Consider the following 68,890-nt stretch of genomic DNA (forward strand, 5'->3'; position numbering starts at 1 on the left):
TTTTTTTTTTTTTTACTTTTTTCTTGTTCATCTTCATCCCTCTTCTCACTCTCTCTCCCTCGGACTCTCTTCTCTCTTTATCTGGGATTACTTGGTTCTAGTTTTGGGCAACCAGAGGCCATAAGACGATGGTGTGGGCATGGTGGATCGGTAATCGGAGCCAACATCCATCGAAGAACACAGAGAATTAAAGGATCGGAAAAATCTGGATAGGAAGGATCTGAAGAAAATCCTGACCCGTCATTAGTATTACATTACACTATGTGCAATACGTATAAAACTAGAGGTAAAATGTTACAATTGAAAATTGAAACGAATTTGTGTTTTAAGATCAAAGAAAACATCCTGAAAAATATGGATCTAATTCACACACAAAACCAAAACTTCTTTCAAGCAAAAACATACGTAAACCAACCCTTGAGAGACTTTCCATGTATATATCAGATGAATCTCGCATGTAAATGCAAACCTAACTAACATTGCTTTAGAGTCTAAAACAAGTTGGTTCTTAAATTCTAAAAGTTCAATCATTAATACATAGATGAGTTTATAGACTACATTACAGATAAATCTTATGCATGTTTTACACATTGTTAACAATTCATATCTTTTATTCACATGAAATTATAAAATAGAGGGAGGGGGAGGGTAAAAGGCGACTATTATTAATTAAACAAAATACAACAATCGCAACTTTACGAAAAATTACAAAGTGATTGCTTATTAAATGAGAAAAATGTGGTTTCACACATGGCACAAAAATTAAAGAACGTTTACCTAGTGAAAATCGCCTTATAAGAGCAATGAGACTTTATCAAGAAACTTATATGCAACATTTGCTTGTGTACTACAAAGTAATACAATACATAAAGATGAGTGTTAACGACTTTATTACAATGTATATAGATGTGGTCGGTCAATTAAATGGTTATATTACAGATGTGGTGAGTATATCAAATGATTCTATTACAATAAATTACACGGTTATATCAGAGATGTGGTCATCAATGTGATCAAACCTCTAGATACCTTAATTCAACCAACAATTGTAGATTCTATCATCAATCACTAGCAACGTGGCTCATCAATAGACCAATAGACAACTCATATTAGGATATGAGGAAACACACAAGCAAATCCCAACTAAATCTAAAATAAAATAAAGGAAATATTTTTACTTACCGTGAACACGGTTTGGTATTCCAAGTATCATACTACAAATTGTTAAAAAAAATTATTCAAGTATCCAACTACTTGTATTATGACACTTGGTATAATGAGTCATCTTCCCGATACTCTGAAAAATCTCCCTCTCCACCTTTTTTCTAAAGATTGGATAAGATTAAATTTCAAGATATGTATGATAGACAGACACAAATCTTAAAATTTAAACGTAATAGTAATAAGTAAGATGACGTTAACGCCACTTCAAGGTGGTGAACAAAATGCATTCTAAAATAAAATAGGGAAATAACAGGTAGATATGGAATTTATACTATTATACGACGACAATATATTAAGAGAGCTAAAATATTTAGACACACTCTGAGGGGGTCCGAGCGTGAGCGTGACTGTCAAATCTACATATTCTCTCTTCTCTTCTCTCTCTCTAAAGATTTTCAGAATTCAGAGGTGTGGTGTTCTGTTCTCTTCTCCTCTCTTTCTGTTCTCCTGTTCCGGAGATTCGATTCAATCGCCGATCTTTTGCAGCGTTTTTTCGGATTCCGTCGTCGTCTTCCTCCTCCTCCATTCAATCTTTGTCTCTTCGCAGAATATAATGTTCCAGATTTTCAAGGTACGAATTTATTATAATTTAATTACGTATTTAGAAAAACAGGGTTGAATAAAAAAACGCAAGAAGATTTATTTTTTAGCTGGATTATATGTATTTTTTTGTATATTGAATTTATGGGTTTTGTTTAATTTTCTTCTGCTAACACATTGACCATGTCGGCTTCTTGTTCTTCCTCCAAAGTTCTGATCTTTATTGTGGATTTCTGGAGTTTTTGGTTCTTCCCAAATGGAAATTTGAGATATTTTCTTGGTGTGTAAATTTGGATTGTGAAGATATTTATATTTTTTTTATTACAGGCATTATTTTTTTCTTACTTTATTCAGTATTGTTTTCCACTTCAGGAGTTTTTGCAAATTTCATGTACCTCTGAATTCCCAATTAGTTCTGGTTTCTGCTATTTTTTCAATTTCTTGTAATAACCCAATTTAGATTTTTTTTTTTTTTTTTGGTTGTTAACTTAACCCAATTGGGGTATTTAATTTATTTAATTGTGATTTAAGAGATTTAATTTAGTTCTTGTACTTTTGTCTGGAAAGATCAAAGAATGCTGTTTGTATCTGCAGCAGTAGTACTCTCATGGCCTCATCTTCTTTGCATCATTGACTGACTTTTTATTTTTTATTTATTTATTTTAATTTTGGGGTGTTTGAGATTCTTCTTTGGGAACTCTGAGCTTTAGTTGTGTATTTTCTTAGTACATTATAAAAGGTTCCCTTTTGTGGAAACGGGATCTGCTTTTTCCCCCATCTTATCATAAATCACATAAAAACAATAATAAAAACAATAATAATAATTATAATCACAGCAAAACTCATGTCTGTTTTCTGATTCTCCCGTGGAAAAGAAGAACCCTTGGAGGTCATGATTTTTTCCACAGAAACTGTCTCGTGTACACTTATGTTCTGGCAGTGATTATCGCACTCTCTTTTTCTCTTCTGACACTTGTTAAAGCATAATCAAAGACAAAAACAAGGTTGATAAGTGTGGCAGCAGGAGAGAAAGGGAGTGCGGAAATCACTTTTTCGACTTTTTCTTTGGGTGTTTTGGTTAGTGCAAGCATGTTCAGATAGGAAGTTATGATTGTGGGTGTTTGTAAAAAAACTAAAAGATAAGAACTTTATCTTAAATTGGATTAAAGTATGCTTCTTTTCCGATTTTGCTTATTGGGGTTTCTTTTTTTTTTCGACCATCATCACAATCTTTTTCTTTTTCTGTTCTTGATGTTGCAGGACTGGTTCTGATCTGATCCGAATTTTTCTGAGTCCTCAGAAAATAAAAGAGTTTTAATTTAATCCAGTCAATGGAGGGTGACACATTCTCAGGGCTTGGCAATGGCAGCACACAAATTGATGGAAAAGTTCTGCAGACGTTTCAGAAGAGCTTTGTGCAAGTGCAGAATATCTTGGACCAAAACAGGCTGCTGATAAATGAGATTAATCACAACCATGAATCCAAAATCCCTGACAATTTAAGCAGAAATGTGGGTCTGATCAGGGAGCTCAACAACAACATCAGGAGAGTGGTTGATCTTTATGCTGATCTCTCAAGCTCCTTCACCAAATCCATGGATACTTCTTCTGAGGGAGGAGATTCCAGCGGGGCTTTGAAGTCTGATGGAAAAGCTGGGCACAAGAGAATTAGGCCTGCTTAGAGAGAGAAAGTTTGAGAGAGAGAGAGAGAGAGAGAGAGAGAGAGATTATAATGTCTTCCTAATTCTTTTGCATGTTGAGATGGTAGAAAGAAAAAAAGGAGAAAAATTGATCAGATTCTGTAAACTCCGCTGTATCTGTTAGATAATAATTCCCCAGAATCGCTTTTCACTGTAAGTCTGTAACTGTGGATCTAATTGAAGAGATAAAAAGAAGTTACGCTGTGTTTGTGTAATTCCATATCTTCTTAATTGGTAATAAAAGCTTATATTTGCTCTTTTGTTTATCTGTGTTCCTCTTTCTCTCTCTCTCTCTCTCTTAATTGGAGCAATATTCTAATTAATCAAATACAAATCACCGAGAGGAAAATCCAAACTTGGGTGCAGATGGAGAAGCACATTGTCAGAGTCAAACCATATAATTCCTCAGGGAATTTAAAGAGTGCTGATATATTCCGTAAGAGCTGTGCAGCTTTTATTTAACTTTTGCCGTTGTCAAAAAGGACTATCTATCTATGAATCTCCTTTTTGATCAAGGGTTCAAGATTAACTTTTGATGCAAATTCTTCCACAGAAACAAAAACCCTTTATTCCCCTTTTTCTCAAAGTTTTCTTCTTGATTTTAACTAAGAACTGGAGAGAGAGAGAGAGAGAGAGAGAGAGAGAGAGAGAGAGTTTTCTCAGTAATCTGCTTCCCATGAAGCCAAAACAGCTTTTTCCCACACTTCTTTATGCTGTTTTTATGGATTTTGTTATTGTTTTCAGCTGTGGACTCTGGAGAACTTGTGTTTGGGTACATATTTTTACAGGCATATGATACATACATCTGTAGCGTGAAGATGCTCTGAAATAATTGGAAGGAAAAGCAGCTTTTAGATTAATCTTTTTGGTTCCCAATCACACACCACCACAGGAACAGAATCTCAGATAAGAGATGATGAGCTTTTTTGACCAGTTTTTCCATTTTTTTTATTTATTAATTTTATTATATTTGCTGTAACCAATGACAGTCCTTTTGATTGTACTGATAGAGAAAATAATGTATTCCATAGGTAGTTTAAAACAAAGCACTATATTTCCAAGAGACAGACAGATATGTATAAACAGTGACCCCCAACAACATGACAGGGGCCCCAAAGCTTCCCCTCTCTCTCTCTCTCTCTCTCTCTCACTCTCTCTGGTAGATTGAACTCAACTTCCCCATGCCAACGCTTTTGGAAAGGATTCTGTTTTTTCTTTTTTTTTCTCTTTTTTTTCCTTTTTTTTTTGTTTAAACGTTCAAAATTTTATCTTTATAAAAAAAGAGAAAAAAAAACAATAGAAAAAAAAGAGAAGGAAAAAAAACTATGAGAGGACGGGAGGGGAAAGAATCCCCATCCTATGCTTATTCCCTCCACTCTCATAGATATTTTATGCACCTAGGATGTCACGTTATTGATATTTCGAAGTAACTATGCACTGATGTACGGAAATAAATAAAATAAAGATAAGTGGTAGCGTGTGATTGATTTTAAATAACGCTAGCATGTCATCAATATACATTTAAGTGATTCTCCCACTAAAGGAACTTTTTGTATTGAAATTGAGTGTATAATCCCAATAATCTCTCTTATTATCTGCTCATATCACATGCTGAGAGAGACGCTGATGAGACTATATACATCCGGTTATATTTACGAATCTTTCCTATAATTTACTTATTGCCTTTAAGCAATAAATATCCTTTATGGCTATTCTCAAGTTGATGATTCCTTGGCATCTATTTCACTTTCTCTGATTGAGTACATGTCTCTGTTGATGGACCCATTTATTTTGCAACCTAATTTCCTGATCTTTGGAGCGGGGGCCCACATGTGTGATTGCTGCAAATGGTTTTTGGATTTTTGAATATTCAATGGAGGGGTGAGATCAACTGAAAAATAAATTGAAGTTATGTAAACGCTCACCTGAGTGGGTAGATTATGTCGAATATATCGTATCGGTATAATGATATTAAATTGACACACTTCGATCCGGATATCGAACGTGGACACCGGACATTCGAAGTGTTCCGGTCAATAATTGTAGAATGAAGAATTCATAAAGGGTAAGTGATGTGGAAAAAGTGTAAATAAATTAAAATGAGACAAAATAAAAGGTGTCAGTGGACAAAAAAATAAAGATTTTTAAAAATCAGTTATGTTTCGAACATACCAACTCCTCAATGTAAAAACTCGTATAATAATCATACGTTCGCTTTGAATCCGTAGTAGATGTTAGCTTCTCCCTAGATTGCACTAGGCAACTATGACCTCGTATGTGAGCGTTAAGCGCCAAAACACGGTATGTCTGCTTAGTTGTGCATATTCCACGGGAAGATTCATCTAAATATTGCATAAGATCACACTAATCCTTGTAACCAAAACACGGTATGTCTCATGCGGCCATGCCTAATTAGATTTTATAGAATAAACATGAACAATGAGAACAACAGCTAATCAACAACATTAAATATAGAATGATCACATGTGCTAATTATAATTAGTTAATCTTGATCACACCGTCAAATCGCGCCTAATACGAGCTGGCCAACAATGCAAATAAAAAAGTGCTTTTGCTTAGTAATCCACTTGATGAAGTTTAATATATAAACTAACAATTAACCTGCTAAACCATGGTTGTACAATTAATTAACGATTATGGAATGCTTTGTTATAAACATGATCGTACAATTAATTAACAAATATGGAATTCTTTGTTTATTGTGAAAAATTAAGGTAATCACAAAGGGGTTAGAAAACTAGAAGATAGAAAAAGAGGGTGGGGAAAAACTAAGACAAGAAGAAAACATCCAAATTTGAGACAATCACTCGGAAAAACTAAGATAAAAGTTTTGAAAACCTTAGGCTAAGAGAGCTAGAAGATTGAGGAAGAGGATGAAGAAAAATGACAAGAAGAAAACATCCAAATCTGAGACAATTGCTAAAAAATAAGAAGCTCAGAAAATTGAGAATAAAAAAAAACACTCAGAAAAGAGAGGGGTTGCCACCGACCTCAACCGAAATCAGGGTCGACAACAAGGAAGCTTGGTTTTTGTTTGGGCAAGAGAGCAGACAATGAGAAAAAAGGAAGAGTAAAAAACCCTAATGGGATTGTCATAAAAATTCAATCGGTTTCCATCTTCCTCCACCTCTTCCTTTCATCACTAGCACACCCACCCCATCTTCTTATTCTTCTCTGAAACCCAAGATTCTAAAAGGCACTAGACTAGTGGCAGGTAGAGGTCTACGCTTGGGCATCTAGGCGAGGGCCTACGCTTGGGCATCTAGGCGAGGGCCTAACGCTTGGGCGTCTAGGCAGGAGCCTAACACTTGGGCGTCTAGGCAGGAGCCTAACACTTAAACGTCTAGACGGGGGCCTATGAAATTTTTTATTTTAATTAAAGTTTTTACGTAACATATAAATAAATTTCTAATTATACTTTAAAAAAAATACATAATTGTATTGGGCCTTGGATTTTTCAATTTCGGCTTTTTCTTTGCCTCATATTGTTGCTCATGCTCACCCTCATCCTCATCCTTACCACATATGTGGACTCCGAGTCTACAATGGTCAACAGATATACCTAAGGTCAATTTTGACCCTTTCCTTGATCGATTGAGAATGATACACATTGAATCGGGTACGAAGCTCCAACCCCATCCTCTAAAGACTTTTTATCGAGGCTTGTTCTTTGCCTCTTCCTTGGTTGCTAATGGCGATGACGGCAGGTCCTCCGGTAGACGAGTAGTTCGGATTCTTAGGATTTGTTCGTATATTTTGGGCTTAAGTCCTTGTATTAGACCCTTTATTTTGTTGCTTGGCTGTCCACATCTTTAATTTGCGCTTAACTTTGCATGACCTACTTTATGTACTTTTGAGTATAATAATAAATCATCATTAAGAAAAATAAAAACTATAAAGATCAGATATAATTGGTCCCCTAATAAACCAGGCCAGACAAATTAAACATTGCTATAACATGTGCAATTCTGCAGTGGGAATCTACTTTTGTGCCCATTCCTTCTTTTGTGTTCCTTGCATTTCCAGCAAACTGCAGGTTGGAAAGGAGCCCATAATGTCTAGTTTTCCCCTTTTGACAAAGTTTTACAATTCTTTGATTAATCGACTCACAAAAAGTCACAATGAATCACAATTTAGTATCGAGCTCACTCTAAATGTGTACTCTCTTCGCATCTTGGCGAATTAAACATGACACTCGGGTATAGTTCCAATGCTGCGAAGAAATATTACATGTGTTTTAGTCGTTAGATTTATTTTATACGATTATTAGATCTTCTATTTTCATTTTCAACCATTCATTTTACGTAGCACTCAATGTTGAAACTAATCAAACTTACTATAAATTGTTAAATATATATCATCCTCGCACTCTAGTGATTCGAACATGAAACCTCATTCAACTGTGCGGAGTTTAAAGGTCGTTAGACCAATTGGTCATGTAATTTTACATATCCCTCTAAATCATTATTAGTTGAACTAAATTAGGTAATCAGACTATAATAATCGACTTCCCATACTTGAAAGGACCTATTTATGCCCTAATGACAATGCCAGTAATGATGATATTAGTCCCTTAAGTTCTCCACTTTGTTTCTTTTTCCCTAAGGAAAGAAGTTTGGTGGTGAGTAGACAGATTCATCGAGCCCCAAATAATTTGGATATGAACAAATATTATGTGCAGCAATATGAGAAAATATGAAAAACAATAATATGTAATAATTACAGAAGAAGAAGAAGAACATCATTTTGTATGTTTGTTATAATAAGCAAGAAATTATTGATTAGCGTTATATCAAATAACAAAGTAGTTTAACAATGCAAATATGTTATAACGACGAACTCATAAACAACATCAACAATAGAATAATTGAGTACAGAGTCGAAGAGAGTCGACAATCTCCAAGCTTGCACGAATGCAATGTCTTGAAGACATAAATTCGTCCTACTCTTGTGCTTGTAATTCGGTAGGCGTCCATCTCCCAATATTCAATAATCTGTATTTTATTATTTATAAGGTATCAGTGTCATTAATTATATAAATATATACCCTAAAACTTATGCAAAATACACACTTCTTCCACCATACAAATGAGGTATGTAGTGTGTTAAATTCTTTGAATCATGCCTAATCAATTTACCTATTGGACCATAGAATTTTCAATTAACTAAGTTAGGTTTCCATTCAGCTTATTCATTAGTTGTGTTGACTTTAACTCGTTCCCCTCGATAATCAACTTACTCTCCAATCACACCTTTAATAATTGGATCCTCTCTAGTCCTAACCCACTTTTAAACAATTGGTACATGTGTTACCTTCAAAATTTCTCTTCAGCTAAGAACATAATGGAAGGACTTGGGCGGCATAGTAAACTTCTACTTATACAACCCAAATCTTCTAGACATGGACTGACGGACAGTGGTCCATCATAATTTACCACAAACTAAAGCCAAAAATAAAATTTTGGGCTACTTTCTTGGTTTTTGGGCCTTAAGGTCCACAAAATTGAGTTTGTTAAGATCATGTTTGTCTGACTCACAACAGTTGATGCATAAGCTGACACATATCTCCCCAACCGCTAGTGTAGTGGTACTTTTTTTACTTGTAGGTGAAAAATCTAGTTATACTATGTATTGTGTGGTTTAACACAAATCCATACTCCATGTCTAAAAAGAACATTTTACGACAACAAGCTTTCAATGTTATTGTATGTAGGTTTGAAGTTTGAATCTTCCATTTCCGTTGGTGAACATGAACACTTTTCTTGATTACATCCGACCAAGAAGAAACATTAATCCTCCAACGAAGTTGTTAATTTTGTTACTGTAGACATCAAAATTTCGGTGAAATGAATGTTGACCAATAATTAAAATTTCAACGCTCACGTATCACATAAATTTTACATGTAGCGTGTGACTCAACGAAAAATCGAAATAAATTGGAAAAGTCATCAAATAGGACACGTGTCAATACCTGGCAGAAATGATTTATTTCATCTGATTATTTAAATCCAAAAATCAAGTTTTGGAATTCTATAAATAGGAGGCCAAAGGCATTCATTTTGAAAAGAAGAAAGAAGGAGGAAAGAAGAAAGAAGGAAGAAAGAAGAAAGAAGGAAGAATGAAGGAAGAAAGGAAGAAGCCTTGAAACTCTAAAGCTCTCAAGCAAATCCCGAAGGATCAAGAAAGCACTCTTCGTTCTTCGTCAAATCAACCTTCAAGATCAAGCCCCAACGGCCCTTGAAGAACTTCCACCAACTCAAGATCAAGCCCCGACGGCCCTTGAGGAAAGTGTTCATCGTTCATCATCCATCAACCTTCAAGATCAAGCCCCAACGGCCCTTGAAGAACTTCCACCAACTCAAGATCAAGCCCCGATGGCCCCTTGAAGAAAGTGTTCATCGTTCATCATCCATCCTCCTTCAAGATCAAGCCCCAACGGCCCTTGAAGAACTTCCACCAACTCAAGATCAAGCCCCGACGGCCCTTGAAGAAAGTGTTCATCGTTCATCATCCGTTCATCCTAAGATCAAGCCCCAACGGCCCTTTGGATCAACAACCTCAACAAATCCACACATCCAATCGTCCTTCAAGATCAAGCCCAAAAGCCCTTGAAGATCCGCTCATCCACCAACCTTCAAGATCAAGCCCAAAAGCCCTTGAAGATCCGCTCATCCACCAACCTTCAAGATCAAGCCCCAACGGCCCTTGAAGAACTTCCACCAACTCAAGATCAAGCCCCGACGGCCCCTTGAAGAAAGTGTTCATCGTTCATCATCCATCCTCCTTCAAGATCAAGCCCCAACGGCCCTTGAAGAACTCCCACCAACTCAAGATCAAGCCCCGACGGCCCTTTGAAGAAAGTGTTCATCGTTCATCATCCATCCTCCTTCAAGATCAAGCCCCAACGGCCCTTGAAGAACTCCCACCAACTCAAGATCAAGCCCCGACGGCCCCTTGAAGAAAGTGTTCATCATTCATCAACTGTTCATCCTTAGATCAAGCCCCGACGACCCTTTGGATCAACAATTCATCCACAAACCTACACCCTTCGAAGATAGAATCAGAGGACCAAATTACAAAGAGATTGTAACCCTAAAAATCATTAATACAAAATATATATTTTGTACACGTATTCTTGTCTCTTGTGTTTCAGGAATTTCTCGTGTTTACAAATTTGGCACGCCCAGTGGGACCATCTCTACCTCTCATCTCTATCCTCAAATCATCAAAAACGCAAATGGCATCAAGAAAGGATCAAGCTGTTCCTGCAATCAAAGCAAAGAACAAGAACATCATCGCCGCAAGTGGTGATATTTCGGGCATCATAACCCGAAGTAAGGCAAGAGATCTTTTTGCCGCAGCTTCCGCCCCTGCATTAACTCTGTCAAAGGAACAAGAGCACCTGAGGTACGAGCCTGTGATCACCCTAGCCTCGCTAAGGGCATCAAAAGGGGAGAGCCCAAAGAAATACTCAGAGTCCCTACTCTCCGACGCTGATTCGAGCGGCAGTACAACCATGCAAGTCATGACCACTGGAGCAACTTCAATCGAGGAGCAGCTAGCTCAGATGAATGAAGCAATTGCAAAGCTCACACGGACTGTGGAAGAGAAGGACTTGCAGATTGCCGCACTCGTCAACCAACTAGATGCGCAGCTCGACGTGAAAGTCGACCCAAATGTTGGCCCATTAAAGAAAGAAGAAGAGGAGCCACCAGAGGAGGAAGATGAAGAGAAGCCGAAGCTAGACCAAGCAACGGCATCCATGAGATCTCTCTCTATCCAGAAGCTACAGGAGATGATCGCAAGCACTATCAAGACACAGTACGAAGGAAGCTCGCATGACTCCATACTGTACTCAAAGCCTTACTCCAAGAGGATTGATGCTTTGAAGATGCCAAGGGGTTATCAGCCCCCAAAATTCATGCAGTTCGATGGAAAAGGCAACCCGAAGCAACATGTCGCCCATTTCATTGAAACTTGCAACAATGCTAGGACAGAGGGAGACTACCTCGTTAAACAGTTCGTGCGTTCACTGAAAAGTAACGCTTTTGACTGGTACACTGACCTCGAACCTGAGTCTATCAACAGTTGGGACCAGCTAGAAAGGGAATTCCTCAACCGTTTCTACAGCACTCGTCGTACTGTAAGCATGCTAGAGCTGACCAGCACGAAACAGTGGAAAGATGAACCTGTCGTCGACTACATAAATAGATGGCGTTCTTTAAGTCTGGATTGCAAAGATCGTCTTTCTGAAACCTCTGCCATTGAGATGTGCGTTCAAGGCATGCAGTGGGGACTACACTACATCCTTCAAGGCATCAAACCACGAACATTTGAGGAGTTAGCCACCCGCGCCCATGATATGGAGTTAAGCATCAACCGTCATGGGAAGAAAGAACAGATCGCCGACTACAAGAATGACAAAGTTTTGGGGCCAAAGGTGGATAAGGCAACGTGGAAACCCACCAAGGAAGCAATGACGGTCAACACAACTCCAGTCAAAATCCCTACACGAAGCAAGGCGATTCAAACCGAAGCTTTTCGTGATCAAGAGATACGTAGACGCACTTTGAAGGAGCTTGAGGAGAAGACTTATCCATTCCCCGACTCTGACGTGGTTGCCATGTTGAAAGACTTGCTTGACAAAAAGGTGATCGACCTACCTGAGTGCAAACGGCCAGAAGATATGAACCGTACTGACAATCCAAGGTACTGTAAATTCCACCGCTTCATTAGTCATCCGACGGAAAAGTGCTTTGTGCTAAAAGATCTCATCATGAAGTTGGCTCAGAAAGGGATCATCGAGCTAGATCTTAATGATGTGGTGAAGACAAACTATACCACCGTCACTTCTGGCTCTTTGAACTCAAAATCTTCACCTCAACCGCTGGGGGCATGCTCCAAAACCATGCCAGTCAAGCCAAGTGAAGTTGAAGGATGGACTTATGTCACTCCAAAGAAAATGCACAAGAAACATAGGCCTCCTCCACAAGTTCGCCAATCGGAAAGGGGGCAAAGCAGCTACCGTCAACCTTCAAAGCTACATGAAAGTATTGAGGATGATGAAGTTATGACACAAAAATCGTCCGTTGCCATCATAATGCGCGATTTCTTCCCCAAAGACTTCTTCAATCACTCAGTCAAGACTCCTTGCTATGAAGATTGCAAGGAATGCCCCTCTAAGATCGTTTGACAAATTCAAAAAAAAAAAAAAGCTCCTCGTTCGCACGAGCCTAAAAGGCGACAACCAAAGCTCCTTGCCCGCACGAGCATAAAAGGCGACAACAAACGCTCCTTGCCTGCATGAGCTGAAAATGCAAACGGCACCAAGACGCTCCTGGCCCGCAAGAGCATAAACTGTGTACGGCAAAATCATCATCAAAACCATCACTCATTTGAACTACGTCATGACTTGATCCCTCCTCAACCAAGGGTACGTAGGCAACTTGAAACTTCAAAACTTCAAGTACAGTCACACCATCATAAAAAAAAATAATAATAAAAAAAATAAAAACGTTTGAACTACGTTTCGACTTGATCTCTTCGTTGGAAGGGTACGTAGGTAGCTCGAACGTTTAATTTTGAGTTCAGTCACATCAAAATGAGGTTGTAGTAAAAGTGACTAATGAAAGTCAATATTATTACGTTCTTTGTACAAAAAATTACATGTTGTTGGTTACAAAAGAAAAGAAAAAAAAAATACATATGTTACTATATATATATATATATATATATTCTCTACTCAAAAAAAAAAAAAAAAAAAAAAAAAAAAACATATGTTACTATGTATTAGAAAAAAAATATATTCTCTATAAAAAAAAAAATAATAAAATAAAAAATATAAAATAAAATAAAATAAAAAGAAAGCAAATGTCGACAGGCCCACAAAAAGATCAACCTCCACAATGCATAAAACTCCTTCAGGCTCCACGCTGGGCGCCGGCGACCTCCACACTCTCTCTCCCCTCTTCTTTTGTCGAAGCCTAACCCTAATTCTATCCCAAACTTCCCAGTGATTAATAGCTAAATTCGAATTCTTCATGGGCTGCATTTAGCTTCAGAAACTCGAGCTTGGAGGTCGCCAAGGAGTACAAGGCCAAGCAGAAGGCGCAGGAGATCGCAGCTCGGTTGTTGAACGGCGGGGATGCTAAGCGCCCAGGATCATCGATTAGCCTCACTACTCTCCGATTCACCAAAAACACCATCTGGGTTTCCACCAAAATACATTCACCAAGCCAAAGGCTGTCCTTTTTCCTCTTCTCCCTGCTAGTTTTGCTCCCCATCGCAAGACCAGATCTGCCTTCCCCCGACTGCAGTGTACCGCTCTCTCTGCTCTCTCTCCTCAGATCTCACAGAACGCCACAGCTAGGAATGAACAATAACAACAGCACTGAACAACCACCGTTTCGATCCCATCCCGCCGCGAAAAATGGCGACAAGTTTCCTCGTGTTTCGAGCAGTCCGTCGCTGAAGGCGCTCGGATCTCAAACGAGTATGCAGGAAATGATGAGTGCTCTGCTGCAGGATAGGAGTGAGTTCCCCATTTCCCGAGAGGAATCGACGATTTCTGAGCAGAATCCAAATGGGGAGACCAATTCCATGGATTAGAATTCTAGGAAAAGAAAATCAGTTTCCAAGGGAAAAGCAAAGGATCCTCCTCCTCCGTCTTCTTCTCGGTCGTCCGCTTGGCCGTAATGTCACTCAACAGCAGCAGTTGAGAGGATGGTCGTCACTGACGAGACCTTGGAGCTGATTGGCAAGTCCTTCAAGAATATGAAGCTCCTTGTGCTTTCGAGGGATTCAGTACTGACGGACTCGCCGCCATTGCTGCCAATTGCAGGAATCTACGGGAGCTGGACTTGCATGAGAGCGATGTGGAGGACCTGAGTGGGCATTGGCTCAGCCATTTTCCTGATACCTACACGTCATTTGTGTCCCTTAACATTTCTTGCTTGGGGTCTGAGTTGAGTTTCTCTGCCCTGGAGCGCCTGGTGGCTAGGTGTCCCAACCTGAGGAGTCTCCGGCTCAATCGTTCCGTGCCTCTTGACAGGCTAGCCAATCTACTTCGCCTGGCACCTAGGCTGACTGATTTAGGCACAGGGGCCTACTCAGCTGAGTGGCGGCCTGATGTCTTTACAATCCTATCACGTGCCATCTCAGGATGCAAGGAAATCAAGAGCCTATCTGGATTTTGGGATGTGGTACCATCATATCTTCCAGCTATTTATTCGATCTGCCCTGGGCTAACATCACTAAATTTGAGTTATGCCATAATTCAAAGCCCGGCTCTTGTAAAGCTTGTTAGCCAATGCCCGAATCTGCAGCGCCTCTGGGTATTGGATTACATTGAAGATGTTGGCCTTGATGCCCTGGCGGAATCTTGCAAGGATCTACGAGAGTTAAGGGTGTTTCCCTCAGATCCATTTGTGGTGGAACCAAATGTGTCCTTAACAGAGCAGGGCCTCATATCTGTTTCTGAGGGCTGTCCAAAGCTCCACTCAGTTCTGTACCTCTGCTGCCTCCACAACTTCGTCCTCTAGCGGCTCCTCGTCGTCAAATAACTACTTCGGCGCCGCTTCCGGTTCCACCCCAAGATTCCCCTTGCCGTCATCATCGTCAATGAACTGCTTTCCGTTCCAAAAGAGCTATCAGCCTTCCGTGACGGTGGAGGAGCACAACTTCTTTAGCAGTGAGGAGGCTTGTAGCTTCTTCTCCGATGAGCAAGCACCTTCACTTCAGTGGTACTGTCCTGATCAATGGTCTAAACCACCCTGTGAATTTCCAATCAAATCCAAGAGCTCTGCTCCCCTTTTTCTGCAACAAAAGAACATGAAGTCAGTAAGAGAGGTTAAGAGAAAGTGACGGAACACGACAAGGCACTTCTTCCTCTCCATCCATGCAGCTCCTCGCCTGCAAGACCCTCAGCTTCACTCTGGCCACCGTGGTCAAAATCGGCGAAGAACTTCAGTGACCGCTGTCAAACGACTAGCCGATCGTGAAGCTCGACGCTTTGCACTACTTCAAGCTCTGGCTGCTTCTGCATCTCCGCCATGGCTGCTGCCTTTGAATGTGATCAACAAAATCAAAGTTTGTCAACTCACACCCAAAGATCTCATTCGTCTGCTTGCCTCTGCTGCTGCCTTTGAATGTGATTGACAAAATCAAAGTTTGTCAACTCACACCCAAAGATCTCCTCTGTCTTTTCTGGGACTCGCCTGGGTTTTCACCCACGAACTCAACCTTGCAGATGGCTATATAAAGAAAAAAAAAAAAATGATGATGCGGGGAAGCATCTTTCAAAAGAATAATAAAAAAAAAAAAAAAAAATAGCAATGATGATGCTGGGAAGCATCTTTCAAAAGAATAATAATAAAAAATAAAAAATAAAAATAAAAAAAAAATAAAAAATAAAAAAAAAAAACAATGATGATGCTTCTGGCACCATCTGAAATATATATATATATATATATATATATATAATATAAAGGCTTCAGGCGTGAAGGCAAAAGAAAAAAAAAAAAAAAAAGGTGGCAATGATGATGTTGGGAAACATCTTTCAAAAAGAATAATAATAAAAAAAAAAAGATAGCAATGATGATATTGGGAAGCATCTTTCAAAGGCAGCATCAGCTGCCAATTGTTTAAATTAGCAAAATTGGAAGATGCAAGGCAGTGAGCAAAATGCAGTGGCCTATATGCGTGTGTGTGTGTACAAGTTTTGGAATTAAAAGTAAAGAAAGTAATGAAGGTCATCATTCATGTGTGGACATATTTGTTATATACAAGTTGTAATTTTGTAGAGTTTGAAACTCACACGGTGCCAGGCACACCGAGAGCAATTACAAGTGCGAAAAAAAAAATGTATCTAACAAAGAAAGAGGAAGATGGAGCCTTCACAAAGGTCGTTCACGTGAAGCCCCACTACTTGGCCAAACTCCAGGAGCGGGAGGCACCGAAGATAGATCATTCGAGGCCCCGATACTTGGTGGAACGCTGGATGATGCAGGAAAAAGGTGTCTCTGGAAAAAAGACGCAAGCCTTTGACGGTCACTTTGAATTCGACCTTGAGATTCTTGCATCTCATCAAGCTTCCTCTTCATGCCCGACGAATAGTTATTTGCAAGCACATGCAAACTTCTATTCTCGTACTTAAGCTGTTTAATCTCCTGCTTAAGATTTTCCACCTCTGCCATCAATGATTCCACTTGACGGGACCGAGCAAGCAGGCGTTGGCCCATGTTGGACACAGAGCCCGCACACTGAACACTAAGAGCGAGGGACTCTTGAACGGCCAACTCATCGGACCGTCCTGACAGCAGCCTACTATCTTTTGGAGTAAGGAGGTTCCTAGCTACTATTGTAGCTGTTGTGGCGTCCTGCATCACGGAGTCTTCACCTGTAAGAGGACCGTTAGAAGATAAGAAAGAAGGACACCATACATTACCTTGAAGCGGCGTAACCGGATCACTGCTGAGACTCAATTCTAAGCTAAGGTTCGATGGGTTAGCCATTTTTCAAAGGTGTTAAAAGAGATGGGTGGATGGAGTTAAAACTCAAAAGGCCGGAGATGATTTTCAGGAATGAGCAACCTTCGAAGTGTGCATGTTAGAGGTGATCAATACCTCTATAAAAACGAAGAGGCGCTTGCTCAGAAATCGAAGGGCCGCTTGTTCAAAAGTGAAGAGACATCGCTCTGCAAATCTCAAAAGCTGGATTTTCCGGCGTAAGTTAGGCGACGCTTTCTCGGCTTTCCAGAAAACGCGTTCAACTTTGTCAAAAGATCTCCGACAAAGTTGAAAACACGTGGAGGCTGGCGACGCTTTCGCGGCTTTTCAGAGCACGGGTGCCACTTTGTCAAAAGATCACGTGGAGGTCATCATCGCAGCTACACATCTTTAGCTGACAAGCGCAAAGTTCGGCGACGCTTTCTCTGCTTTTCAGAAAACGCGTGCCACTTTGTCAAAAGAGACGCTCGTTCAGAAATCGAAGAGGCGTCGTTCAGAAATCAAAGAGGCGTATTCAAAGATCGAAGAGTCGTCACTATTTCAAAAAGCCGAATTTGCGGGATCAAAACGTTTGTCGACAAGGGTAAAAGAACAGTACCACCACTTGCTATTGGGAAATCCCTATATATGTCGACCTTCATCTTTTATGGCAAGGCAAACCTGCAAACAAGAAAAAAAAAAATGCCCAACTCTTCCTCACCTCCGAGAGTACACTCCCAGCAAAGCATCTCAAAATGCTCAGTTTTCTTCCTCTCCGGGAATACCCTTGCAAACAAATGACACCAAGGCAAAAGTATCTCATATCATCAAGGGCGAAAGCAAAGGTATCTCATATCATGCTTTTCCCCTATCTTTTCCTTTGCCCTTGTTCTCACCTGCCAGGACAAGGACAGAGAAAGCAATATGTCGGAACCTCCACTCAAACTTGCGCTGCCACCAAGAAGTGATGGTCCATTCAAATGCAAGGTTTGCATTCAACTCCTGCATCAGGAACAAATAGTACAAGAGAAGATGCTAAACCTGCATAAGGAAATACCACTTCTGCAAAGGGGAGCAAGTAAGGCAAGTGAAAATGATGCATTGAAGCATGTGGAGACAAGCTACGACTGCATATGCTGAGCTATCCTCTAACCCTCTTCAATACGAATTGGAGAGATTGAACAAAGAAACAGAAAAAAATGAGTAAGCTCAGACCTTCGGGGAAGACCAAAAGAATCCTGCTGCCCAGTTCAAGAGTAGCACAAAGGAAAATCAACGATAGGGGGAGACCAAAAGAATCCTCCAGCCCAGTTCAAGATCAAGCCTCGATGGCCCTTGAAGAAATCACAAGTCCGATTCAAAATCAAGTGTTCACCACCCTTGAATCAAATTCAACTCCAGATCAAAGGAGTAAGTTCAAACCTTCGGAGGAGACCAAAAGAATCCTCCAGCTCAGTTCAAGAGTAAGCCTGCGGAAATCAACGATTGGAGGAAACCGGAAAATCTTCCAGTCGAACTCAAGATCAAGCCTCGATGGCCCTTGAAGAAATTTCCAGCCCAATTCAAGATCAAGCCTCGACGGCCCTTGGGTTGACATCTACATTAAGGGACTTCAAAACGCATCTTCTACACGTGACAAGCACATGTCTACGACGCGCCTTGAAATGGGGGCATTTGTAGACATCAAAATTTCGGTGAAATGAATGTTGACCAATAATTAAAATTTCAACGCTCACGTATCACATAAATTTTACATGTAGCGTGTGACTCAACGAAAAATCGAAATAAATTGGAAAAGTCATCAAATAGGACACGTGTCAATACCTGGCAGAAATGATTTATTTCATCTGATTATTTAAATCCAAAAATCAAGTTTTGGAATTCTATAAATAGGAGGCCAAAGGCATTCATTTTGAAAAGAAGAAAGAAGGAGGAAAGAAGAAAGAAGGAAGAAAGAAGAAAGAAGGAAGAAAGAAGGAAGAAAGGAAGAAGCCTTGAAACTCTAAAGCTCTCAAGCAAATCCCGAAGGATCAAGAAAGCACTCTTCGTTCTTCGTCAAATCAACCTTCAAGATCAAGCCCCAACGGCCCTTGAAGAACTTCCACCAACTCAAGATCAAGCCCCGACGGCCCTTGAGGAAAGTGTTCATCGTTCATCATCCATCAACCTTCAAGATCAAGCCCCAACGGCCCTTGAAGAACTTCCACCAACTCAAGATCAAGCCCCGATGGCCCCTTGAAGAAAGTGTTCATCGTTCATCATCCATCCTCCTTCAAGATCAAGCCCCAACGGCCCTTGAAGAACTTCCACCAACTCAAGATCAAGCCCCGACGGCCCTTGAAGAAAGTGTTCATCGTTCATCATCCGTTCATCCTAAGATCAAGCCCCAACGGCCCTTTGGATCAACAACCTCAACAAATCCACACATCCAATCGTCCTTCAAGATCAAGCCCAAAAGCCCTTGAAGATCCGCTCATCCACCAACCTTCAAGATCAAGCCCAAAAGCCCTTGAAGATCCGCTCATCCACCAACCTTCAAGATCAAGCCCCAACGGCCCTTGAAGAACTTCCACCAACTCAAGATCAAGCCCCGATGGCCCCTTGAAGAAAGTGTTCATCGTTCATCATCCATCCTCCTTCAAGATCAAGCCCCAACGGCCCTTGAAGAACTCCCACCAACTCAAGATCAAGCCCCGACGACCCCTTGAAGAAAGTGTTCATCGTTCATCATCCATCATCCTTCAAGATCAAGCCCCAACGGCCCTTGAAGAACTCCCACCAACTCAAGATCAAGCCCCGACGGCCCCTTGAAGAAAGTGTTCATCGTTCATCATCCATCCTCCTTCAAGATTAAGCCCCAACGGCCCTTGAAGAACTCCCACCAACTCAAGATCAAGCCCCGACGGCCCCTTGAAGAAAGTGTTCATCATTCATCAACTGTTCATCCTTAGATCAAGCTCCGACGGCCCTTTGGATCAACAATTCATCCACAAACCTACACCCTTCGAAGATAGAATCAGAGGACCAAATTACAAAGAGATTGTAACCCTAAAAATCATTAATACAAAATATATATTTTGTACACGTATTCTTGTCTCTTGTGTTTCAGGAATTTCTCGTGTTTACAGTTACTAAATATAGATCTTGGCAATTACTTTCTCAATGTTGAAAAATGTGTAAACTTGAATTTCCCGCTCCTTAAATAGTCCAATCTAATATACGTTTTTAAACTCTAGTTGACGTTTCTTCATCAACTATTGTCGTCCATAAGATTCAAATTTAGAACGATGTTGTTATAGTAAAAACTAAATCCATGACCATGAGATTGAAGTCATGACATGCTCCAACATAGTGAAAACTGAAAACTGATGTTGTTTGTGTTAGTTTTATTTTAATTTTTTTTTAATGGAAAATAAAGTCTAGGACAAATCTCGTCCGTCCATAGATCTAACCGTCCGATCCATCTCCACCTATGCATATAAACCCCCTCCTATCTATAACCCCAAAACCCGGTGCCAAACAAGAGTTAGGGTTTTCAGAGCTCCCGCCACCACATTTCAGATCCCATCTCTGCAACTTTCACACCCACAACCATGGCGACTGCGACCCAAATGAGCAAGAAGCGAAAGGTCAGCCCCTCTCCTCCCCTGTTTGTTTCCCCGAGAAAAGCGAGAAAATCAATCTCATTTTCAACTAAAGCTCTCGTCTTTTTTTTTGGTTGCAGTTCGTCGCCGACGGCGTTTTCTTCGCCGAGCTGAACGAGGTGCTGACGAGAGAGCTCGCCGAAGATGGCTACTCCGGCGTTGAAGTTAGGGTTACGCCGATGCGAACCGAGATCATCATCCGAGCCACCCGAACCCAAAACGTTCTCGGTATGATTCTCATTTGAAATGAGCTAAATAATCGATGTTTTTGTGATTTAATTGAGTGTTTATGTTAAATAATTAATAGATTTGTGGGCATTGTATATTCTTAGGAGAGAAGGGGAGGAGGATTAGGGAGCTAACCTCTGTTGTACAGAAGCGGTTTAAGTTTCCGGAAAACAGCGTTGAGCTTTACGCTGAGAAGGTTAACAACAGAGGGCTGTGCGCTATTGCTCAGGCCGAGTCTCTCCGTTACAAGCTTCTCGGTGGCCTTGCCGTCCGCAGGTATATGATTCCATCTCAAAACTTTAGTTTGTTACTGATCGAATGCCGAGTCAATTCATTAGACAGTCTAGAACTATTATTAAAATGTACATTGTTGGAGAAAGATGAGGAATAGGTATATTGGGTATTTTGTATGTTGGAAATGTGCAGCATTTGTATTTCTGATTTGGCTTTCTTTAGATGTGGGTATGTCATCTACAAAGCAGATTGGTGTTCTCATACCAGCTCTGTGTCGGAAGTTGACGAAATTGATACATATCCTCCATTCCATCATCCTCATGAAAGTCACTTTCTTTCATGCAGTAACCGTGCGGAGGGTAAATGGTTAATTGTTGCTACCTGTGTACTTTCACCATAGTTATATGTAATCCAACAGTATTCCGTTTAAAGTAATTGGGAATGGGACTTCAAATTATTTTTTTTGGTAATTGGATGTAGTTTGTATTTCAAACATATAGTGATAATTTTTCCAATTTGTTAGATTTGGTCTTATGTCATCTACAAAGCATATTGGTGTTTCTGTACCCAATTTGTGTCGGAAGTTGACGAAATTGATTGACATCCTCCGTGAGATAATCCCGTGAAATGTTCTTATTCATGCAGTAATCTTAGGGAGGGTACATGTTTATCATGGATCATTATTGTTAGTCTGGCCCGGGGTATCTGACACTCATTTTGATCTATTTTTCTAGTAATCAGGCTATTGTTTGGAATCACTGGCGTTGTGATTTGTGTCATGTCATCTACAAAGCATTTTGGTGTTTTCATATCAATTTTGTGTCGGAAGTTGACAAAAGTGATTGACAACCTCCATGAGATATTGCTCGTGAAATGCTCTTGCTTTCTTGCAGTTACCTTGGGGAGGGTACATGTTTATAATAGACCATTACTGGTAGTTTCACCTGTGGTTTCTGGTACTCTTTTTGAACTGGAAATAAAGGCAACGATGCTTAGTGAAACCGTAATCTCTAGGCTCATTCTTTTGGGATCAGTGGCTCTGTGTCCTGTCATCTACAAAGCATATTGGTGTTTTCACAGCAAATTTGTGTCGGAAGTTGACAAAATTGATTGACATCCTCCGTGAGATGTTCCTTGTGAAATGCCCTTGTTTTCATGCTGTAACCTTGGGGAGGGAACATATTTGTAATCCACTATTACTTTTAGGTAGGCTTGGCACTCATTCAGAAGTATAAACAAAGGCACTGATACTCAGCCGAACAGTGATTTCTAGTAGTCAGGCTATTTTTTTAATCAGTGGCTCTGAAATCTATATATCTTTGAGTTGGCGAGGGTGAGTAATTTTCTAAGTTTATCTAAATGGTGGCACTGCCAATGATCTCAATTATGTTTATTAATGGACTCCATATTGGTATGCATTTTAATATGTCAAATGGATGTCCAGTAACTAATCTGCCAATGACTGTTCCTTTCAGGGCTTGCTATGGTGTTTTGAGATTCGTCATGGAAAGTGGAGCAAAGGGTTGTGAGGTTGGTCATTAGCAGTTTTCGGCTGATTTTCCTGTTGCAAGCAATTTTAACTTGATGTTAGATGTTATTGGTACATTAACAGTTGATAGTGATATGTTAACAGGTGATCATTAGTGGAAAGCTAAGGGCTGCGCGAGCCAAGTCCATGAAGTTCAAAGACGGATACATGATTTCTTCTGGTCAGCCAGTCAACGAATACATTGATTCTGCTGTGAGGCACGTCCTCCTTAGACAGGTTAGTCCCACTCACCCGTTTCTTGCTTCTTCTTATTGTGTTTCATGGGCTGCTTTTGTTCTATCCAAATCATTCACCGTTCTTAATCAACTGATCACTTCATATATTTGCATACAGGGTGTGCTTGGTATTAAGGTCAAGATTATGCTCGATTGGGATCCCAAGGGCAAGCAAGGCCCCAAGACCCCCTTACCCGACCTTGTTACAATTCACCAACCGAAGGAGGACGTATATATCAGGCCGGCACTAGCTGCCCCTGTTGCAGAGCCTTTTTTGGCCCCGACTGAGGTCGAGGCCCCAGTCCCGATTGTGGCTTGAAGTCCTTCATCACATATGTTCCGAGATCGACATCCATTTTTTCTTTTCTAACTCGAGTGTCGACTTCTTCATTTATATTGGTTTCCTGTGTCAAATTTTCGGCACCAAAATATGGGCCGATGCGTTTCTCAAATTTTATCATACTCAAGACGGCTTCTTTTGCTCAATTTTGTTCAATTTGCAATTCTGAACTAAAACGAAAGAACTGGATCCTGCGTCCGAATTAAAATTTAAAAAAAGATTTAAGGATTTGTTTGGAATTACTTCAAGAAAGATTAAAAGTGATTTTACACCACCGAAAGTACTTCTTGAAGAAGCGTATTTATTTATGTAGTACTTGGGCGCTTAATTAGAATTTTCTAAATTCTTTTAGTAAAAGCTCTTCTAGCTAAAGTATTTATGAGCAGAAGTGAGTCCTATACGTATAATAGGACCCAAGCGGTCGGTAGTTGCATATCTATTTATCGCCAACGGGCGTGCAAAGTAGAGAAATTATTCGGACTCTTGATATAGTCATATGGATGGTTGTTCATCTCATATTTAAACTAGACATAATTCACGACTTTTATAATTCAATGAGGGCATTTTTATCTTCTTCAGAAAAATGAATGTTCACATGAATTCAAATCTTTTTTGTTCGGCAAGTGGTCCTTTACCACAGTGGTGGAAATAAGTTGATTTCTTACATGATAAACTAGGTTCGAAATCTATCAACGGCTAATCTAACAAAATCTATGGTTTGATAAAAATTAAAAAAAAAATATTTTTTTCGTATTTTAGATTTTGTTTAATAAATTTCCAACAAAAAATAATATGGTTTTAAAAAATCACATTCCAATTTGGACAAATGCGCCGGGAAGAAGACAAAAAATTAGAAGGGCGGTGACATAAATGTAATTTCAAATAGCCAGAGCGCCTATCTATATAAACCCCTAAAAACCAATTTCCAAAAATCAAAATCCCTCTCGCTCGATCGTTTCCTCCCAAACGCCCCCGCCAATTACACAACGGCCTCTCACTCCGTCGTCTATCTCTCGTCAAATTCCCAATCTACCTTCCCTCGCCGTCGGCGTCCTCCTCGAACCGACACACGCGTATCACTAGGGTTTATCAGAATGCCTGTGAACCTGACGCCGAACGCCGTCGTGGCGATGATAGGCGGCGACGTGAATTTGAAGCCGTTGGTGCAGGTGGTCGATATTAAGCTCATCGGCACGCAGGAGAGGTACCGTTTCATGGTCTCCGACGGCGTTTCGTGCCAGCATGCCATGATCTCTTCGCAGCTCAACGACCGAATCAAGACCAACCGAGTCCAGATAAGCTCCGTCGTCCAGCTCACCGAGTACATTAGCACCGTCCTCCAGAACCGCCAGTCCGTATCTCTCTCTCTCTCTCTCTCTCTCTCTCGTTTTCTGTTTGGTTAATTAAAATTAATTTTGATTGTTAGATGAGATTATGCTTGTGAATCTGTGATTAGAATGTGTTTGTGATAATGTTAGGGTTCTAATTCAATTATCTGAATTGCGATTTTGGAACCAAATGTGTGCTATGGAGTCTGAATCTGAGCTGATAAAACTGTGGTTGATTGAACAATTATGATCAGATGCGATTTTCTATAAAGAAATTGAGATTTCAAAATTTGATGAATCAGTTTATTAGCTTGTATATAGTAATTGAGTAGTTTATTTTGATTATGTAGATTGGTGTAAGTTAGCTGTCGCAATTCTGTGCTTCATGTTCATCTAACTTCAAAAATGAAGAATGTTATTTGCGCTACGCTAGGATGATTTTTTCTTAATCACAAGCTATAATGCATTCCGTTTGTATTTTAGGAAAGATAACTTAAAAATTAACCGAAGAGCTTGAAATCATTGTCAGTTGCAAAACCTTGTGAATGAATGTAAAGAGTCGGCAGTGTTTTGACACAAGAATGTGTTTCTGTATGATTATTTGTTTCGTTTTTCTGTATCTAAGTGTGCAGCGAGCTTTGAATTGTACTCTTTGTACAGGGTTATTGTTGTGCTGAACATGGAAACTATCATACTGAACTCTGACATGATTGGGAATCCAAAACCATATGGTCCACCTGATTCAGCTGCTCAAAATGTGTTGCGTAATGGCAGTGTTCAGCGGTCAGCTGGTAATCATATGATTTCGCAAAATCCTGTTCACAATGTGCAGAATCTTAGACCTACTTCTCATTCTGAGAGGCTGAGTGTCAGACCTCGTCTTCATCCTCAAAGCTCTCTACACGATGGGCCAAATTTTCGAGCTACTGTTCAGCCTCCTTACCAACCACCTCCACAGTACAAAAATCATGGCCCAATCATGAAGAACGAGGCACCAGCACGGATCATTCCTATTAATGCTCTGAATCCTTATCAGGGAAGATGGGCTATCAAGGCAAGGGTTACAGCAAAAGGGGATCCCCGTCGGTATAATAATGCTAAAGGAGATGGTAAAGTTTTCTCTTTTGACCTCCTTGACTCTGAAGGAGGGGAAATACGAGTTACCTGCTTCAATGCTGTTCTTGACCGCTTCTATGATATTATTGAGGTTGGCAGAGTTTACTTGATTTCAAAGGGAAGCTTGAAACCTGCCCAGAAGAATTTCAACCATCTGAAGAATGACTGGGAGATAACTTTGGATGCAAGTTCAACTGTGGACCTCTGCCCTGATGAAGATGGTTCCATACCAGCGCAAAACTTCAACTTCAGGCCGATTAGTGAAATTGAAAATGCTGAAAGTAATTCTATTGTTGATGTTATTGGTATTGTGATATCTGTCAATCCTTCTGTTCCTATCATGAGGAAGAACGGTATGGAAACTCAGAGAAGAATTCTGAATCTAAAGGATTGGTCAGGCAAGAGCGTTGAGCTAACCCTTTGGGGGGATGTCTGCAACAGGGAAGGTCTAAAGCTTGAAGAGATGTTGGCTTCTGGGATTTCCCCAGTTTTAGCTGTTAAAGCTGGGAAGATTAATGATTTCAGTGGGAAGTCTGTTGGAACAATTCATTCTACACAGCTATTTATAAACCCAGATATTTCTGATGCTCGTACCTTGAGAGATTGGTTTGACCGAGGGGGCAAGGATACTGCTTTTGTCTCCATTTCTAAGGACACTGTTCCTGGAGGAACTAAGAATGAGATACGCAAAACTGTTTCTCAGATCAGGGACGAAGGTCTTGGAAGATCAGTTAAGCCAGACTGGGGCACTGTGAAGGGGACGATATCTTTTATTAAAACAGATTCTTTCTGTTACACAGCTTGTCCATTGATGATTGGGGATAGGCAGTGCAACAAAAAGGTGTCGAGGTCAGGAAACAGAGGATGGCAATGTGACAGATGCAATCAAGAATTCGATGAGTGCGACTACAGATATCTCCTTCAAGCCCAAATTCAAGACCACACTGGATTGACTTGGGCGACAGCTTTTCAGGAAGCCGGGGAAGAGATCTTAGGATGCTCAGCAAAGGAGCTGTACTTGTTGAAGTACGAAGAGCAGGATGAATTAAGATTTGGAGACATAGTCCAGAGCAGCATCTTTAATCAGTTTCTGTTCAAGCTTAAAGTCAAAGAGGAGATGTATGGCGATGAGCAGAGGGTGAAGATCACCGTGGTGAAGGCAGATATGGTGAACTATTCTTCAGAAAGCAGATACATGCTCGATATGATTTTTAAGCACTCTAGGTAAGGTACATGATCGAGTTAAATTGAACGGATTTAGTTAGATGCAGCTGATTGCATTGTTCGGAGATTATTTTAATTTTTTTCGATAAGTTTACACAGAAGTTGTTCTCTAGTGACTCTGAATTGATGTCATCACATCAGCATTTATATAGAAGGTATTGTAGACATAGGTGGACTCGCCGGCAACTCCATAAATTTCTGATTTGAGTTCATGGTGTTTTCTTTCTTTGTTCGTTTTCCGTTGCCCTCTATTATTTTCATCCTCTACGTTTGCATTGTGTTTCGAACCGTAGCACAAAAATTGAAAAACGAAAGAGCGAAATTTCAGAATTCACAGTTTTCTGTCAAATTACTAGTTGAATAAGAGTCACTTCTTACACAGATGGAAAACAGACAGAAAATTTCTTGACATATACAATAAGATAGATTTGTGAATGCTTCATATCCTCAGCCTCTCTTAACAGGGTCGAAATTGGCCACGCCAACCACAGCACCAACGATCACAACAACTACAACGCCGCCGGCCGCAATGCTGAGCAAGAAGTTCTTGAGAGAAGGAGAAACTCCCGAGGCCGCTTCTGCCACTTCCGGGATCACCATTGAGGCGGTGAGCGCGGCCGCCGTGATTCCGGTCACCGCCTTCTCCTTCAAGGAAGCCCTGACTTGGAGCCTCCCGCTCGATTTTGACGCGGCGGGTGCCAATGCCTTTGAGGGCCTCAGTGGCAGTGGCTTGAAGAAGCTCTCGGCGGAGGATTGGATCCTCTTTTGGGTTGCATTGGTCAATGGCACGGCCATTGTAACTGCTGCGGTTGCTGCCATTTTCTCTCTCTAGAGTAGCTCAGCTTTCTCTCTCTAAACCGGCTGCTTTTTTTTTGTGTAAAATTTGTGTCAGATTTGAGGTGCTTCTTGCTAGATAGTCGTAGAGGTGGGGGCTAGGGGGGAAGGGAAGAGGAGCTTAATGAGAGGTGGGAAGTTTGTCAATTATCTTTGTCCGACGTGGCAGCTTCTGTATTGGGATTGGTCGATAAGGTTATCTTATTGGACCAATCACCATCGAGACTGGAATTTGCACCACCCTTCTCATTCGAATTGTCCAATGGCGTCAAACCTCCCAGAGGGGAGTATTTTTGGATGTTACATTCTATCTTGGCTATTTAATTGGGATATATGGACAAGCCAAAACTTGGGACAAGGGCATTTTAATAATTGTACTGATTTATATTCAGATTCTGCTAAATTTATAAGCAGTTTTATGGAATCAATACCATTTCTATTTTGCTTCTAGAACATTCTAGTAAATTGCTTTTAACAAAATCTGGATTCTGAATCTCTTCAATTCAATTCCTCCAATTTTAATTACGGTTCTATAAACGAGCTATAATAATTAATTGACCGGATAAAGAAATCGGTTTGGTATACCTTGTATTATTTTTTAAGGTAGTTAATTTTTTTTATTTGCTACTAGCCTTTAAAGGTGGGAGTGTGCTTTACAAAATTTGAGAGCTTAGGTGTGTTTTAATCTGTATCATGATAATAAATCACTCACGCCTACGCTCTTAACTTGTTTACCATAAATTAAATTGCCTAATCTCCTGCTTTATTTTGGTCAATACTTTCACGTCATCAATTATAACTCATAAGCTGAACGCAACAACCAATCACTTTAATATCGTGTTTTAATATTGAAACTCAGTGTTCCATGTACATATGGCTTCTCATCAAAGGGATTGAAAAAGGTGGAGAGGAAGAAAACTCAACAGTTCATGCATTAAAACAAATCAATTCTAAAATTACAACATCGTGTTTCCACCAGCTCTCACAAATCTCAGTATCTCAGTGTTGAGACATTTTCCCCTTCCACTGAGCATTCTTCATCAAACTTACTCATACAAAGTGCATAATTTCAATCGAACAATCAAAACTTCCTCGAGATGAATTGTAACACATCCAACATTTTCGTTGTTGTTCCGATTAGACTTGTGGCAACTTCACTCGCAGCTCCCCCTGGAAAATGCGACGAAAATTTCAAGTTAATGACACGAGTCAGAATCTTCGCTCGTAGTCATAAAACTGGACTGGAACTAAAACAGAAGAAAGGTACATACTTGCAGCATACGCAACGAAAAATCACTGCCACGTTGGTGGAAGTTCTGCAGTGGATGATCCGACATAGCGGAGATGAACTTCTTGAGGCAGGAGTTTATATTTTATACCGAGATCTTCAAATATTTTCTTCAGCTCTAAGACCAATCTGATCTCCGGCTGCTCTTGTCTCCGTAGTTCTGAAAGTTTATGGTATGCGTAACATAAAGAGCCATTTTCATTTTGTTGACGTCCTCAATATCCTTAACCACCACGCTATGGGCAGGACGCCAGTGCTGACTCTTGCTGTCCAAGTACCTGAAATATTCAATTTTCTTCAGCAACTCATTTCTATCGTTCAGAGGTGCGCTTATGCCTGTGGATGTTTGTGTATAGAGAACATTCGACAGGAAACCAGAAATACCAACAGCAATGCAAAATCACAAGTAAACAATTCCCGTACCAAAAGAGAAGCAACACGAAAAAAGGAGCTACATAACCACCAAAAGATACAAACAGATGAATAAAAAGTTATTCTAGGATAGCAGAATAACCAAAACAGAACTTTTTATTGACGAATCCATGCGAGAATCCTAGCTAGCAGCTATCAAACTCTATCTGTTCCAAGGATCCTAAACTCTAATCTTGCATGTCATGATATTGTGACCAAAGCAGCATGCTGTTGAGCTGAGAGAGCCTCTCTATGTATAGATTGAAATTTGAATGCAATATATAATTGAGAGGTTGAGTAAGTTTAAGTCAACGTACTCTTTTATTCTGGCTTTTAGAGCCACAATAGTATCAGCCGTTGTAGAAACGTGAACAGCAAATTCAACAGAATCACCCATCTCTGGACTCCTGTAGAAGTTGCTGATGGGTTTGGAAGCCAGTACTGAATTTGGATAGAAAATTTTCTCGTTGTCATATCTTAGGAAGATCGTTGTCAATATGTTCATCTCTTCAACTATGAGCTGTCAGGTTGAAATATGTCAAGCAAAGTCGTTCTCATAGAAGTGAAAATTTAACTGAGGAATGAAGATTTCGAAGTTACCTGTACTCCATCAACGACACAACGGTCCCCTACATCAAAAGGGTGCATCACAAAGACGAAAATGATTGCTTCAAACACAGTTTTAGCAGTATTACCAAATACAAAGACCACCAGTAAAAGCTGAGATGATATAAAGACCAGTATGTTGGTTGTCAAAAATCCCATCAGAAGTAGCCACACGATAATGATCACAAGAAGCAAAACCCCTGAGGCAAGCCTATTCAGCTCCTCTATCGCTGTTTTAGTGTCATTTAACGAATGTGCCAGAGATTTGCGTTCAAGGTAGACATTCACCTGAAAACAAGAATCAGGTTAAGAGTCCAGAATTGCGACCCGATGTGGCTGGCGAAAAAAGAATTGAAATTCAAGGTTCACGACATGTAGAATTAAGATCCTATCAAAGGGTCGTTTATAAGAATTATAACTGTGTGTGACTAGTGAGACAACTGGACATCACAAGAAGTATGTAAACTGTAGTTTGTGGTAGCATTATACATTGTTGGTTTTTTTCTCAGTGTAGAAGTGTCAGGTGAATTTGAAATGCAACTTTTGCGCAGGTGGGTACGTAAAACGAAAGAATAAGAAGTTTCAGATACAAAAACCAACTGGAATTTACCAGCCAGTTCTTCAAAGCTTTTCTCTTGATCTTGCCAGTTTCTGCTGCCCCTTCAAACAGAGGTAATACAATGTCGACCTCCTCCTTTTTCATGAAGCGCAAGAGGTCATCTTCCTCAATGTACCTAGTCCATTTAACCGTAAAAATAGTGAGAAAATTAAAGATAAATAAGTCATCAAAAAGGCCGGAGGAACTTTTCAGATAAACAAAAATGAAATTCTTACTTGTTGCTACCCTTGGCGACATTCAGGAATACATCATAAGCCACAGCCTTTGCTTCCCACTCACTAGTAATCTCCTTACCTTTCTGCTCACTCTCCTCATCATCAAGACTCTCAAGTGTGTCGGAGATGGTAGATAGCCCGGAACTCCTTACCACGTTAATCAACCCTTTCAAAGTCCAAGCAGAAATTTTCTTTTGGTTCATCTTTGTTAGCTTTTCTACATCAATCACCTCTTCTTTGGGCCCTTCCTTCCCCTCCTTTTTCCCTCCCTTTAAATTTTTGAAGCTCAACTGGCCCCTACTCGGGGTCTTCCCGACTCTTTCTGCCATTTCCATCAGAGGAGGCCCGGAAAGGGTGCGGAGAACATACTGATGAAAAATTGATTCTTGAATCCGATCAAAGAATCTATTGCATTGGAACGAAGAAGCTACCACTTTGACAAACAAATTCTTCAACAGCCATATGCCCGCTCCAATTAGACACGAAGCCAGACCCCTTGTAACGTAACCTAGAATCCTAGAGGTTTTCCTTGACCTCTTCACTCCGCGGTCGAACAACAAACCCCATGCCAGAAGAACCAAACCCAACCAAATAAAAATCTGTACGCTTCTTTTCAACCCGTAAACGAAATACAGAACATTCTTCTTAAGCAAAAAGTTCAACTCAATCACGAAAACCAGAACATTGATAAACCATTCTGTGACCAATCTACCACACAAAACAACCACCACCAAGACAGACCATTTCCACAATTCCAACCCCCAATACATCTTCTTTTCCAACTTAGGAACGGTTAAGCAAGCAATCAAAAACCCAACAATACAAGCAAATGCAATCAACTCAATTAGTGCCAACTTTTTCATCTTCTTACCAGACTTCTCACGCACCTTAAGCTTTGCAGTCTTGTAAACCTCCTCATCGTCATCCTCCTCGCTGCTGTTGATCAAAGGCGTTCGTGGGGTTATCGGGGCTGATCTCAGAGCATCTCTCGGTGCTGTGGCTGCGATTTTGGAGCTTGGCGATGCCACATTGGGGGAATTAGCAGTTGACCTCAACTGGGGAATTTCGTCGGTCGCCTTCTTTTCAGCAGGAGGAACCGTCTCCACGAACCTCGACTTGGGCTTCGAGAACGTCGACCGGGAAAACGAAGCTCGCCGGGAAGTGGGTTCGGCTGGGATTTTCGGCGGCTTCCCCAGCGGCGGGGAGGGACTCGGCTTTGGGATTTCTGGAGAAGCAGAGCCGGAGACCCTGAGGCTCTGAAGCTCTGTCAGCTGGAGATTCGAGTCTCTGATTTCGTTACTGTATCTCATGTGTTCTTCTCCTACCGAAATCTGCAAAACCACGTCGTTTGTTCCTTTTTTCTCCCCCACGCCTTTTCCACCTTCCATTGTAACTTTTCTCCGCCACTGAAGCAGAAGATTCAAGCTTTAGATACCCATTTGGACAGTGAGCAAAGTATGAAAACACGCTTTGGATTCTCCGAGAAAGTTTTGAAATTTCTCGAGAATATTTGCAATGTCCGGAGAGAGACGGAGCTTCAAGCAATTTTGCAGCAGAGTGCTGTGTAATGTGAGTTTTGGAGAGAGAACGAGAGATTTAATCGGATTTTATGGAAAAGGATTGTGATAGAAAATTAGAAACATAAATTGGGAAGACAAATTTTGACGTTTGTTGATGAATATATAAAGTTGTAATGGCGCTGGAAATTATTGACCGACTGAGGAGGCTTCCATTTTGTGTTCTTATTTGAGCCGCGAAATAATAACGAATTTAAACAAATCCAACGACAACCAAACAAAACAAAAATGAAAAATAAGATAAAAAAAGTGTAGTGACTTTTACCCACCTAATTTGAAATCCTTTATTTAATTAAAAAAATTAAAGAATTTTATGAAACTGAGAAAATTATATTTCATAAAAATATTTTTGTAAACACAATTTGGCATATAACACTATTTTCAATTATACAATTAATCGCTTTTACAGAAAAATTTAATATAACAATGATGTGAGAGCACATGTTTATAAGATTGGTTATAATAATTACATATATTTAATACAAGAATAATACTTGCATTCCTTGTTTGAAGTATGACCTCATTCCTAAATTTGCAAAAAAATGTAATTTCATTTTAGAAAATTCATAATCGAAATCGTTCAACTTTTAATCTTCATTTAAAAATTGTCCTTACAAAAAAATTATTTGAATCGGAGATCATTTAGTCATCAAAATATATCAAATAAATCAACGGCTCGTTATTAATAGTTACTTGGTACCTATGTCGTTGATTCAGTTAATATATTTTGATGACTAAACTATCTTGATTTCGAATGATATTTTTGTAGGAATGATCTTCAAATGAAGGTTAAGAATTTAAACCGTTTCGATTATAAAGTTTATACGGGAAAGAATGTCATTTGCAAGTGGGAAATGAACACATATCCCAAAAAAGAAATGCAATTTTAATACAATCACCATTTGATATAATAATTAGGATAATGCTTGCATTCCCTCTTACGGGTGAGCTGATTCTCCCAATTACTTATGACGTATCTTCACCTTAAATTTTTTATAATCATAACCATTCATTTCTAATCTTCATTTGAAGGTAAACTTTACAAAAAAAGTCACTCGAATTGGATATTGTTTAGTCATCTAAATGTATGAAATAAATGAACAGTTGATCATAAATATGCTATTTATCAACAGTCGATCACGATTTAAATGATTTTTTGTAAAGATGATCTTCAAATAAAGATTAAGAGATTGAACATCTCTGATTATAATATTTTTATGGTGAATATATATTATTTGCAAGTGGGAAATGAGCATATTTCCAAAGGAAGAATGCAAACATTATTCGAGAAATTATTTGTAGTAACATCTTATATGTAATCTTACTCTTTTTTTTTCAAGAAAAATATTATTATTCTTGTATATACTAAGAAGAGGCTCGCATGTGCATATATTAACATTTCTTTTCTTGTGTTCTCGTTATTACTTGTTAGTAGGGATCATCTCGGTTCGGTTTAAAATGGTCTTGAAATTGTGAACCGAATCGAAGAAAAAGACTCGGTAACCAAGTCTTTTTTTCTTTTTTTTTAATTTGCATGGGGTTGGTGGCATGTGGATGGCGCAGCCAGTTTCCTAATCAAGGAAATGGTCGTCTTCAATCCAAATTATCTTAATCTCAAGTGTGGAGAACGAGGAAATTAAAAATATAAATTAAACTAGCAACTTGGCTTCAGTGTTTAGGGTTTAACAATTTTCCTTTATCTTCTGGATCAACTTTCTCAGCTGTCAGTCAATTTTTTGTTGTTCCAAGTCAAAGCTGTGTTTGATCAATTAATTTGTGAAGCAAGTCATCTTTACCACAGTGGTAGAAAGTTGTTGAGTCCTTATATGATAGTATGAGTTTAAAACACATCGGTGACTAATCTAACAAATCTATCGTTTAACAAAAAAATAAAAAATAAAAAAATTTGTGGAATAATGAATTGAAGAGAAGTTGACAATGGCTGCTGCTGATCTGATCATCTTTCCCTACAGTCGGTGTGGGCTGTATATGGGTTGTAAGTTGGCTATATTATATCTAAAGTGGGCAAGTCTTTATATAAGCATTTAAAACCACTAAATAGACCAGAAGAAGAAGATGAAACCAAAATCTTGCAGTCTCCATTGACCCCTCAAGTTAACTCTTTCAAAATCCGACAGCAACTTTAAAACCTCGTCAGGTCGATTTTCTAGCCGAACCATATTACGTACAACTAGAATCCTGAAATTTGTAAAAGATTACATTGTGGAACCCTGTCTTTAATTAGTTTAATGTCACTGTTGTAAAATGTTACAGGAGAAGGACGAGCACAACAGCCACCAGATGTCGAAGCACTTCAAGATTGATGGGAAGAATCTGTTTCCAGTTACATAATTGGTCCTGAGATTTGAAATCGATATAATTGGTCAATGAGTTTGCCCACGTCAATTATTTTGGTCATTCCGTACAAAATCTCGGTTAAATAAGAATAAAATAACAAAAATACTCTCAATTTAACTGTTATTTAATAGAAATTTTTCAATGAATGACTAAAGTGATTGATGGTGAACAAATTTAGCGACAAGGTCCATCGATTTTCAATCACAGAGATCAAAATAAAGAATTATGCCAATCTCAAATATAGGACTTTACTTGTACGTAGAAATCCTATATCGTTCACTCAAAGTATACCATGTGAATTAGTTAGTGATATATATGACGGTTGTAACAGTTACACCAAAACAATTTCATTAAATTGTCATGTACAACTAATCAAGGATATCATTGGGTGATGTTATGTGCTAGAATATGACCAAACCATATTTCTGAAGTAATTGGGCCATTCGAGAGCGACAGAATTAGGATTGAAATTTTCTCATGAACCTTAGGGTGTCGAGATGCGATGTGATTTTAATTAGCACAATGTATCAATTAGGTATTAGTCTAGTTGTATCTCTTCTTAATGTTTCAAAAAGGTCCAAAAATTAAGTTTCAATCTCCCCTCTCTCACAACATTAGGATATCTTTCACTACAAGCTTCCAGTTTCACTATTTATTTCTTGCTGCACTCTAGAAATAGCATGCCCAAAAGTTTATTGTTTTTTTTGCGTTTAACTTGGTGTTGGAAACTTGGGGCCAAAGATTTTTTTTCTTTTTTTTTTTTTTGAACAATGGGGCCAAAGAAATTGCTTGAACAAATCATTAGGTTCGTTCTCTCCGAGAGAGAGCCTTTCTCTCTATATTGAGAATTTTTCTCACTTCTAGTGTGAGACTTTTAATCTTGAACATATCCAGTGGTCCCAACCTAGTTTCGGCCATGGTCGGTTGCCTTTCTCCCTTTTCTTTCTTCCTCTTCTCTTTTCCTGGCTTTAATTGGTTTTTCCCCTTAATTTCTTTACTGATTTGTACGGTTCTTCTGTTCTTGTGGATATCCCTCCTCCTGGCTCATCCCTATTCCAATCTTTAGCCATGCATCATGTTGAGATTGTGTGTAGAGTTCCAGTGTTTTCACCGGCTCAGGTGTTTCCAACACTACCACCTTATCTATGTTGTCTACTTTTACCGGCAATGCCGCTCGTGGGTTTCCACAGACTTCATCTGGTAGTTGGCTTCTCTTGATTAGTTGCCAACTATCCTGTTTTTATGGTTGTGCTCAAGAAGCAAATTGGAGTTGGAAGTTGTGATTGATGAGGTGATGCTTGATGGTGGAAGAGGAATTGGATGGACCGTGTGGAACTGTGAAGGCAGAGATTGTATGAAGTTTCTAGTTTATGTTGTTTAGTTTTGGTCTTAGGCTTGTCTGTTAGTTGGTTCATTTTGTATTTTGTTTTGTTTTTTGGCCCATCTTTTGTTTGTTTATATGTTTACTTTGGGCTATATGTTTTTGTTGGTTGGTAATAGAAAGCAACTTTTTACCCAAAAAAAAAAAAAAAAAAAAAAGAAATTGCTTGAACAAGTCTGTAGGGAGAACTTATAGGATTAAAAGCACACCACAATATAGCACACAAATGTCCTATTGATTTTCCTTATTAACACTAAGATTTGTCAATTGTAGCATATGAAAATAAGGGTCTTTCCTATAGAAGATTGTTTTATCTAACTACTTAAAATGTCACAAAAACTGGACTGTTGTCCCTACTAACCAGCCACTAAAAATAATTATTAGACCGACTTACACTTATCTAAAGTCTACAAAATTTTATATGAAGACACTAGACACACAGAGCTACACTCACATAAATTTTTGTGATTTTTGGAGTTGATTTGCTATTTAAATTAAATCGAACAAAAGCAGAACAGAAATAGATTTTAAGTAGTTCACAAATTAAGAAAAACGAGTTAGGGGAATTTCTATCCACCATCAAATAATCATGCAAACATGTTATGTTTCATTGAAATTCCTTTTATTTCCTGATGAAGATGCTCAAGTTGGCTTAATATTAGAACTCAACCTATTACTCTTTCTTATGTAGTATGTTAAGAGAATGACGTTTTCAACTTAACTTAGTCCCTAGCATGCAATCTAGAATAACGTGTTCATAGATTAACAAGTAGAAATCATTAAGAGCAAAAAGAATTTGAGTCATCATAAGGCATCGTAAGTACTAGCGTTGTCTTACTTATCTTAGAAATTGGTTCACATGTTACTCGCAATTAACAAGTACTACTCTAGAACATATGTAGGTCCTCATTTGACAAGGGCAGGCACACACATATTCATAGTGTTAGAATCCTAGATATGCTTACTAAGTATGCATCCATAGAAAACACATAAAGAATTCATCAATGAGACAAGTAGTGAACCAATTTTCATCCATTCATAAAAGTAATTCAAACAAAATGTCATAACAAACTTGCAATCATATTTGGGGCTTCAAAACAGCCCCTAACTTCTAAAAATTAGTTACACATGATCCTTAAATAAAACCAAAAGAAAGACATGAGTTTGAGAAGATAAAACCGAAAGAAGAGAATGCCAAGACTTCCTTCTTCCTTTCCTTCCTTCCCTAACGGTGTTGCCTTGCCTTTTTTTGCCATCTTTTTTTTTTCTTTTTCAAAATTATTTTCGTAAAAAATACCCTTTATTTCCTCCCCCAACGCTCCTTTAAACCAATTCTTGCTGCATCATTTCCATAACTCCCCCCACTAATAGCAATTTAGTGTTGACAATAAGTGAGAGAAAATGATAAAACAATTGTAACTCTCTGGGCAGCCTTTATGTTAATTACTCCCTCTTAATCCTCATCTTTAATTCCATTTCCTCTGATATTTGAATAGGTGTCAGCTGACTTGTTCTTGACTGCATCAGTTTTGGCTGCTAGATTTATTGGGTTTATTACTTTCATAGCAATTACAAACTGCTCAGTCTCTTTTGAATATTTCAGTGTTAAAATGACCATAACTTTTTCTAGAAAAATGATATTAGCAATCCACGAAATGCTCCAGAAAATAGACATCTGTAACTTTCCAAGAATATAAGGATCATTCTCTAATTCATTCTGAGCTGTACGCAACTTGCTTCTAAAGTCAACTGATTTGCACAGGCAGTTTTAACGAATTTGTTACTAAAAATTCCACTTGTGCTATTTTTCTTTTCTTTGCTTGACAAATCCTACAAAATACAAAAACAAAGTAAATAGCTAAAAAAATATAAGGAACTAACTAAGAAAAGACAAGTGAATTTGATGTAAAATATACATAAATATGAGCTTATCAGAAACTGATTAAAAAAAGTCTATAGGTAGGAGAGATTTTTCAGTGTGCCGGGAATACAGGCCAATGCATCAAGTGTCATAGTACAAGTGGTTTTAATCTTTTTTTTTTTTTTTTTTTTTTAAGTATCAAACCACTAATATTATGATACTTATTGTATGGAGCCGTATTCCCGGCACACCAAAAATTTCTCCCTAAGTAGAATGAAAATTAGTAAAAATGATAATTTTGTAGACCTTTCCACAAATATGACATGTCTCTGTGTACAACACCAAAAACAATACAAAAAAAAACCTAGCAAAGTAGATCATAAGTAAATCATTAGAGAAGCAATTAATTAACTAAAATACAAAGGCAGTACTTATAAACCTAACACAGAACATAAACCATAACTAAACATAGCAAACGCAAACAAGAAGAAGATGAAGCTAAAATCTTGCCATCTCCATGGATCCTTCAAATTAACTTTCTCAAAATCCGACTGCAGCTTGAAAATTTCATCAGGTTGTTGATCCTTTAGCCGAACAACGTTACAACTAGAATCCTGAAATTTGTAAAAGATTACTCTGTGGTACCCTCTCATTAGTGCAATATCACTTTTGTAAAGTGCTACAAGAGAAGGAGGAGCACGGTAGATTGCAGATCTCCAAGAACTACAAGACTGATGTTCAATGCTTGTCTCTTGCTCCATACTTTTTTATCATGATATCCATGACTTATAAGTTCATGAACGTCTCTCTTCTATCAAAATAAATCATACCAAAGGCGAACTTGGCAGTCCACGAGTTGGTTGGAATTAGAACATTCACTATCACTTACCGGCTGTGGTAATTTCCCATCGATCTTCATGATCTTCCTAATAAAAAGCGAATATTGGTTGTTCGTCAGAAGCCAGTACACGTGCCGCATGCTGTTACACAAGGTTGGTGATAAGAACTGAAGAAAACACAAGAGGGTAAACTAATAACATCCTTCAATTTCTTCCATGCCCAACTGTTTGAATCAGACACCTCGCCCATTAGGTTGTCGTAGCTTTTTAGTTTATGATAAGGGGCTTGTAGACGGAGATTGGAGTTTTAGGATTTGAGAACCGAATAATCTTGTACCTTAAAGGTTTCGAGCTCGATCAACATAACCATGGCAGTTATTCAGGTACCACAGAGGAGCTTCTAGGGTTTTGGTTCATGCAAAACACTAGGTCATGAGTACTATTCACATATTTGATCTAGACAGGAACAGGCATGAAGTTTAGTAGCGATGAAAGTATTAAAGTCTTGTTGGACTTGTTATCAACAGACCAAGGTTGATGATATTGTTCTGAATTAAAGACCCAGAAACCGTGCCACTCCTCTTACAACACAAATGCTATAAATAGCAAGATGCTACTAGAAAAATATTAGATCAAGAGGTTTAGTTCTTTGAGTAAATTGTAGCAATGATTCCTTAACTTTAACTTAATTGAAGCAATGGTTCTTCAACTAAAAATTTATTAGCACTGGTTCCTCAACTCATCAAAACGTGCAGCTATAATCCCTCAACTAAAAATTCATTACCAATGGTCCCTCAACTTTAATCCAACTAAAGAAATGGTCCTTCAAGTTTAACTCAATTAGAGAAATGGTTCTTCCAACATAACTCATTTTGACAAAGTTGACAAAAAGGATTATAGCTACATGTTTTGATGAGTTGAGGACCAATAGTAATGAATTTTTAGTTGAGGGACCATTGTTACAATTTACTCTTAGTTTTTTGGTTACTTCATGAGTAAGTCCTCCAAAACTCTATTTTATAGTAAAAAACATTTAGAAGTCTCATACTGAAGGAAAAAAATTTAGGAAATGTCTATTATTGAAACCGACTATTGCGCTAGACAGTTAAAAAGGCATTCTGAGTCTCTGCATTTAGACATTCTATATTCACCAGTTAATTATTTATACAGTTAACTCCACCTAGAGAGATAAGATTTGATTGTTGTATGTAAGTTTCAACTCAAATTGAAAAATTGTAATTGTAAAGCCATGGCTTACCAATTGAAGGACAAATACTTACACAAGATTAGTAAATAAAACAAGGGAACTTTAACAAACATTTCTCGGTACTGTTTATTTTAACGAAAAATCACATTTTTACACTAAAAAGTCAATCTTGATACTATTCACTTTACCCTTTATTTTGTCTTATCAGTTAAAAATCAAAATTTTCAAACCTTTTTTTATTAGTTTTCTGTCAAACAATCAAACAATAATATATTTATTTAATTGTTGTCTTAGCCAAGAATAAGGCAGCAGACTGAGAGTGAAATAATTCTTATCTATAAATTTAAGTCCCTCTCAAGTCTCATCCACCCTTGCTTGCCATCTTGTGTTTAACTGTGCATTCCTTTTGTCTTCTTCCAATCATTCCTTACCCCCCACAGATTATTAAACAAAGATTATTATTTCCACAACTACATAACCACCACGGCTTTTCGATTAACTACTTGTTATAATAAAAATGGTTATCTTGATATACTAGATTAAAAGCTCATTTAAAAGTGTTTTTAAAATGGCTGAAAGCATTTTTTGTGAAAATATTTTTAGAACCAATTTTGGTACAAATGTAAGTAAATCTTAGAAAAACTTAAATGTTTCCTGAAAGGATCACATAAAAAACATTTAGTGCTTTTTACAAAAAACACTAAGTTCTTTTGAAACTTCAAATATTTTCTCTAAAAGCACTGTTAGTCATTTAAAAACATTTCCAAACAAGCGTCCAAACTTATTTGGTTAATACATTATCTAACATAGGTGAAAATTACAATGAATCCTCTCAACTGTATTGAAGAATGTGTGTATAAGCAAATGTGTCAATTTTATGTGTCCAAGACTAAGTAGTATTATTTGTTGCATTCCTAATTTCATTAGTAGTGTAATTATGTAAATCTTAGTAGATTATTTGCATAATTCTACAATATTTTTTAGATAGTTTTCTTGTCGTAATTGTATTACTTGGAGAGCAAGAATTCTCTCTCCCTTATTAAAATAGATTAAAAAAAAAACAAAACATGAGAAATATCCCTTAATTATTAATTAATCTAGACACAAAGCACAAGGAATATATAACACAAAATTCCTCAAGCAGTTCTCTCTCTTCCCCTTCCGCCGGTTTCATGCTTCTCTTTTCCCACAGTAAAATAGGCCAACAACATAATTGTTATTTTAATCTAATTTAAACCTAATTAATAATAACAGGATTAGAGTAGAGAATCTTCTTGATGAAATGAAACAACTACCTAGTACTAATTTAAGGCCCCTCCTCCCCTCCAAATCCTATTGCCACTTTCGCCAAAACCCCCCCAAAAAAATGGGTTGCAAGCTCCACACAATACAAAGCCCTTTTTCACAGCCACCGCAGCCCCCGCCTACTCCGCCACCAAAAACAAACTTACCCATGTTCTATTACGGCCTCATAATCGTCTCAGTAGCCGCCATAATCCTAGCCATGTACAACCTTATCTTCGTCAAACTGACTTCGAACCGCCACGACCAGTCTCCGCTACCAAGATCATCAATCAGTTTGGTTGATCTCTCAAGAACAAGGAGGAGTAGGAGCTTTGAGAACTTGGACAGCTTCAGGTACAAGAAGAACGAGGGTCAACGTCAAAAGATGAAAGTTGTGTCGAATGTGCTGTTTGCTTGTCAGTTTTTGAGGACGGAGAAGAAGTAAGAAAGCTTCCTATATGCAAGCACTCCTTTCATGCTCCTTGCATAGACATGTGGCTCAACTCTCACTCCGACTGCCCGCTCTGTCGCACTCCCCTGCCGGCGAGCTCATGGAGTCATCCACAGCTGACTACTACGCCGGAGGAGAATTCCAGAGAAGTCCTGCTTGCAAGCGCTCCTTTCATGCTCCTTGCATAGACATGTGGCTCAACTCTCACTCCGACTGCCCGCTCTGTCGCACTCCCCTGCCGGCGAGCTCATGGAGTCATCCGCAGCTGACTACTACGCCGGAGGAGAATTCCAGAGAAGTCCTGCTACTGTGAGCTTTCTAGGGTTTCCTTTTTTCGGCTTTTTTATTCCATTTCCATATCTAGGGTTTCTTGGATTTTGTTGGTTTGTGTAGGACGATGGTATCAAGGAGTGGATTGTAGAAAACAAGGATTAGTTGGAGATATTTTTATAATTATCAGGAACACAAGTTACGTGATATACCATTTCACGTGTTATAATAAAGATAAACGATAGAGCTAATACCCTTCTTTTAGGGTATATTAACACAAAACAAATCAACTTATTGTGATTTGAGTACAATAGTAATGTTACTTGGCCACGTTCATAGTACACTCGATTAGGTGAACGGAGTGTAAACATATTTTGCCTTTCGATTGGTTCCATCATTGTGTTCAAGCTCAAATTCCCTCTCGCAGAATATTTTTTGTGTACAAACTCATCGAATGTAATTTTATTAAAATATGTCCGTCTCAGATCCTGATTCTTTAAATTCCGGCATAAATTTCTCACAGATATTACAATGCCCAAAGTTACTCTCACCTTTCACACTATGCCAATAATATACAAGAGATGAAATCTACATCCTTCTTAAATTGTCTAGCCTCGCCTGTAAATCACTATCTATCCCACCGTCATCAGCTCCAGCTGCCGCTGTTTCAACTTGTGGAACTTTGTTCTTCGCAGCCGGCGCAGCAACAGCAGCGGATGGTGCATTAACAAGCTGCAGAGAATAAGAAAACCGAAAAATCGTTATTGCTGCTCAAAAATTTTAATTCTTGGTAATCAGAGTGCAGAGGAAAAATCTATTTATCTACTGATGTAAAGTACCTCTTGGTTGACGTCAATTCCAATCTCATCAAGAACTTGGCTCACTAGTTCGTCGGTTTCCTCCTCTTCCTCATCTCCTTCCAGCGCATCATCAATGGCATCGCCCATCACCTCAGTTGTCAATTCCATCTTCTCATTCTGCCTCTCAAATTCTTGCATAATTTTCTGCAGTGATGGCAAGTTCATCTGCCTGTTCATCTGGCCCATTGCCTTTGTCACTCCTTTCATCGCCTCTCCCATAGCTTGTGTCGATTTCAATGTCTGAAAAGAACAAAATAATGACGGTGTTAAAAATTGCGAAGGAAACTTTCATTCATATAATTAAAAAGGCATAATGTAGGATATACCTGAATTCTAAGAGATACACCCTGGAGTTGTGATTTGAGCTTGTAGAACTTTTCAATCTGATGCCGTGTTCGAACAAGGTCTTTCGCCATAACTTTAACAGCTCCCTGAAACAAAGTTGGACAAATAAAAACCACAGTTAGGCTTTGTGACCATCAAATCAAAGTATGTATAACACCAACTGCATAACTAAAACTCAGCAACAGATAATTAGGCAACAATGAGCCGAGGGAGTTTAGGTCTGCGGTCAACAGTAGATCAGCCACAGAGTGCAGACAGAGGAAGATACTAAAATCGACCTTCACGAACAATAAAGCAAAACAACAAGTAGCAGAGAGAAAATAACATACCATCTGCCCTTGCTTGGCACTTTTCTTAATCTCTAGAATTAGTTTCTTCTCTTGTCCTTGGAGAGCTCCTCTCTCCCTCTCTATTTCTCGAATAGATTTGTCCAACATCCTCTTGTTTTCCCGCAAAAGTTCTGAAATCTCAAATTCAGACGCATAAGTACAATTTCAGCTTATAAAAAAGTAATTCTTAAAGAACACTGATATGAATAACAAAATAGTGTTACGCGTCCAAAAACCAAACAGCCGGATTACCAATTGAGCAATCAAATTCAGATATCGATGTGCAAATAACGGTGTATAATGCACAAACCAAAGATTATCACTATATAGACATCCTTGTGCTTCAAGTACTTAGAATTTCTTCATTTCGTCTATACATAACCCAATTGAAGGTTACACATTACAAATTTACACCACAACTCCGGATATCGGGTGGAATTTAAGGTCTATAATCATTACGACGCCTCCTACGTATACAGATATATTGAAAAACTAAGCACTGGAAAAAGCATTGACTAACTAGATTGAATTGTAAAGCATACATTTTTTATATCAGCTCCTAGCATCAATAATTAGCAACAAAAACATTAAATTCTTTGATTAACACACAAATTATTTAAATTTCTCGATTTGCTCCAATCAGTCTCTATAATTTCCAAATCTATTAAAACATAACACAAAATTCCCAATTTTGTTTAAAGATGCTACAAATTTTACATCAGGAAAGACAAATATCACAGAAATTCAACAAATCAAAACCCTCAATAACATAAAACCAAACCAAATTCACCAAAACTGGATCAATCTACGAACCTGCGGGCGTCTTCCGCTTCCCGAAGAGGAAACTCATGGCGCCGGATCGAAGGGTCGAAAATCAATCTGAAACTTCTCCGGTTCGGCCCGGATCGGATCGGATCGTCTCTGCGCGCGTTCGACTCCGATTTCTCAGAAAATCGATTGAATTCGTCCGCTTTTCAAAGCTTTTGCCTCTCGATTCGTCGAGCTTTCCCTTCACGCGGTGTGTTTGTGTAGTGGTTAAGGATGGAAGCGTCGTCGACGACGACGACACTACCTTAAACGCGGCAAATCTCTAGTGCTGGGCCCCGCACCATTGTTTTTTTCGCACGCTTTTTGTTAAACTGTTTCTCGAAGGCCCAATGGACCTTCTCAAATTGCATCTGAGGCCCGTACGGTGATGTTTGGGCTTTGAATGGAGGCCCATATTTGGGGGTCGGCGTTTTTGTCAGAAGTTGGTTGGTTTAACCGCACGAGGGAAAAGGCGTCTGGCGTTTTTACGTTTTTTTGTTTTAACCGCCGAGTGAAAGCTGTACATTTGCAGCTGACAGCAACAGAGCGCACGGGTGCACGTGGGGAGCATTGGTCTTAAAGACACCGGGAAGACGCAGACAGGGTTCAGGGAGTCACGTGCGGGTTTGTCCCACTACGTCGTACGTGAGAGTATAATATACTGTTCCTTTAGCATGCACCTTTGGAACTCAGGTTTGTCCGGAAATGCTTTTCTAGGAAGTACTTATTTTATAATTCTTTCAAAAAAAAAAAAAAAAAGGCTTCTACTGAAAGCATGGAGTAAGTTTCATAAACATTTCGAGTGTTTCTTGAAGAATCAATGTTTTTGAAAATTTGTATGACCGTTAAATAACTATTTAATTTTTAATTTTTATTTTCAGTTGTTTCTAATTTGAACACTTGAATCAAAATTATTCGAAAAACTATTTCTTTGCGTTTTCAAAAATTATCTTTCAATTTTTTATTTTTTTCTTAACTGAAACTAATGATAGTTACTAAACAAGTTTTCTTATGTCAAGTTTTTCCTTAAGTACAAAACTAAAAATTGAAAACTGAAATCAAAAGTTTTAAAACTGCCCCTTAAACTTTTCTATTAAAACCATGTCCAAAATGATTATGAATCCACAAAAACACTTTTAGTCATTTGGGAACAAACTCTAACCGATGTTTGCTTTAAATATGCCAACAAGATCCTCTCAGGATCCTTTTGATGAGGGGAAATCCGTGAATCGTGTTCATTCATCGTACATCGTACGGTCAATTTTTATAGCGAGGATTCGGATTCTATGGAGTCTAAGTATGGGATCCACATTTGTTCTTTATTGAAGAATGTGTTGTTACTATGAAATTCAAATATCATTTTCAATAACAAAACCTACTAATTCGATACATTTTCAAGAATATCAACAAAGGCTAGTTCTCCTTCGCAGGAAACTTTTATTTAATGACCAAATACTGAACAATTTACTACCATCAATACTCAGAATTGCTCTTTCAAACAATAAGCATAGTGGATTTCTATTGCCTGTACAAAATATAAGATATTTCAAACTTTTTAACTATTAGACCTTAATTTTGGAAAATTTAGAAAAATAACTAAAATTTAGACCCCATATAGAAATTATAGCCACCTTTTTAATTTTATGATAATTATAACCAAAATTTAATATGAAAGTACTAATATACCCATACAGTTCTCCAATGAACTCCACTTCTTTTTCCTCCATACTCCACCATAGATCTCTTCGACTCTTCCTTCTCTAATTTGGTACTTCTCTTCTGCTTGTACAATCAGACCCAAAAAATTTGACATTTTTTTGTTTGCTTTTGGAGTCACAAGTCTGGAGCATACACGTGGAAGGAAATGCAGCAACATAAATTGATTTGGGAATGGTTTTCTTTGCGCCTGGTTCCGTTTTTTTCTGGTTTTTCTCTACACTGCCGTAAATATCCAAACTTCTTCCGCCTTCAGATAATCCTTTACCAAGTAAATATGCCTTGAGCAAAGCTACATTTGGGACAGAATTGTAGACTATGCTTTTGGGTTTCATTTGAATTCCTAGAGATTGCCAGCAAATTTATGCTAATGAGGCAATTTGTCCTCAGTGAACAAGATATGAAGAAACAGGGTTTTACTTTTCAGCAGAAATGAAGCTTTCTAGGATGCCACGCTCTGTGAAAAAGCTAGGTTTAAAGGTGTATGAGTAATTTTCTATCAAATTTTGGTTATAATTGTCATAAATTTAAAAAGGTGGTCATAACTCTATATGAGGTTCAAATTTTGGTTATTTTTCCAAATTTCTCCTTAATTTTTGTGTATTGGACCAAACATGTAACAATTATAAAACCCATAAAAAAATGCTAAGGAGACTTTCTCAAAACAGAAATTCTCCATAAATTGTCTGTCACTAAATAATTTAACTTTAATTCTCGTACTAACATTAAATATTATACGAAAAAATATAAGGTGAAAATTTTATTTTGATAAAATCTCCTTAACATTTATCAACTCAAAATATTCAATATTCCGAAACACTGGATAAATCCTTGTAGCTGAAAAGACAATTGCATAATTTTATTTTGGACTCACATATGTTATGGAAATCATGCAAATAATGCAGAATGGGCAACTGGCATACTGGCAGTCTGGCAGATTGCAGAGAACCTAACCAGTTCTCTGCAGCGGCCACCCGTTAAGATCATTAGTCACAGACAAATATGGAGAAGATCCAACCACAGATAGCTGGTGCGTGGTCCTCCTCCAGTCCTGCTCCTCTATATATATCTGCTCTGTGTTCATATAATTCAAATTAATTATATAAATAATTACGTATCAATTTGCTCACATGCATTTGTTTTAAATCATCCTTCATTAATCAATTTTCCAGGCTATTTGCCACGGATTTATGCATGGTTGTTGAGAAACACGAAGTGATTTATTTGGTTGATTGCAATTTCCTATTTGTTTATACGTGCTTATGCGATCACTAGAACGATACGGTATTTTTATTCACTAAGGAACTTTAATTTCGTTTCATGTATATAATGAGTTTGATATCATATTTTACGGATCTCGCTTAGCTTAAATTATTGATATGTTGATCATGTTGGTTTTCACTAAAATGTGTTGTTCAAATTTACAATTGACAAAAAGACATTACTAATCGTGTTTCGCCCTTAAAAATTGAGATTGGTGACCACAAATATAAATTGAAGACATGTATTGCTTTCAGATCTTCAACTCATGTTAACACACTGATTAACCAAGATATATAGAGCCATATGTTAACTTAATATCTTGACTAACTAAATTTTTCCTCTCATTTCACTACAACAACCACCAAATATTATTTCACTCAACAGGATTTGGGTGTATGAATTTTAGAACATCACGGTATTCGGTTTTGCACCGTCTTTTCAGGCTTTCGTTTACCCCTTTTCCATGAGCCTCCTTGTTATAGTTGCATCTTCTAATTGAAGTATCTGTAAATCTTATTTTCAATTGCCGCCACTCTTACTTTACCTTCCATCCTATTTCACTAAGATACCAAATTTTTGTAATTTTTATTCAAATTTTTTTTTTTTCACTTTTGAGAAGCAATTGAGAGCTAGTATGCTCAAAGTCAATGAAGGGGGGCCAATATGGGTGTCCTATTAACCATCCCAAGAATATATATAGATTTGAAGATCAAAGAACTTTAATCTTCTCCTATGGTGTAAAAGTTTTGTTGGGACATATGCCTTAATGCTTGATCCTGCAAATATATTGACTTCTTAGATTCCTCCATGAGTGGCCCCCTCCTTGTCTCCCAAGCTTCAAAACTCTTCAAATTTCAATCCCTAATCTCATTTCTGCACATTCAGATCATCTTTAAGATTTAGCATTGTCTTCCTGTTCATGGATGTTGCAATGTGTCTAATGGGCAACTCAATAATGAATCCTACTGTATCTCTACCGAGCGACGGAGTAGAATTTTATGCGTTCGACTTAAATATGTAATGAAATATTTTAAGTGATAGAATAACTTTGCTGTCACAATCTATTGAAATTCAATCATTTTTTATCTGTAAAGAAAAGAGCAGATTGTAGCAATAGTCTCACAACTTTAACTGAATTGGAGCAATAGTCCCTTAACTAAAAATCCGTGACCATTGGTTCCTTAATTCATCAAAACGTGCTACTATGGTTCTTTTCGTTATTTTTATCGAAATGAGTCACGTGCTACACACGTGAGGTTCAATCAAGAGGCAAATATGAAAAATCAAATGAAAAAATTGTGCAATGGTCCCTCACTTTTAACACAATTGGAGCAATAATTCATCAACTTTAACTCAATTGTAGTAATGATTATTCCACCAACACTCATTTTGACAGAAGTTCTAATGGAATTGACGAAATAGACCATAGATATACGTTTTGACGAGTTAAAAAACCTATGAGCACATATTTTTAGTTGAGTAACCAAGCAACACAATTTTTGAAAACCCTTGCCAATCCTGCTGTGCTGACCAATATAATTTATATTTCTGCTGTGCAGACAATAATTAAATGGCCGAAAAGCTCTGCTTTGTTAATCATTTCTAACCCCTTTGAGACCAAAGTGATTGAAATTTTTACCTGTAAACACTTGAGGTGGTTGAGGCCATGTGCTAAAGCACCAAGCAAGAACTGCTAGCTAGCTGCTTTCACTTTCTCTCTTCTCTAGCAGATAACATTGTTGTGGTTTTACTTTTTCCATTCTCTCTTTTCAATCTGCTTTTTTTTATAGTACTTATAGCTTAAGCGTGTGAATGTGACATCAACAGAGAAAGTGCTTCCAAAGTGCTTGCAGTTTGAGCAACGCTATCTTATCATGTTTGTGTTGTTGGGAGTGTAAATTCAAACCATGTACATCGGCAAGAAAGCGCTTATATGTAGCTTGAGTATTGTTTTCTCATCAAATTTTATTTTATCACGATAATGTTTATGTTGTAAAATTGTAAACCTAAACACATTTTTTGGCAGAAAGGTCGTTCGAAGTACTTGTAGTTTAAGTAAATTCGCTTGTCAAACTTATGTTATTAGACTTTGAATCTAAACCGTAAAAATTAACTAAATAATAACTTACTCAAGAATTTGAAAGTAGAAACCCTTAATTAATTTGCTCAACCTTTTCACTAGAAAAAAATAAAGAAAAAAGAAAATTACAAGAACCCTTGGGCAATAGCTTGATTGGTTCTGAAATTAGTAGTCTCATACACTGGAAGTTCTTCCATGTACCTTCCAACCCCAACTGGATGATTCAGCTCAAAAAGATCAGAACTTGAACAACTCGCGGCATCATGATCACTTCCTTCATCATCTGCATTGTCACAAAAACTTCTCACAAAAGTTGGACCAACCGCGCCCGTCGTCCTATAACTTGTTGGACTAACCGCACAAGTCTTCCTGTAACTCGTTGATTTTGTGGTACAATTGAATGTAACCAGGTCTTGCGTTCGACTCTCGCCCGATTGGATCAGCGTATCATAATTACCAGGACAAGACCTTGCATATTTTTGAAAAGAGGGTTTTGGCATCAAGCTTGGGTCTTCTTCAAACACACATTTGTGGTCGCTTGAAAGCTGAGAATCCTCACCGAGAATCATACGCATCGGGTAAAATCTAACCGTCCTTTTCATGCCATTGCTCGATTTTTTTGCTCTTGAAGACGGTTTGCTCAAGCAAGACCTTGAGAAAGTAGAAGCCGGCGCAGAAGAAGAAGAACAAGATGATTTCGAATTCGACACATGCTCTGTGATGCTCACATCTTCCACAGCTCCAACATGACACAGTTTTGCCTTTTTGACGTTCCCGGAATTAAAAATTGAATTGATGAAGCTCGCAATACGCCCGCCGGGGGAAATAGGTTGCTTCACTTTCTTCAGTTCTCCATAGATTTTCAAAGCTCGGAGCTTTGTCTTTGAAAACCCACCTCCTCCGCTACTCTCACTCTTTTCCTTCTCCTCGAACCGCACGAACCTCCCCTCGACCGCCTTCGGCTTTATTCTTGATCTGTAGCTCGAATCTGTTTCGGAAGACGAAAATGCAGCTCCCGAGCTCGACTCCGAGGAACTCGAAGCGGAGTTCGTGAACATGGAGCTGTGAACATTCTGCTTCTCGACCCATTTCTCAATCATAATAGCCCTTCGTAGATTAACCTTCTCTTTGCCTCCTTTAGCCGAGCAGCTCTGTTTCTTTACCATTGTACTCGAATCTCGAACATAACCCTGATCTCCGTCTCCACCGCTCGATTCATCAATCGAGCGGTAGATGGAGTCGAGCAGCGAAGAAGAGAAAGACGGGTTTCTTCTTCGCCTCGAAAACGTTTCTTCTCTCAGTGACCTCTCCCTCACATACATCTTGATTTGCTTACACAAAATTTACAGAGGAAAAAACAGAGTTTTATAGGCAAAAAACAGAGGACACAGAGAGTGTGATAAAAGCAGAGGACAGTGAGAAATAGTTTAAGAAGATGCGTTTGCTGGAGTGTCTGCTTAGAGAAGGTCAAAAGCTGCAGAAGGGAATTTTATAGGGTGCAAGTAGATCATGTGAAAGAGCAAGAAAGAACAGGGAGAGATTGCAAGTTCCCTCTGTTTTTATATCAGAAATGTTATCACGGTTGCCAAGTGACCAAGGCCACCTCCAGCAAAGGATATAGGACACTTTTAGCTTGAATATTTGAAAAATCTAACTCCAATCAAGGGCTAAAATGAACTTGTCAAAAAGAATCAGCGTGAATTTAGCCAAGAGCTAGAGACATACGGCAAGCCCTCTCCCATCGATGGGACTTTCACATGCACATCGCAAGTCAAGATAGAAAAATTTGGAGCTTGCTTGAAATCGTTGTTCTTTAAGAATAATCAACTGTAAAATAAAGTAGATGAATGTTTGATAAACTGTGTTATGAGTATGAAAAATAGCGTTCTTTACGAGGGCTACTTTTAGCCTTTTATGACTGAAGATGACCTAAGAACACATCGTCACGCACTTTTGAATTTGTTATCAAATATGGTAATCGAAAGGACGAGACTCGTTTTTATGTATTTTTTTTGTTTCCTTTGTAGTAAGGTTTGTGTGCAACAAAGAACGAGAACGGGGATTGGAAAGAAACCAGGAGGATCCCCGCCGGATTCTACAATCACATCCGTTCATCGTATATTATACAGCAAAAAATCATTGTAAAATTTTTATTTAAAATTAAATATAAACAGTACTTGACAAAAAACTAATCGCACGATAACGAATGTAATTGGAAGATTTTTGAAATTCTCAAAAAAAAAGATCCGACGAGGATCCTCTCTCGGAAAGAAAGACAAACACAGAGAGAAAGTAGGATTTTGGGAATAAATTAAAAAAGAAAGTGCCGTGCGTGCGGGTGAATTATGGTTTTTGCAGGTCTTCCAGGCTGGCGTACTTTATTTTTGGGGTTTACAAGTTATGCTGTGTTTCAATTTTCTTTTTGAAGTAGAAAATATCTGTGCTTGGTTGCAAGTGGTAACTTTATTGATTCTTCCTTTTGATTTTGGATGGTAAAACAAATGAGTGGATGAATTTTTTTGTTTCTTTTTCGATTATTTCTTGTACGATTATTTCATATCCAACTTTTGAGATTTATTGCGTTCTTAGTCGTGACGGATTCATGATTTGAACCTTAGAGGGCTTCAGTAGATACGAACATAGCACGAAGTGCGTAAAAAAAAGATTAGTTTATTCACTTAGTGGCCTTATTGTGCACATGTCAACGGATATCGGCATATGCTAAAGCAATCTGAAGAGTGATATAGAGAGAATTTGTCGAGTATTGTTTATATAACATCTCGAAATATGCTTAGCATGCATTTCATCGAACACTTGATAAGCACAAAAGTCACTTGTACTAAACGTTAGGAGGGTCCTCGAAACATTTTCATATGTATATTTTTTGGACTTGGGTGGTCCCGGGACCACCTTGGTCCCCATTTCCATCCAGCCTTGGTTCTTAGCATATGATAAATTTGTTTTTTCAGTAAAAAAAAAAAAAATAATAATAACATAATATTAGACAAGACTATAACGATGTATTGAAAATCTTACGCTAAACAATTTCCACGATGAAAAAAATAAAATATAAATAACCTCTATAAGACAGATACAGATGGAGGCTTGTAACTATTTGATCGAAATAGAACTTTTAACATATTTGCTAGGCAATGACACTTTTATGGGAATATATATGGGAAATTTTATTTGAACTCATGTAACTTCTTTTTACACTCAACTTAAATTTAAATTGTTAATTATCTATTTTACCCTATTACATAATGACTATTAAGTACAAAATGAAATTAATAATAAAACTCAAATTTATCAATAAACCCGACCATCACTTCTTGTTTATCTTACGTTCATTTTGGCTAAAACCCTAATAGGTCTTGTAGAGAAAAACAAGTTTTTTTATTGATGGATGGTGATTTTGAAGTTTTGAATCCTCTAATTAAGGTATGACTCAATTAATGAATATTTTGTTCGTTTGATTTCAATTTTTTTTAAGTTTAGAAGATGAGTATTTAGGTTTCAATTTTGTTCATCAATCCCGAATGGTTTGTTAAACTTTCTGCAATTGGAAAATTCTAAGGAAAAACTTCTTACCAATGTTCTTAGATTATAAACTTCCTTACTTGTTGATAAATATAAGGGGATGAATTGTTTGATTTGTTGCTTATGCACATCAGTAGAAAGAAAAAAAGCAAATGTCTGGGTTTGGTAGAAAGAGGGGAAAAAAAAAAAAAAGGTAGTCATGGAAATGATAGTGGGAAGAGGGGGGGGGGGGGTGGGGCAAGGACACCTCTTTAAAAAAAAAAAATCAATTACAAATGTTATTTTATAAAGAGAATTGGTGTAAAGATAACTTAAAATTTTGAATTGGGTTTGAGAGGGTAGTTTAGGTAATAAATTTAGGTTTAAGGAGAGATTAATTCTTTAATAAAAAACAATATAGGTGAAGAGAGTAAGTTGGATGTGGAAAGAGGTTACATGGGTTCAAATAAAATTCTCTAATATATATTCTTCCTGTACTTGATGAAATTACTCTTGTTTCTCAACAAATTTGATAAGTTCCATGAAAATAGCCATTTGAGCCTCGTAAAGATATCTAAAGCTGTTATGAATAAAAATGATACAAATGCGTATTAAAGCTACATGTTTCTAAAAATTTTGCGTATTTCTTTACAGTAATCAAAGTTTGTAGAAGTATGCAGGAAAAAAAAATTTGTAGTTCAAATGCTTGAAAGAATTAGAGTTTGTACAAGCACGCAAAAAAAAAAAAAAGGATTTGTAGTTCAACTGCTTAAAAGCATGTACATTTATAACAGAGATCTTAAATTCGATTCTTCTCGCCCCACTATCATTTGTAAACCCATCAATGACCAATTCAATTTTCACTTCACTCATCTCATATGGGCTTATTTTTTTGCCCCTTCCCGGGTTTTGATGGACTTTACATTGTACTTGCGTGGATTTGGCCCATTGACTTCGGCTTTGATAACCAATCACCTTTTTATTTTTTGGCGAAACTAATTTACTTGCTTATTTACTACAAGAAAAAGATTCGAACTGGATGCAAAGACGAGGGAAAGATTTGAACTGGATGCAGAGTCTATACCATAACCAATTTACTTCCCCTCCAACATTTTTACAGCCTATAAAAATGCACTGAACAGAAGAAAGAAGTGCCACAGGAACGAGAGAACAGATCATATCCTCCATTTGGTATTGACATACACATCTTTTCAACTCCTGAACCGAAATTCAGATACAACTGATGCTATTCATCCACCAATAAACAGAAAAATTAACAAAAATTAAGACTATAACTTTACCCCCCAGCCAATCCCGTACGAATATTTTGGATCATGAACAGGGGAAGCTTTATATTCATCCCTCCGAACATCATGAGGTGCTAGTGGCACCCATTTGGATATCTCTATAGACAAGGCTTTACCTGTATGGAAAACCCGAAAAAGAAAACCAAACCACGAAAGCAACACCTCCTCAAGTTTTCTTGAAGCCACCCGATTTTCACAATCACAAGTATTGTTCGTGTATCCTTGCCCGATTCTCTTCCCACCACAATCTGGCATGCATCTCCCCAAATTTTTCTCGGCTGCACAAATCATGTCAAGGCAATATAATTGCAAATCATGACGATAAATGAGCATGAGAATAAATAGCATTTTCACACTCGAAAATGTTATGTTAGACGTGTACCACCTAAGGATGAAAAGCACTAGTGGAAGCAGAATTATTGCAGTAATATTGATGTCATATGGTTGATGATAGCATTTCATATGACTGGCAATTTAAGTCATAATTGTCACTAAGCTGAACCTCAAGTATTCTATGATGCCATGTAGGGCCAACGTGTCGAAAAACAGTCTACTTAACAAAAGAAAAGCAATCACTGTCGCCTGAAATCTTGCAACTAATCATCTCCTGTGAGAATGATAAGCTTAAGCAATTCGTTGGATGTTCACTTGAAGGGCCACAGGAATAGTAAAATTTTGAGTAGCACTGTATAAATCATATTCTCAACCCGGTTTTGACAAGACTACAAGAATCCTTTGACTGGATTATGGTCATTTTTCGGGTCAAAGAATTGATCAAACAGTCCCAAGGCAGAAAATGCATCGCAAATTTTCCCTACAAATTCTTACTCTTTCAGGTAGTTGCAATATCATCTAACAGAAACAATTTGATGTAACTCTACTCAGTTTCTTACTAGTAAACAGTTGTTGCACATTGTAAAAGTTGAGTTGTTAAGGATAAGGATATTACCTGAATCTGACCCGTCTAAGCTCCCGTTTGCCCCCTGGTAATGCTCTGATTGTGATGTAAACCCCTGGCTCATCCTGTTCAACCCATTCAGTCTCCATATCGCTGGCATTGCTGATTGATAGCTCCCCTGAGCGATCTGCATCCCTTGACGAACTACTTCTGATAGAAGCATCCATGGATGATGTCTCTGTCTTGGTCCCACTTATGCTGGAGAGTTTTGGGGTGGAATTGACACCAACTGAATCGCTGTAATGGCGGGACTGCATTGGGTGATGATCGAGCGAATCTGAGGATGAGTAGCTCATAGCCATCCCTGTGGGACGATACAAGTTGCGAGGTAGGCGTTCTCTAGTTAATGGTGGAGTTACAGGGCTGGCTTCTGCAGATTCCATCTTTGAACTCTACAAACACGAGAGGAACAAGACATCATTCATCTGAAAATAAATAAAGAAAACAACATAACTTATATATTGTACGCATTAAATGTAATACTTATAAGTGCAAATGCTGAACTAGAATTGTCATCGGAAACCAAGTATTGCCTTCAGATATCAAAATAGAATCGCCATTGTAACTGAATTGCCACAATGCCATTTCTGTACATAGCTAGCTTGGGGTTTACCTCATCTTCAGATCTACGTGGGGTTGGAAGCGGGAAAGCATTCCGGTTAAACCTTTGAACATTGTAAAGTTCCATGACCCTGTCATAGTTGTCAGCCCACCACCTCTGAGCTTGCCATTTGTTGAAAATATCTCGACTAGCCAGAGAAGATAAAACAAGAATTAAGAATCCCCGATGTCATGAAATTACAGCATAAGAAGCGAGAACAAAAGGCACGCCACAAGCACAAAACAGTTGAAACATTCGTTTAGCGTAACTAGGGCACTACGATCAGTTTTCGCAGAAATTAGCAACAACGAAACACACATTTCCCGTTACTGCAGTTTCATTTTATCTTTCACAGTTGAAAAAAAAATCAAATGCTACTGTTAAATATGTTACGCCACTTCAAATTGGGCGCGCAACGCCTTTTGACAAAGTGAAAACAGAACTCAGGAAAGGCAAAGCTATATTTCGGTGCATTGGAATAAAGTGGCCTCCAAAGTTTGGCCAAACTGGCTTTTTTCAGCAGTGCCTAACCGGTCAAACCTAATAAGTGGCTTTTTCCAAAAGCCGATCAAACAAAACGAATCTATTCAAATACTAAATTGACATCACCAACCAAAAACAAAAGCAAGCTACCCCATTTTTGTTTGTCTCCTAGGCAGCAAGAAAGCTACTGGTGTGGAAATCTAACGCTGGATGTTCATATTTTGTCACGTAGTTTTCAGAATCACGCTAGTACTAATCCAGTTCGAGATAATGTGACGCAAACAAATGCATCCAGAGGAAAAGAAAGACAAAGGCAGCGGAGAATCAGGACAGGCGGGGTAGAATTTAAGAAAAAGAAATCTAAAGGGCTTCTCCGACAGGACGACAACCCTGGCCCACCAACCACTTCAATCCTCACCATACCTTCTCTCCCTTTGGACTTTTCTTTGCTTTGCCATCAGGAGGCGTGAAATTTACTGGCCCTCTGTAGGGCCCATCCGGGGCCCACCTAAATGGTTCGTATTGAATAAGGTCATGTTTGGATGGGTGCTGAGAAAACATCAGAAAAATTTGGGTAGCAGCACCAAAACACGCGTAACAACTCTACCTGACTCTACAAAGATAACATTTTGTGTGAGAGCTACCTTATCGAAGTTTTCCGGTAGGCGAAATGGGTTAACATAGTTAGGAACGGGTTGTAGTTAACGGGCAATTATCCTTGCAAGCAAAGTAACATATTCAAATAAAAATAACTCAGTCCTCCAATATCGCTTGTAATGAAAGAAATCTTTTGCACGAAACGGGTTGGAAAACGTTTCGTGCAAACGGGTTGTACTCAATGCCCGACCTATAATGAAAGAAACCTTTTGCACGAAATATTTAATTTTAATTTATTGAATGAAAAATAAAAGGAAAACGAGCATCCAAACATCACCTAACGTACTAAAGCATGACAAATATTAAACTCCGACATCCACCGTCGGATAAGAATCCAAAGAACAAAACGGACGGTCAATTTTTCGAGGGAGATTTATTTACCTGAACCGAATGCGCTTGAGATCGTTCCCGCCACGTGGCAGGGAGACGAACGTGATGAGAACTCCGGCCTCCACCTGAGCCACCCACTCCTTGGGCTCGCGCTCTTCCACGAACACGACCGGGTCGACTCGCCGCCCGCTGGCCGAGTTCGGCGTCCCCTCGCCGCTGGAGATCCCTTTCAGCCTCGCCTCCATCTCCTTCCCCCAAGTCCTCGGCGTCGTCGAGCTCGAGCTCCCGGTCCGCCGGTACGACCACCTGAACCGGTCCGAGTCGGCGTCCGACTCGCCGCTCCCCTTAAACCGACTCTGAGCCGCCGTCGCCGGGCCCGCGCAGGGGGCGCAGTGCCTGTAGGCTCCCGAAGCCTTTAATGCCATGTCCTTGAGCTGCAAAATTCGAACAATCACGCCAATTCAGGTCGATACATACATATCCATGTATCTATACGTTATGGTTTTGAATTAGTACCTGAAACGTGAGCGATTTAATTGCGGCTTGCTGCTTGGTACTGGAGGAAGCCGGAGTGTTGGTGGAGTCGGAGACCTCGGGCTGACTCAGCGAGTCGTCGCCGAGTTTCTTCGGGCGAGCTATGCACGTCAGCATTGTGACTACGCTCACACTTCGTCTGCGAAACTCCCAGAGAGAGGAGAATTGAAACGGAATGCGGTTGCGACGAGGTCGTTTCGTGTTTCCCGGCGCTGTATGGATGATTGAAGCGGAAGAAGAAGGCGTGGAGAACGAAGCGAGCGCTGCAACTGTCAGCTACCAGAGACGCGACTGAGACAGAGTACTTAAATGCCACCTTAAATTACGCTACCAGAAAGAAGATTCGCTGATCAAAATTTACTAATTAAAATAAAAACATAAATAATTATTACAAAATTAAATTAAATTAATAAAAAAAGTAAGAACTTATTTAGAGCAAGTCCACCGGAAGGTATAGCCCGGTGGACAGGGGACCGAAAAAACCCAATAGCCAGCCTTCCTTGCTTCAGCTCATGTGGACAATTGGGTAAGGGGTGGGCCTGTGGGAGAGGGGAGGTAGGAATCAACGGCCCAAGCGCTTGAGTCAGCTACATTAAAAAATTAATCAAAAATGTAAAAAAAAAAAAGATTTAATTTTTCTATAAATATCTTATCATTATCTTTCACCTTATATCATAATTTTATATTTTCTCAAATATTTTGGGTTGTAATTTCTTATTTAATGACACGTGGCGCAATGAGACCGATTAAAATTTTTATCTAAAATTACAAATAAAATTATTTTTTATTATTTTATAAAATAAAAAATACTAATATTTTATTGCCTATTGCCATGGTATTCAGTTTAGAGGTGGAGATCCAAAAGGCAATTACTGTTCATTAAAGACAGTTACTATTCATTGGAGGGGATTTAATAAGCAGTTGCCTAAGGGGGCTTCCAACACTGAAAATGCTCTTAAAGGCGCTTTTAAAATGAACTTAAACTACTTCATAGAAGAAGCATATAATTGACTTCCTTTTTTTTTTTTTTTACAGAAAGCACTTTAAAAAGTGCTTTTAAAATCCAAAATTATTTTTTTAAAAACATTTTCAATCATTTTAAAAATACTTTCAAACGATCCTACAATTCACCTACCAATATTATAGTTTCAGTGTCATCGGAGTTCATGGTGATGTTGGAGTGACGAGTGAGGAGAGAGAGAGTGAAGAGAGAGGAGAACGTGGAGAGAGAGAGGAGTGTGGTGTGTTTTCTTTTTGGCTTGAGGCTCCCTAATTGGCTATAACAGGAAACGTGACGTTTCACCGGGAACCGGGTGTTTACCGGGTTGGGTTTCTAGGGCTCATTATCCATTTGGTTGTGGAGTTCTAGAGAGGCCTGTTTAAAATACGGTTTGTTGAGTTCGAAGTCGAAGATCCAAGATTTTGTGGGCTGCGATTGTTGATGTTTGACCTGTATGGTCCAACAGTTAGTCTGGAGAGTCAGAGCATCCCCCATGAGAGCTTTATCCTCTTTGAGGCTGCCATATTTGTAGCTCTAATAAAAATATCATCCCTAATAAGCCTGAAAATGGGGCTACATCCACCACAAGGGCTAACAACTTCAATTCTTGGGTGGCAAGAAGTTAGGCAACATCCAGCCCCCAAAAATAGGGGGACCACACCAAATTGAGGGCCCAATCTTGGTTTTTGTTTTTGTTTTTTTAGTTTAGAAATGGGTGAGCCCCATTTTTTATTCCAAAATATGATTTTAAGGGTTTATTTTTCAACCGTTTAGGATTTTAAGAGTTTATTTTCAACTGTTTATTTGATTAAGAAAACATATACAAACAATTACTATTTTTTGTGTTGTTGATTAGAAAAAAAATGTTGTGTTTCGTGTTTAAATTTCTAGAATGAAAAATTCATAAAAAAAAAAAAAAATTTGATGAAATTTAACATTGGTAGTTTAGAGACCTAAACCGAAAATATAACCAAATAACATAACTAAATTGTGATAAGAAAATCCAATCCAATCTAATGATTGTTATGAAATGAAAATCTTGATTGATTTCGGAGAAAGTGTCAATCAGAGAAATAAACCAACAGTTGTTATGAAATGAAATCTTATCTTGTCTAATTTCATAAAAAACAAACCAACATATGAGATTGAGATAAGATAATCAAAATCAATGATTGTTATGAAACGAAATCTTATCTTGTCTGATTTCAAAGAAACAAACAAACGGATAAGATTGAGATAAGAGAACATACAATGGTGTATAAGTGATGAAATCTAATTTTGTCAGAATTTTAATATTTTTAGGTTAAAAAGTTCATAAATTAAAATTTAAGATAATACGTCCAAAAATCAAGTTTAGAGAAGTTAAGGCAATAATAAATTTACCACATAATCAAATTACTACATAATAAAATATATAGAGGCCGAAAGATATATAGCCCCTTATCGGGAAAGATTCTTTTTTAGAGCCCCAAAGATTCCTCAGAGCTCTAAATTAGGCTACATCCACCACTTTTCTATCCTCATATAAAGCCCTTCATTGAGGATGCTCTTATATCAAACATATGGAGAGCAACTTACTTAGGCACAAAAGATTGTTATTGGAGCGTTTCATCTCAATTTAATCGGGATGTTATGATAAAAAGAGATAATTGGAGCAATGGGTTTTGAACTTTAGCTCAATTGGAGTTTTGGTTCTTGAACTAAAAATTTGTGAGTATTAATCCCTAGATTTGTTATAATACGAAGCAATGATTCTTATGGCTAACTCTTTTAGAACTTCCATCCAACATAAAGAGTTTAAAAGGACAAGAAATGGATAAAAATTCTAACGTAGTTAACCAAAATGAGCATTTGCTCCACATTATAACAAGTTCAGCGACTAATACTCATGGATTTTAAGTTTAGGGACTAAAGCTCCAATTGGGCAAAGTTCATAAATTGTTGCTCTAATTTTCTCTGATAATAATGTACTCATACTATATAAATCATTATCGAATATCTGATCATGAGTTAGGTGTTAGGCTAACCTCTATTTATCAATTTTTTTCCTTTTATTCTTGACTTGGATTGGAAAAAGGGTAAGAATCAAACTCTTTTCAAATGGGCTAAACTTCAGATCCATTAAAGTTGGATTCGCGTAAAAATTGAAATAAAGTAATTGCACTCAGGCTTAACTTTGGTTCTGAATTTAGCACACTACGTACCCATGACCATCCTTTACCTCAATATAACCATAAATAGAAAAAAATTATATAAGTACTATATATGAGTTCGTATATTTCTAAAAATAAATTGATGTTATAAAAAGTCAAATTATCTCTCAATTTTTCAGTATGGGCTGCTGTAGTGTTAGTTTGGGGTTGATGTGTTGTTTTTGAAAACTGCGTCTACTGTGTTTCAAGAATAAACAGCTGTGAAAAAAAAGTAAGTAAATGTTTGATAAACTATAGTAGTAAAAGTGTTTTTAGTAAAAAAAAAGAAAAAAAAAGAAAAAAAGAAGAAAAAAAGAAGATAGGATTAGGATTGTCAATATGAAAGTTTCATTAATTAATTGGTATCGTTTACCTACCTTCAGGCATTTTTTTGTGAAGCATGTAGAGCTGCTTTTGTTTTATGCTGTTTTGGAACCATGATTTAAAAAAAAAAAAAAAATTTATTTACCAAACTCAATTAAGACCTTAACTTTTTTCAGAAGCTAATTTAAAAAAAATTAAGCAAACCAAAACAAGCCCGTAATTAGTCTCATTTCGGCCTGGGCACGGTTTTGTTAGGTTCGATATGAAAGTGAAATCAAAATCCAAATTGAAAAAAAAAATTCAATACAGTTCGGTTCGATTTTAAGGTATGTACCAAATTGATACGGAACCATTCGGTTCGATTTCAAGGTTTTAGTATGAAATAGGAATGAGTCGGTTTTGCGCTTCAATTATAGGCCCACTTTTTTAAGAGAGAGATCTGCCGGCAGGGAGGAGGGTAGGGGCTGCCTCCGGCGGAGGTGGGGTGGCTGACGGGATTATGTGCGTCGGGTTGCGAGTTCTCCGGTTTGGTTTTCTTATTTTCTTTGAATTTTTATTTATGAAGTTAACGGAGTTAACTTGTGGTCAAGTAAAGGGACACTTGTCCACACCAAAATGCAGCAGAGGGTGCTCTGGCACAGTAGATCCGGACTCTAAAGAAGGCCACAACCACAACGGCCCCACCTGCCCTTTGAATTTTTTTTATTATTATAATCAAAACATAAGTGGTAAATTACGTATTTTTATATAATTAATAAAAATTTTTATTTTTTAAATTATTAATTTTTTAACATATATATTTTATCATTTATATAATGACACGTGATGTAATATTATGTGTATCGATCACACTGAAAAATCTCTTATTTGAAAAATCTGTCCTTCAGCTTCAACTTTATGGTCCAGACTATTTTATCTGGTTTTTTCTCCAAAAGTTATTGTAATTTATCTCGGTGCTGCCGACAACCTAAATATTACTAAAATAACAAAAGCCAATAATATTAATAGAGACAGTCAACAAAATAATTATATTATAATCATGCACTATAAAATATTTCGACTAATAAAATAAAAAAAGCACTTTAAAATAATGTTATTTGCCCTCCACCCAATAAAAAAAAGAAAAGGATAACGCTTGTCTTCTAATGAAGGCACTTATTTGTCTCCACCTGCGACGAATTTTACGGTTAGAACATTATAATTAAAACCGGTTATTTCAATTAAAATCGTTTATTTCTAAATTGTCTATATATATATATATAATTCAATTTTGATATAATTTAATCATTTCACATGTTGAACTAATTAATCATTTTAGTACCAAGTGGTACTTTTATAATAAATTGTCTGTAGGTTTTCTTTAAATAAATGGTTAAAGATTTTCAAACTGAATAATTTTTTATATATGTCTTTTAATTTAATGATGATAAAAAAAATGAAATGATCACATTATATTGCTAAATCATCTATATGTTTTATTCATACAATAAAAATTCGTTAATCATAAATAAAAAGACGAATAAGAATAAAGTACACAAAGCGTTACACAAGAAAATGTTCCGCTCAAAGAAAAGAACAAGTCAAACTTAATTTAATTTCCATTTCATGCCGGAAAGGGATTCTTTTCGGATCTCTTTCACCTAATCATCTTTATTGAATAATTTGAACTTTTGAAATTTGATCAAACGGTTAAAAATACGGATCCATTTTAAAAGTTATAAAAACTTTAATTATTTGATCAAATTTCAAAGATCTGAATTGTTTGAAGTCGATAATTATGTTCTTTCATGCTCACTCGGACACAGATTAAAGCAAGGAAAACGTCATCCCAACTAAACCACCGTTGATCACATCCATCATCTCCCACAGGCTACCGCCACGTGTCCTAGAGCAGTGTGTTGTGGGACCCTTGTAGGTTCTGGGAGCTACCAGGCTCAGTCCCTCCGATTTTCTAAACACAACCACAAGTACACAACCAGTTCGACAGCCAATCAGAATCCTCCACATCCCCACTCGCCGGCGAAGGCCTCTCCGCCCGCCGCCACAGCTACCATCGCCGCTGTGTATAAATATAGTAACCGTATTTCTCGGGCTTGGGGGTTCGATCAGCTGCTTCGCTGAGCACCGAGGGACCAGAAAATGAACTTTGTAACTCATCGGAGAGAGAGCGTTTAAAGCCGCCCACTTTTTTTCTCCCGTTATCAAAACGATGTCGTTTCTTAGACGGAGGAAGGGAAAAGCCGCTTCCGACTCAGAGCCGCCGTCTCCGCCGATTGGCGACGAGAGCGAGAAAGAAAAGGAACCGCAAACGCAGAAGGGGCAGCAGCAAAAGCACACTCACAAGAAAAATGGCGGGGAAAAGCAGCAGAGGTGGTCGTGCGTCGACAGCTGCTGCTGGTTCATTGGGTTCATATGCTCGATCTGGTGGTTCCTGCTCTTCCTCTACAACGCAATGCCCGCCTCGTTTCCGCAGTACGTGACGGAGGCGATAACGGGGCCGATGACGGACCCGCCGGGGGTGAAATTGAGGAAGGAGGGGCTTACGGTGAAGCACCCGGTGGTGTTTGTGCCCGGGATTGTCACGGGCGGACTCGAATTGTGGGAAGGGCATAGTTGTGCAGATGGATTGTTTAGGAAGCGGCTGTGGGGTGGCACATTTGGTGAAGTGTACAAAAGGTGAGTGCTTTCTGGGATTTTCATGCTAAAACATGATTAATAATTTAATTGGGGATTAATTTGATTTGGATTTTTGGACTTTGAGCTTTTTGTTGATTATTTAGTGATTTGGCGTAGTTTAGAAGGAAGTGTGACATACTAAGAGGGTAATGTGTTCGATACTTGAAAAGTGATTTTGGCTTAATCAATGCTGTTTTTGTTTGTTTTACTTATCACTGTAAAGCGCAAAGCAGTTTAATTAGTGAACCCATGAGGTGGTTTGTTGGTTAGTTTATGAGCTGATTTTGCTGTAATCAATGCAGTTTTCGTTGCGGCGAGGTTGCTTAATTTACCAGTATTTTACTTAAATCTGTAAAGTGAGTTGAATATAGGGGTGGTGTCTTGAAAATGTAGTGCTACCTAATTCAACTATATGCCATGTGTAAAAGTAGATTGATAAACTTTTTGAATTGTAGATGTGAAGAAAATGTTATGAGGGTGCTTGTTAGAGTGTGGATGCGAAACTCTTTCATTTTTTCTTTCTGTTATCCGAAAGAAGTATGGAGTTATTTCATGCTCGAAACACTAATCATTGGGGTGTTTTGGTTTTCCCCATTTGTTTTCTGAAGTCAATCTCCTATTTGTTTTCTGAAGTTTTGGAATATTGGTGGTGGAATTGAATCTTACATCACGATTCTTGTCAACCATGTTTCCTTTCATCTTTCGCAGACCGTTGTGCTGGGTTGAGCACATGTCTCTGGATAATGAGACTGGACTGGACCCTCCAGGTATAAGGGTCAGGCCTGTTTCTGGCCTTGTGGCAGCTGATTACTTTGCACCAGGTTATTTTGTGTGGGCAGTTTTGATTGCAAATTTGGCTCGCATTGGATATGAAGAGAAAACAATGTATATGGCGTCATATGATTGGAGACTATCGTTTCAAAATACTGAGGTATTGTTTTGTAACCCATTTAGCTTCCTGTGATGGAAATTCCTACAGTTTCTTTGTTCATCGTAGCACGACAGATTTTACCATGAAAAATGACTCATATTGTATTTATCTGCTTGATTGCCTTTGTCAGGTTAGGGACCAAACTTTAAGCAGGATAAAGAGTAACATAGAGCTTATGGTAGCCACAAATGGCGGTAACAAGGTGGTTGTTATTCCTCACTCAATGGGTGTTCTGTACTTTTTGCATTTCATGAAGTGGGTTGAGGCACCGGGACCAGTGGGTGGTGGGGGTGGGTCAGATTGGTGTGCGAAGCATATTAAAGCTGTAATGAACATTGGTGGACCCTTTCTAGGGGTTCCAAAAGCCATTGCGGGAATTTTCTCAATGGAAGCCAGAGATATTGCAGTTGCCAGGTTTATCTCATTTACTTTTGCACCATATTCGTCTGCCTAGAAATGTGAATTATGGTTGTGTCCTGCTTTATCTAGTCTGCTAGAAACATGTATGCATTTTTGTACCCTGCTTTGGGCTCTTGATCAACCGTGAATCTTTATTGCAGGGCTTTCGCACCAGGTGTTTTGGATAAGGATGTTTTTGGCCTCCAAACCTTACAACATATGATGCGAATGACCCGTACATGGGATGCAACCATGTCAATGATACCAAAAGGCGGGGACACTATTTGGGGTGGCCTTGATTGGTCACCTGAAGGATACTGCAATTGTAGTGCAAAGAAGGTGAAGAATAACGATACAAACGGTGCAGTTGAAAAGATAGTAAATTATGGGAGGATTGTATCATTTGGGAAAGATGTAGCGGAGGCTGATTCCTCCAAGATTGAGATGATCGATTTTAGGGTATTGCTCTGTGCTCAAGTATAATTAACCAAAGGCATTCCATTAGAAGTATATATGTCCCCTTGCCCTTATAATTGTACCATCGTTTAGTAGTTTACCTAGCATCTTGGTTTAGTCATTTGTTTTTTAATATGGGATTATTCATAAAAATGTGAAGGAGGTTGCCTGGATTGTTCGTCTTCCAAGATGTGTACTGTCTTATCTTTTCTTAGAATCTCAAGATACATACTATCACAACTGTTTAATGTGTATCACTTTGACTTGTGCGTGATTGGCAGGACGCTGTGAAGGGTAATTACCTTGCAAATGCTACCCAGTGTGATGTATGGACGGAGTACCATGAAATGGGTGTTGGTGGTGTCAAAGCCGTTGCAGATTACAAGGTCTACACAGCTGGATCAATTTTGGATCTCTTTCATTTTGTTGCCCCCAAGCTGATGGCACGTGGGGATAATCATTTTTCGTATGGGATTGCCGACAATTTGGATGACCCAAAATATGAACACTACAAGTATTGGTCGAATCCCCTAGAAACAAAGTGAGTTTTCATGTTTTTGTGTTGTATTATCAGCTTTCCCCCTAGTGAATCATATATTGAATAATCTCGTTTTCCATCTTTTGGCGATCCTTAATTGAGTGTAGCCAGTATTAGTGCTTTAAATTGTATCTGCACGTACCATTCTCCAATGCCTTTTATATGCTCAGAGATGAATCCTTAAGTAGGAAATGCCCCAGTTTTGCCTAGGTAGTAAAAAATTCACTATGGTTGTTTTGGGAAACTGCTTCCCAATGCTTTACCTAAAGTGGGAAGACAGTCACGCTCCAAACACGTCCTGTATGTTCATTCAAATTTTCCATTTTCAATCAAAAAGCTTTATATACTTAAATTTCCGGCTCTTATTATCATAAAATAAACACTTCATTTGTTCATGTATTGTTTATTTAGTTGTTCTGGGCTTGTGTTCACTGTTTAAGCAAATAATCTGTTAGTGTGGCGCCTAAACCTCTGACTGCTTGTGCAGATTACCAAATGCTCCGGACATGGAGATCTATTCCATGTATGGAGTTGGAATCCCGACAGAGAGAGCATATGTATACAAGTTAACTCCTAGTGCTGAATGCTACATTCCATTTCAGATAGATACCTCAGCAGAGGGTGGAAGTGAGGACCCTTGTTTAAAAGGTGGAATATTTTCCACTGATGGCGATGAAACTGTTCCTGTTCTGAGTGCAGGTTTCATGTGTGCTAAAGGTTGGAGGGGTAAGACCCGATTCAATCCTGCAGGCATCCCTACTTACATAAGGGAATATGATCATGCTCCTCCGGCTAATCTTCTTGAGGGACGAGGCACCCAAAGTGGTGCTCATGTTGACATAATGGGGAACTTTGCTTTGATCGAGGATGTTTTAAGAGTGGCAGCAGGTGCTACGGGAGACGAATTGGGCGGAGACAAAGTGCACTCTGATATTTTCAAATGGTCTGAAAGAATCAACTTAGATCTCTGATTTACATGGTGAGTTATAAAGCGCTCTCTCTCTCTCCTTGCGCTCGCACGCACACACAAACAATACAGATACAATCACATGCACCTTTTATTGCTTTAAACTACCTACATAATGGTCAAAGCTATGTTTTCTGAAGGCGGAAAACTGTTCTTTTGTTCAACTTGCCTCTTTCAACCTTTGTTTTCAGGTTATCCGGTGCTTCAAGATGCACCTGATGAATTATCGGCTTCCAATGGTGTCGGTTGTGATTAAAGCGCCAGTTCATGTACTTTCGTTGAAGCCTAAGAAGTGAATAGCAAATTGCTGAAACAAACACTTTCAAGATTATATTGTCATGTATCTGTACTCTGCAGTCTTGATAGCTTCAAGAAGCCAAGAAACGGCTTCAAGATTCGGATCAAATCGGATCCCACGACATGCCTGGCTCCTACCAATTTAGGTCTAGCTAACTTTACAGTTGATATATAGCTGGTTGGAATTTTGGATGTTCGATTAATTTGTTGGAAATTGCCTATAAATCCATTTAATTGACTAATGTAATGCTTCTCCAGTTCTAGTACCTGTAATTATGCAGTATTTCACTGCTCCATAGCCTTTGTTATTTTCGTGAACATATTTACAACATTTTGGAAATCTTCACAAAGATTTTATATGTTTTAATTTCCCTTAAAGGTAAATCACTATTAGTATTACTTTTGACATGATGAAATTTAAACTACTTAATCATATTAGAATGGGTAATTAAATTTACGAAATTGGTTGAAATGATTAGAAATTAAATTTGAGAGTGAATTGCCAATTTAGTCTTTAAATTATCACTTGTTAAAATTAGGTTTTTAAATTATTTTTTCAGAAAAACTAGTCATTGAATTATAAAAATTTGCCAATTGCATTTCTAATATTAGATTTGAAGCTACTACTATTCAATTTTTTTCAATTTAAGTCACATTACTTGCATTTGATACATATTTGAGGGTAGATTGACAATTTTTTTTATTATAAAGAAATAGAGTATAGAGTTAACTTTAGAAGGTAAATTAAATGTTAGATTCGCAACTTATATGAAATGTTAAAAGCTTAAAGGTGAGAAAATGATAGTATTGTACTTTAAAGTGTGTCAAGTAACTTAAGTTGTTGAAAATTTGATAAAATAACTTTGAATATAATAGTAAGGAGGAAATTAGCAATTTTTAATGAATTAAGGGACTTATTTTACAAAAAAAAAAAAATTCAGGCATCAAATTTTCACTGAGGTGATAGTATAGGAACTAAATCGGTAATTCATCCTAAATTTTAATGGTTGAACTCAATAAAATAAAGGACTGAATATTGAAGATATATTTAAAATGGTAATTTTGATTCGTTTATGTTCAAATTTATATGTGAGGAAAAAAGTACATACACATTACTTTAATCAAGTGGCCTAACTTGAATCTCCAAATCAAAATTTTAATTTCTTGCTTTGTCTTTCATTAGCCTTCTTAGCCCAAAAAAAGGTAACGCTAGGAAGACAAATTTAGATATAAATTTGTGAACTAAATGATGTGTTACAAATAAGAATGAGCA

The 68,890-nt window shown here is 38.1% G+C and overlaps 11 protein-coding genes across 12 annotated transcripts; 6 read left to right on the forward strand and 5 right to left on the reverse strand.

The window, feature by feature from the left end:
- Positions 1-1,522: 1,522 nt before the first annotated feature.
- Positions 1,523-3,724, forward strand: LOC103951920 (protein ELF4-LIKE 3). Of its 2 annotated transcripts, none has more exons than XM_009363408.3 (2): positions 1,523-1,795; positions 3,025-3,724. In XM_009363408.3, exon 2 carries the CDS (start codon positions 3,096-3,098, stop codon positions 3,444-3,446), a length of 351 nt encoding a protein of 116 aa, XP_009361683.1. In that variant the 5' UTR covers positions 1,523-1,795; positions 3,025-3,095; the 3' UTR covers positions 3,447-3,724. The 2 variants fall into 2 exon arrangements, with proteins under 2 accessions (XP_009361683.1, XP_048431282.1); XM_048575325.1 differs by lacking the exon at positions 1,523-1,795 and adding an exon at positions 1,814-2,653.
- Positions 3,725-13,856: 10,132 nt separating this feature from the next.
- Positions 13,857-15,025, forward strand: LOC125473030 (protein TRANSPORT INHIBITOR RESPONSE 1-like). Its single transcript, XM_048575249.1, has 2 exons — positions 13,857-14,016; positions 14,247-15,025. Exons 1-2 carry the CDS (start codon positions 13,857-13,859, stop codon positions 15,023-15,025), a joined length of 939 nt encoding a protein of 312 aa, XP_048431206.1.
- A 5,419-nt stretch (positions 15,026-20,444) lies between these two features.
- On the forward strand, positions 20,445-23,325 carry LOC103951919 (40S ribosomal protein S3-1). The gene is made up of 6 exons (XM_009363407.2): positions 20,445-20,598; positions 20,694-20,841; positions 20,946-21,117; positions 22,551-22,605; positions 22,709-22,840; positions 22,958-23,325. Exons 1-6 carry the CDS (start codon positions 20,563-20,565, stop codon positions 23,156-23,158), a joined length of 744 nt encoding a protein of 247 aa, XP_009361682.2. The 5' UTR covers positions 20,445-20,562; the 3' UTR covers positions 23,159-23,325.
- An 805-nt stretch (positions 23,326-24,130) lies between these two features.
- On the forward strand, positions 24,131-27,079 carry LOC103951918 (replication protein A 70 kDa DNA-binding subunit A-like). The gene is made up of 2 exons (XM_009363405.2): positions 24,131-24,530; positions 25,168-27,079. The coding sequence occupies exons 1-2, from the start codon at positions 24,274-24,276 to the stop codon at positions 26,849-26,851; spliced, it is 1,941 nt and encodes a 646-aa protein (XP_009361680.2). The 5' UTR covers positions 24,131-24,273; the 3' UTR covers positions 26,852-27,079.
- Positions 27,080-27,177: 98 nt separating this feature from the next.
- Positions 27,178-27,777, reverse strand: LOC108867561. The gene has a single exon (XM_018648591.2). It carries the CDS (start codon positions 27,664-27,666, stop codon positions 27,295-27,297), a length of 372 nt encoding a protein of 123 aa, XP_018504107.1. The 5' UTR covers positions 27,667-27,777; the 3' UTR covers positions 27,178-27,294.
- An 813-nt stretch (positions 27,778-28,590) lies between these two features.
- On the reverse strand, positions 28,591-32,557 carry LOC103951956 (mechanosensitive ion channel protein 10-like). Its single transcript, XM_048575327.1, is given in 7 exon segments — positions 28,591-28,851; positions 28,953-29,096; positions 29,099-29,247; positions 29,698-29,900; positions 29,981-30,274; positions 30,597-30,720; positions 30,821-32,557. Coding segments are annotated over 6 exon segments (2,280 nt in total). The 5' UTR covers positions 32,209-32,557; the 3' UTR covers positions 28,591-28,851; positions 28,953-28,974.
- An 8,852-nt stretch (positions 32,558-41,409) lies between these two features.
- LOC103951916 (RING-H2 finger protein ATL16-like) lies at positions 41,410-42,091 on the forward strand. The gene is made up of 2 exons (XM_048575250.1): positions 41,410-41,768; positions 41,818-42,091. Exons 1-2 carry the CDS (start codon positions 41,410-41,412, stop codon positions 42,089-42,091), a joined length of 633 nt encoding a protein of 210 aa, XP_048431207.1.
- Positions 42,092-42,479: 388 nt separating this feature from the next.
- Positions 42,480-44,559, reverse strand: LOC103951917 (vacuolar protein sorting-associated protein 2 homolog 1). Its single transcript, XM_009363404.3, has 5 exons — positions 44,396-44,559; positions 43,583-43,713; positions 43,235-43,339; positions 42,888-43,148; positions 42,480-42,780 (listed from the first exon to the last, which is right to left on the reverse strand). Exons 1-5 carry the CDS (start codon positions 44,430-44,432, stop codon positions 42,637-42,639), a joined length of 678 nt encoding a protein of 225 aa, XP_009361679.1. The 5' UTR covers positions 44,433-44,559; the 3' UTR covers positions 42,480-42,636.
- Positions 44,560-49,573: 5,014 nt separating this feature from the next.
- Positions 49,574-50,770, reverse strand: LOC103951914 (protein BIG GRAIN 1-like C). Its single transcript, XM_009363402.3, has one exon. It carries the CDS (start codon positions 50,768-50,770, stop codon positions 49,574-49,576), a length of 1,197 nt encoding a protein of 398 aa, XP_009361677.1.
- A 3,278-nt stretch (positions 50,771-54,048) lies between these two features.
- Positions 54,049-58,302, reverse strand: LOC103951913 (protein Brevis radix-like 4). Its single transcript, XM_009363401.3, has 5 exons — positions 57,820-58,302; positions 57,355-57,737; positions 55,846-55,981; positions 55,224-55,624; positions 54,049-54,552 (listed from the first exon to the last, which is right to left on the reverse strand). The coding sequence occupies exons 1-5, from the start codon at positions 57,952-57,954 to the stop codon at positions 54,474-54,476; spliced, it is 1,134 nt and encodes a 377-aa protein (XP_009361676.1). The 5' UTR covers positions 57,955-58,302; the 3' UTR covers positions 54,049-54,473.
- A 5,002-nt stretch (positions 58,303-63,304) lies between these two features.
- LOC103951912 (phospholipid:diacylglycerol acyltransferase 1) lies at positions 63,305-67,976 on the forward strand. The gene is made up of 7 exons (XM_009363400.3): positions 63,305-64,029; positions 64,738-64,960; positions 65,091-65,374; positions 65,521-65,818; positions 66,097-66,356; positions 66,841-67,332; positions 67,512-67,976. The coding sequence occupies exons 1-6, from the start codon at positions 63,563-63,565 to the stop codon at positions 67,322-67,324; spliced, it is 2,016 nt and encodes a 671-aa protein (XP_009361675.1). The 5' UTR covers positions 63,305-63,562; the 3' UTR covers positions 67,325-67,332; positions 67,512-67,976.
- Positions 67,977-68,890: the final 914 nt, after the last annotated feature.

This window comes from the organism of the source record quoted next, unplaced genomic scaffold (genome assembly GCF_019419815.1).
Source record: "Pyrus x bretschneideri cultivar Hongxiangsu unplaced genomic scaffold, Pyrus_bretschneideri_v1 Contig8, whole genome shotgun sequence".
Lineage (NCBI taxonomy): Eukaryota > Viridiplantae > Streptophyta > Magnoliopsida > Rosales > Rosaceae > Pyrus > Pyrus x bretschneideri.

Excerpts from the sequence above, each read along its gene's own strand:
- LOC125473030 (XM_048575249.1), top strand. The coding sequence starts at position 13,857 with ATGAACAATAACAACAGCACTGAACAACCACCGTTTCGATCCCATCCC. Across the intron at positions 14,017-14,246 it reads TGCTCTGCTGCAGGATAGGA|TCCTTCAAGAATATGAAGCT; the intron begins GTGAGTTCCCCA and ends CTGATTGGCAAG.
- LOC103951912 (XM_009363400.3), top strand. The coding sequence starts at position 63,563 with ATGTCGTTTCTTAGACGGAGGAAGGGAAAAGCCGCTTCCGACTCAGAG. Across the intron at positions 64,961-65,090 it reads TATCGTTTCAAAATACTGAG|GTTAGGGACCAAACTTTAAG; the intron begins GTATTGTTTTGT and ends TGCCTTTGTCAG. Across the intron at positions 66,357-66,840 it reads TCGAATCCCCTAGAAACAAA|ATTACCAAATGCTCCGGACA; the intron begins GTGAGTTTTCAT and ends CTGCTTGTGCAG.
- LOC103951920 (XM_009363408.3), top strand. The coding sequence starts at position 3,096 with ATGGAGGGTGACACATTCTCAGGGCTTGGCAATGGCAGCACACAAATT.
- LOC103951913 (XM_009363401.3), bottom strand. The coding sequence starts at position 57,954 with ATGCTGACGTGCATAGCTCGCCCGAAGAAACTCGGCGACGACTCGCTG. Across the intron at positions 55,982-57,354 it reads CTCAAGCGCATTCGGTTCAG|TCGAGATATTTTCAACAAAT; the intron begins GTAAATAAATCT and ends TTCTCTGGCTAG. Across the intron at positions 54,553-55,223 it reads CTTAGACGGGTCAGATTCAG|CCGAGAAAAATTTGGGGAGA; the intron begins GTAATATCCTTA and ends TGATTTGTGCAG.
- LOC103951914 (XM_009363402.3), bottom strand. The coding sequence starts at position 50,770 with ATGTATGTGAGGGAGAGGTCACTGAGAGAAGAAACGTTTTCGAGGCGA.
- LOC108867561 (XM_018648591.2), bottom strand. The coding sequence starts at position 27,666 with ATGGCAGCAACCGCAGCAGTTACAATGGCCGTGCCATTGACCAATGCA.
- LOC103951918 (XM_009363405.2), top strand. The coding sequence starts at position 24,274 with ATGCCTGTGAACCTGACGCCGAACGCCGTCGTGGCGATGATAGGCGGC. Across the intron at positions 24,531-25,167 it reads ACCGTCCTCCAGAACCGCCA|GGTTATTGTTGTGCTGAACA; the intron begins GTCCGTATCTCT and ends CTCTTTGTACAG.
- LOC103951916 (XM_048575250.1), top strand. The coding sequence starts at position 41,410 with ATGGGTTGCAAGCTCCACACAATACAAAGCCCTTTTTCACAGCCACCG. Across the intron at positions 41,769-41,817 it reads TTTTTGAGGACGGAGAAGAA|ACATGTGGCTCAACTCTCAC; the intron begins GTAAGAAAGCTT and ends CTCCTTGCATAG.
- LOC103951919 (XM_009363407.2), top strand. The coding sequence starts at position 20,563 with ATGGCGACTGCGACCCAAATGAGCAAGAAGCGAAAG. Across the intron at positions 22,606-22,708 it reads GTGGAGCAAAGGGTTGTGAG|GTGATCATTAGTGGAAAGCT; the intron begins GTTGGTCATTAG and ends ATATGTTAACAG. Across the intron at positions 22,841-22,957 it reads GGCACGTCCTCCTTAGACAG|GGTGTGCTTGGTATTAAGGT; the intron begins GTTAGTCCCACT and ends ATTTGCATACAG.
- LOC103951917 (XM_009363404.3), bottom strand. The coding sequence starts at position 44,432 with ATGAGTTTCCTCTTCGGGAAGCGGAAGACGCCCGCAG. Across the intron at positions 43,340-43,582 it reads GTGCCAAGCAAGGGCAGATG|GGAGCTGTTAAAGTTATGGC; the intron begins GTATGTTATTTT and ends ACTTTGTTTCAG. Across the intron at positions 42,781-42,887 it reads GAATTGACGTCAACCAAGAG|CTTGTTAATGCACCATCCGC; the intron begins GTACTTTACATC and ends TATTCTCTGCAG.